General features: G+C 43.2%; 1 protein-coding gene across 2 annotated transcripts; it reads right to left on the bottom strand.

The window, feature by feature from the left end:
* Positions 1-39982: 39982 nt before the first annotated feature.
* epc1a (enhancer of polycomb 1a) lies at positions 39983-71614 on the bottom strand. Of its 2 annotated transcripts, XM_071895400.2 has the most exons (15): positions 71485-71614; positions 70544-70652; positions 59465-59624; positions 56887-57032; positions 56302-56508; positions 55371-55519; positions 53646-53799; positions 52003-52161; positions 51433-51522; positions 50993-51141; positions 49127-49548; positions 44726-44847; positions 43852-43993; positions 42883-43294; positions 39983-41661 (listed from the first exon to the last, which is right to left on the bottom strand). In XM_071895400.2, exons 3-15 carry the CDS (start codon positions 59562-59564, stop codon positions 41589-41591), a joined length of 2325 nt encoding a protein of 774 aa, XP_071751501.2. In that variant the 5' UTR covers positions 59565-59624; positions 70544-70652; positions 71485-71614; the 3' UTR covers positions 39983-41588. The 2 variants fall into 2 exon arrangements, with proteins under 2 accessions (XP_071751501.2, XP_071751500.2); XM_071895399.2 differs by lacking the exons at positions 70544-70652; positions 71485-71614 and adding an exon at positions 66653-67094.
* Positions 71615-72089: the final 475 nt, after the last annotated feature.

Below are 72089 nucleotides of genomic sequence, written 5' to 3'. Positions count from 1 at the left end.
CTGAATCAATGTGCTGATCATTTTACGGCATACAGGCCCTGGTCAGGCATTAATCATCGATCTCTCTGTAAATGTTGTGATTTTTTGGGTCACTGTGAGTTGTAGCATCTGGAAGATCTGTACGTCGCTATCAGCTATTCCCATGGCCCGCAGATGTGCTAATAAATTTCCCCCAACATCGCCATTATTGCCCGATGAGGGGAAATGATCCAGAAGGGGATTTGAGTATGAGTCACGGCCTGGAGAGAGAGAAAGAGAGAGAGAGAGAGATGGAGGGATGAGAAGAAGGAGAGGAAGACAGCAGATGAGGAGAGAGGGAGATGATTGGAAGTAATTGGGAGTCAGAGGCGTGAAAAACAGAAAGGGATAAGAGGGCTAAGAGAAGGAAGGGAGAGGAAAGAAGGAGATCAGGAGCTGAGGAGAAAGCACTTGTATTCGGGAGTCACATCCATGATCTGATGGAAGGAGGGAGGAAGGGAGGGATAAAGAGGCGGAGAGGAGGCCAAGAGTTTGAGGAGAGTGGGTGCAAGAGAAGAAATAAGTGGAAATGAGGACTATGAGTCATAGCATTGGAGTGGGATAGAGGGGAAAGAAGGAAGGGATTACAGGGCAAAGGTTTAAAGTTAAAAAAAAAGGAATAAGGTAGGAGCAGAGGGGGATGCCTGGCACTGAGGAGAAAGAGAGAACAAGAAATAGGCGAAATAAGAGGAAAGGAAGAGGCCAAGGTTTGAGTGGGAAAGAAAATCCTAATGAGAAATGATATCAGGCAGTCGCAGCCTGGAACTGAGGAAAGTGGGAGGAAATGAAAGGATAGATGGGAAGCAGTCAGGAGTTAAAAGGGAACGGGGAGGAAAAATGAAAGTGAAAGAAGGAGAAGAGGTCAAGACCCGAGTGGGCAGAGGGAGGAATGAGAGGATGAGAAAGGGAGAGGAGGCGAAGAGGAGGCCGGGAGGTGAAGAGAAAGGTATAAAGAGATGATGAGGGGAGGAATTAGTGAGGGGAAGTGAAAAGAGGAAAGACATTTAGATTTGAGACAGGGAAGGAAGGAAGAAGCCTAGAGGGAAGGATGTGAAACAAGGAGGCTAGGAGCTGAGTGGGATTAGGGAGCAGGTAAGAGATGATGAAATGGCATTAGGAGTATATGGAATAAGATCTTCCCAGGGGAAGATGGGAAACATCCATCATGTTGCGGAGGGTTGGGATTAGAGCACAGGGCCTGTGTGTGTGTGTTGGGAGCAGGGCCATGAAGCTTAAAAAGTAAATCTACTGGCATGCCGACAATATCACTGTATTTATTATGTGATCTTTACAGTTGACTATATAAGGAAATACCAGTATCCTTTTCCATGACCTTGGTCAAAAACGATGATGACAAGATGACAAATGACAAGACAATGACAAATTGTGTGTTAGAAACAAGAGATTCATCATTCATGGGACTGTTCACGGACATATTTTTTCAGAAGTATTGTTATTCAAACATACAGGGAATGTAACAGATCTTTCTACATGCCAAGTCAACTTTTTTCATGTCAACAGACAATGAAAATTAGTTTTTTCACTTACTACAAGTCATTCTTATTAAGACAACTATCAACTAAATGCTAAAAATATGAATCTAAAATGTATTGTTGACACAATATGAACTTCAACAAGGGACATCAAGGAATTCCAAGAGACAGTTAAGTGTTTCTGAATGCATAGCAACATCTCCCTCTACTGGCTGTGAAAACACACACACACACACACACACACACACATATATACAGTATATACTGTATATATATGTACAATACTGTATACGGTACGTCTATATAATATATAGTTTGCCCTAGAGTTTTGTTTCAAAATGAGATATCAACCTGGTGTGCATGTATGTAAATGTTGCCAATCACTGTATAATATTCAAACCATTCCTGCTGTCAACAGATAGACATATTGGAAGACAGGCAGATCCTGTTAGGTCAAATAATAAAAGGCTATTTAAAATGACTTGCAGTGACGTCACTGTTCTGTTGACGCCACCATATTGACTCCAAATTTGACTCTCACAGTGAGTGAAAGGAAGTGCCTACCATCGCTATTTTATTAAGTAATACGGAATACCAATTAAAATGCCATATGTTGTACCATCTGTTGTAATAATTGTGTTGGGATGGAGAGGGGGGTATTTGTATCATTTGCATCTGATAAAGAGAGACGTGACATAGTAGCAACAATTTATAAAAGTAATGTTTCTTAGCTGCCTGGTTATCACAAAAAAAAAATTCTCTTGAAGTTGAAGTACTTTTGGAGAGCTCAACGACCCTGAAATGCATCAGTACGTTTGTAAGGGTTTGGAGTCATTAACACTATTCTTCTCTCTTTTTTTACTCCATGTGTAACAGTCAGAATGCTAGAAGGTCGTTCAATGGCAAGAGACGGGTTGTGAATATGATGTAGCAAGGATAAGTATATATCACGAAACGACAGGTTGTGGAGTTTACCTGCAGACTTCAGTGGTGTCAGCGATGTTGGTGGCAGAGAGGAAGGGTCACATGGTCCAAGGACTTTTAAAAAAACATTTCCTTGAGTGAGATGAGACGTTTGGTTGTTCATGTTCGGTTATGTTCATGTTTGGTTAGAATGGAAGTCATGACCTTTGTTGCATGTTATCCTCTCCCCAATGTATCACTCTTCACTATAGAAAATCTAATAAAGGAAAACATGATTAAAAAAAATCTTTAAATAAATCTTTAAATCTTTAAATAATCTTAAAGAAATATATATATATATATATATATATATACATATATTTATTCTTGTTCCTATGTGAACACAATCTGTCTACTTGCAATAGTGAGTGCAGTCCACTCATAATGCTGATACTGTCAAACAAAAGCAGCCAATCTGCACTTAAGCCTTATAGTCATATTGTGCCATTTGACACCCATGACTATGAGAGGGTGGAGTCAAAATATCAAACAGCGCACTACCCTACTAGCATCCACAGCACATAATTCATACCTCATGATGTTGAATGTGTTTCCTAGCAATATTTTAAACTAGCAAAGGGATCAATGTGGCTGGGACAATTTATTTACTGATGTATAAGTTTATCTAAAAGGGATCCTGGGAATTATAATAGTACATTAAGGGTTGGAAAAATACAGTTTTTCATCTGTTGTGCCTGGACAGGCGAGGAAGACAATCACATACAGCAAGACTATGGCTTGTCAATACAGACCAAAGTCTGTGATAAAATGGTAGATATCTCTGAGCTGGATTAAAATTCATGCCATTTCACTTAACCATGGTCTACCAGCAGCAATCTATGGAACACTCCTGTAAAATAATTAACCACACCTCTCTTCTAAAATCTACAGCTGTTTCCAACTAACCAATTAGATAGAGAAGAAGGTGATTGGATGTCAAAGAAATTTAAATAGAACTCCAGAAGTCAGTTCACCAGGCTGGTGTGGTAAGACAGTTCCTGTTGTGTGGGCTGGTTGGAGTAAGCTAGAGGTTCTTGGGTTTGCCACTTCATCTGACCACAGCTATGGCAGAAGCCATGGGATTTCTTCTGAGGTGATAGTTTGTATAAAGCCTGTCTTATGTCATGTTTCAACAGTGTGAACCAACTGTCACTGAGATTATCCAAACTGTTCTGTTCTCTAGGGTGTTGTTGTCTCTCTTACTACTTGGAAAACATCAAGCAAATGGTGAGTCTAGTCTTGATTAAACAAATTGTTTAGATCCCTCAATACCTGTATTAACTCAAACTTGTCAACAGCTTACAGTATTGGATCTGTGGCCTCTGCTGAGAAGACTGGAGACGCTCAAGAGCCAGCTTCTGGTTACTACACTGCTAACAGTGGTTCTGATTTTGGAGGTTCTCAACCACATGCTGGTTATGGTTTGGGTTACAGCAAAACTGGTCCTTTGACTTACGACAAGCCTGCTGCTGAGCCTAATCGTGGAGGTTTTAGCTCTCCTGTCCACTCTAGAATTGACTATCTAACCAGCAATGGTGTTTCTGATCAGTCGGGTTCTTACGCTAACCAGGGAACTGGCTATAAGCAATGGGGAGGCTTGCCTAGCTACCAGCCCCAGGTGCCTCAGCAGCCTAGCTACCAACCACAGCAGCCTACCTACCAGTCCCAGATGCCCCAGCAGCCTAGCTACCAGCCTCAGCAACCACAGGTACCCCAGCAGCATAGGGACCAGTCCCAGGTGCCTCAGCAGCCTAGCTACCAGCCCCAGCAACCACAGGTGCCCCAGCAGCATAGGGACCAGTCCCAGGTACCTCAGCAGCCTAGCTACCAGCCCAAGCGGCCTCAGGTGCCTCAGCAGCTTAGCTACAAGCAACCTAGCTACCAGCCCAAGCAACCACAGGTGCCTCAGCAGCCCAGCTACCAGCCCAAGCAGCCTCAGGTGCCACAGCAGCCCAGCTACCAGCCACAGGTGCCTCAGCAGGCTAGCTACCAGCCCAAGCAGCCTCAGGTGCCACAGCAGCCCAGCTACCAGCCCCAGCAACCACAGGTGCCCCAGCAGCATAGGGACCAGTCCCAGGTGCCTCAGCAGGCTAGCTACCAGCCCAAGCAGCCTCAGGTGCCACAGCAGCCCAGGTACCAGCCCAAGCAACCACCGGTGCCTCAGCAGCCTCAGGGGCCCCAACTGCATAGGGACCAGTCCCAGGTTCCTCAGCTGCCTAGCTACCAACCACAGCAGCCTACCTACCAGTCCCAGATGCCCCAGCAACCACAGGTGCCCCAGCAGCATAGGGACCAGTCCCAGGTGCCTCAGCAGCCCAGCTACCAGCCCAAACTGCCTCAGCAGCCCAGCTACCAGCCCAAGCGGCCTCAGCAGCCCAGCTACCAGCCCAAGCGGCCTCAGGTGCCTCAGCAGCCCAGCTACCAGCCCAAGCGGCCTCAGGTGCCTCAGCAGCCCAGCTACCAGCCCAAGCGGCCTCAGGTGCCTCAGCAGCCCAGCTACCAGCCCAAGCGGCCTCAGGTGCCTCAGCAGCCCAGCTACCAGCCCAAGCGGCCTCAGGTGCCTCAGCAGCCTAGCTACAAGCAGCCTCAGCAGCCAAGCTACCAGCCCAAGCAGTCCATCTACCAGCCCCAGGTGCCTCAGCAGCCTAGCTACCAGCCCAAGCAACCCCAGGTGCCTCAGCAGCCCAGGTACCAGCCCAAGCAACCACAGGTGCAGCCCCAGCTGCATATGGACCAGTCCCAGGTGCCACAGCAGCCCAGGTACCAGCCCAAGCGGCCTCAGGTGCCACAGCAGCCCAGGTACCAGCCCAAGCGGCCTCAGGTGCCACAGCAGCCCAGGTACCAGCCCAAGCGGCCTCAGGTGCCACAGCAGCCCAGGTACCAGCCCAAGCAGCCTCAGGTGCCTCAGCAGCCTAGCTACAAGCAGCCCAGCTACCAGCCCAAGCAACCACAAGTGCCTCAGCAGCCTAGCTACCATTATGGCTCTCACCCTACTTTTGCACAGATGGAAGGTGTGGTCAGCCACTACTCAGATGGGTGAGTGATGCCTTCTACATCTTACTTTGCACAGTAGCACTGCTGTAAAATGGTGCAACAACCCGTCTTGTAGGGGAAAAGCTTAATTGTATTCCCTTTACATCTCCCACAGGTTTGGCACAGATCAAGAAGCAGCCTATGGCTATAACTAGCAATGGAGTGCTCATGGCTATAGCCATGGTGACTCTGGAAAGCCAGAGGAATCTAGGTAGAGATTTCTCATAGTAAATGTTTGTTCTGGGCCTGAACTGCCCTTTTTTTTTATTTTATTTTTTTTTTTTTTTGGTTGTGGAAATGACTTGTCTTCTCTTTTCAGACCACTCAACTTTGGACTTGCCTCCAAGACTCCGCTCAACTGATGGGGCCTGTTGAATTTCATCTTGTATGATTGAAAATAAATGGAATCTAATTTTAAACTTATTATGCAGTGTCATTATTAAAGACATAGTATCCCAGATCATACAAATTTGGGTTCCTCAACTATGTCAGTGTGGCTCTTAGACCTGAGGCTAAATGACTGTAAAGGATTTTTTTAACTGCAAAATGACTTCACTGATGCCAAGTCAAAAAGGAGCCATAGAGGCTGTGCTGAACTTGTGGCATTCCAGGTTAACCAGAGCTGTTGCGGCTTGTCCAGAACCTGCTTTTTGTACTGGATCTTTAGGGATTTTCTAGTAAACTGTTACTTAATGCTTGCCTAGAGTTGGGAAGGTAGTGGACAGGAGTTGAGGCATTTACGGGTTAAATCCTTCAAATGAACACATATGGGAATCCAATCCACCAAGATGTGTTGCAGACCAAACCCCAACTTTGTATCTGTCAAAATACAACATTTTGTTCCCATGGCACGCCATGTGGCCGGGGGCATAAAGTGGCAAATTCAGGTCCCTCACTCAGGATTGTTTGCACAGAGCCTGCGCTTTATCACATGGCCTCTAGAGGGATCTTTGTCGGTATACATAAATGCGCAGACATTACACACGTGCAAATTAACATCACAACAGGGGTGCTCCTGTAAATCCTGTTCCTCCATTAATAACCTGATGAGGAAACTGCCTTTTTTTTTTTTCTGGTCTGGTGGCTCTGAAAGTCATTACCACATGTGACTGTAGCCTTTCTGCTGCACCACTGAGACACTTCCATTCATCATACACATACTTTCATATGTGAATGAACATGAAAATATATTCACACATTTATGGCACGCTCCGAGCTTCATTTGTTTACTTTAGATTGAATTTGAGGGGGGCGTCCTGGTCTCTCAGTTGGCTAACATGTGGGTTAGGGTTTGCCACATGTCATCCCCTGCTTTCTCCTAAACTTTCTTGTCTGTCTCTACTGTCAACTATCACAAAAAGCCCAAAGAATAATCTTTAAAAAATGTATATTTTGGAAGGTTCTGAATGAAGGGCCGTTTAGATATTAATCAACATCTCACCACACCACAAGAAGCATAACGAATCAGAGTAGTGTGTTCTGTAAAAGTCATGGAAACTGTTCAGTCATTACAACATTCTTGGTTTTTATCTTCATCTCGATAGTATCATCATTTTCAACCAGTAGACACGGCAAGCCTGAACCATAAAAATGGCCGAGTGAACTGCGTCTATTCTGAACTGCTGTACTACAAACAGTAATTTTTTTTATCTTAATTTCTTATTCTGATTTATATTAGTTGTTGGCCTTGATGTCCTGATTAAGCATGGTTGTTCTGCAGTAAAACTGAGATGGATGGATGGATGGATGGATGAACGGGTGGCTGGGTGAACGGACAGATGGGTCCTACACACAACAGTTCTAAACTGTGTGATAACAGTGCTACTATGGCAACAATAGTTACTACAGCAAGTTACAAGTGCAACTACACAATTTTGCACTATTGTAAATGTTGAATGCATGTTTAAAATGCAGACAATCAGCTTTAATTTGAGGGTGTTTCCAGCTGTATCTGACAGTTAAGAACTATAGCCATGTATACATGGGGTTGCCCTTCTCAAGGTGCTAAACATTTTTGGAGAGATTAAGACTGTGATTTTTTCTGAAGTCAGCAATTGATTATGTGCTATGATTTGGGGATATCTGTAACCCATGAGCATCATCAATACCACCATAACGTTTTGTGGCCTTTCTAGAGTTTAATGGGAACAATTAGCAGGAAGGAAAAAACTGCCAGTCATTGATTCCCAATCTTGAAGTTCTGTAGCAGGAACATGATGATTTACACATGATAAATTCAGCTGGATTTACTAAGGCACTCTTCAGCGCTGTCTAAGGTTAAACCACACAAAATGTAATGGTTTCCCCCATTTAGATGGCCCATAAAAAGATTAGATGGGTGCCACCAACTGGTAAATATCATGTGTAAATGCAGACACTTATTTAGTTGTTCTCATACTTGCCCCCACCACCATGTAGTCAAAACTGCCTCTAGGTCCCACCTGAGTTCTCATAGATATAGCTATGTTAAAATTCAAAAAGTGTGCGTCTGTGTGAATGTGTGTGTGAGTAACTCCAGCCTATGACAATTATAAATTAATGCCATGGCGGTTTGTTGAAATGAGTAGTTGAATATAAAGAGGGGTAGGCATTACATGGGCTAAGGAGAGAAGAGGTGGGTGTGTGTGTGTGTGTGTGTGTGTGTGCCGGCATTCAGATATAGAATAGAATAGAACAGAATAGAACAGAATGGAGACACTCGCGTAGAAACACTACATATATCTCTGCGTTGAGACATCAATTAATATTAGATGTACCTTTGAGTAGGGAACCCTCTTGCCAGACAAGTTGCAAAACTGGGAAATCTTCTGCAGGATGCTGTTGTATCTTTGGTCTTTTTCCCCTTCCAGTGTCCTTGCCTGTTTCTCCAGCAAGCCAAACCTGTGGAGAGTGTAAAAACATGACATGAGGGCATCCTGATGGCTCAGATACAGTAAGATCAGATGAACTTTGTTGATCCACAAGGGGAAATTGTTTTTCTGCAGCAGCAAAGATACAGACATATAGGATATAGATAAAACTACAATAAGTGTCTAAGTCATGCTAGTGCACAGTTCCCGATGGCTAGAAAGGATTCACACTAACGTTGACTATTGGCAGATTTACAGATGTTTACAGACTTACAGATTCAAAATAGACTGACCAGGTGAAACCAGGTCAATGCTATGATCCTTTATTGGTTTCATCCCCTAAATCCACTTCAGTCACAAATGGGAGATGTAGCCAAAGAGGAGGAGACAGGATCTTTCAGCCTTGTGATATTTGCAACATGGGTCGTGAAAAATGGGCTGCTTCTCAATATTAGGAAGGCAGTCCTAATGTTTTGCGATGGCAAGATGAGCTGGTGGTTAGAGAGAGACTCTCTCGTTAACTGGAGGGTCACAGGTTTGACCCTTCGACAGCTGTTATAACCATCAAAAGTGTCTTTGAGCAAGACGTGGAACCCCCCCCTGCTCCCTCACTGTAAATTGTTCTGGATGTACTGGATAATAGCATCAGCTGAATGCCTAAAACATCTAAGTTTTGTACAGGAATTAATAAACGCACATCACAATCTTGGTGAAGTGCTGGTATTGGCAGCATGAACGTTAAGGAAGGAATACCACACACTAGGGCTGAAAGATATTGACAAAACATCTAATTGCGATTATTTGATAATAATATGATATATATCTGCAATATAAACTTGCAAATTAAACTGTGATTAAAAGTGATTTTGTAAAAAAAAAAAAATAGATGTCAGTGTGGAGGATTTACTGAGTTTGAGCATGAAAGGTTTTCACCAATATTGTACTCATAGATCAAAGATTACCTGAAGCTCTAAAGCACCTTGTTCAGAAATTAATTCAGTTCAGAAAATTCTCTCTCAAGCAATTAATTGCAGCCTCTGCGATTTGGAAATTAAAGAAGTTCATATTGCGATTTAAATGTTTAGCTTAGCTTTAGATTAATTGTTCAGCTCTACCACATACAAAAATGGATTGAGAGTGTTTTTGGGACATGACACCACACAAACAGCTTTTAATGGACATCAAGACATAAAATAAAACACTGGAAAGTGTAGAATATGGGACCTTTAATATATGAATAAACATGAAAAGACATTCATAGAAATATTGATGGCACTCTCTGAGCTTCATTTGTTTTACTTTTAATTTTGGAGGGGGGCGTCCTGGTCACTCAATTGGCTAATGTCACATAACCGCAACTTCCTGGGTCTTGTCTATTTTTACTGTCAACTATTACGTTCATTGCGTTCATTTATGCATTCTGTACAGTAAACATTCCTCTGGCCAATATTTTGCACATCCCTGCACTAACTGTACAGCTTTCCCATTTTCCATTTCACTTCAATGGCAGATATATTGCACGTTTTTTTTTGATTATATTTTTTTTCACATTCTGTATTGTAAATATCTCTTTTTTTATATTTATATTCTTGACTTTGACTTACAGTACTTGTTGTGCTTTTTTACTTCTACTTCCTATTTTTCTCCATGTTTATTGTATGCACCTACATACCAAGGCAAATTCCTTGTATTGTGAACTTTACTTGGCAATAAACCTGATTCTGATTCTGATTACAAAAAAGCCTAAAGAATAATCTTTAAAAAAAAAAGATTGATTTTGAAAGGTTCTGAATGAAGGGCCCTTTAGATATGAATCAACCTCTCACCACACCACAAGAAGCAAAACGAATCAGAGAAGTGTGTTCTGTAAAAGTTATGGAAACTGTTCACAGCCATTACAAAAATTCTTAGTTTTATCTTCAACTTGATAACATGATCATTTTCAACCAGTAGACATGGTAAGCCTAAACTGTAAAAATGGCTGAGTGAACTGCGTCTCTTCTGAAGTGCTGTACTACAAACAAAGTAATTTTTGCCCATAAAAAGATTAGACTGGTGCCACCAACTGGTAAATTCTTTTTTTTCTATTCATGTGTTAATGCAGTAATAAAGGTTTTCAAGCCACATGTGGACTATTACTTTAAAGACGAGATGAAATGAAAAATGCCTTTTTAACCCTTTTAGATCACATCCCCGGTCATACTGTGCACCTATTTAACAATATATGCCAAAAAAAATACCAAAAATCAATTTCATTGTATTCTTATATCAAAATTCAATCATGTTTTCTTCCTGTAAAACAAAATATGCCGTGTGCTTACGTAAGCATGCCCGTAACTAATTTCAACCAATAATATCATGACATCCACCCATCAATCAATCTTCAACTTTTAGCGCACAGAGCTAAGAGGCTAAGATTCATTAGTTAGCTAGCTAGCAACAGCACGGTACTTCGGTGTGTCTTCGGGTGTTATGACACACCCACTTTTCAAGTTCAAATCAAATTCCTCCCAACGTTATGTCCCGCCTGTCTTTCCTGTTTCACTCGGAAATACGTCATGATACGGAAGTTAGATACTCTCGAAATGCCGTTTCATCTCGACTTTAACTACTTCTGCTACTCCTGATTGTTGTGCTATCTAGCTGGCATAAATCCCGACTTAAATTTACTTTAATACATTGTACATCTGTAAACATATGAAAAATCAGTAGCAAAAATGTTACGTTTATTTGTTAAATTGTGCACCACTAGTAATCACTGTGACATGGTTTATATTACATAGATGACTCTTTGGGTTGAAATGAACTCACAGACAATTCCAGATTTGCTGGCAAAAAACAGTAGGTAATTTGGTTGCAATTGATCAAATCACTGATAGTTCTGTTCTGGACAGGATAAAATTCATGGAGGTGTGCAGGCTATCACTGCCATTCCCAGATCCTCCCTGGTAAGAATAATCCAGTCTAGACTTGACTTGCAGTGGGACAGTGTGTGCCCATAAATCCACCAGGTGGAGACAGAGAGCATGAGCCCCTTCAGTGTCAACTGATACTTTAAAGGTGCAATATGTACGATTTTTGATGTCCCATATCACAAAATGCAGAGTCAAAGTAGGTGAAACGCACACCTGTAGTGATGAGGTGGCGGCCAGCGAAAACAAGCATAAAAATAGTGAAAGTAGCCGCACACTCGTAGCTCCGATGCAATAATTTATTGAGGCATTAACAAAACCGACGTTTCAGCAGCTAGGCTGCCTTCATCAGGGTTGATCGCAGCTAGGCTGATGAAGGCAGCCTAGCTGCTGAAATGTCGGTTTTGTTAATGTCTCAATAAATTATTGCATCGGAGCTACAAGTGTGCGGCTACTTTTACTATTTCCATAGCACAAAATGACCATAATATATCTGTGGTTGAAAAAGTTGTTGATTCATGCCAAGGATTTAGTGATTACTTGGCCAAGTGAGATTTTTAGCTTTCAAAACTCACTTTCCAGCCTATAGGCTACTCTGTTTTGGAATGACCTGTCAATGTAGATGCAATTCCTTGGTCGCCTATAGCAATCCAGGTGTAATACTCAGAATACTCCAGGGTCGCCAACGGCAAGAGACGGGTTGTGAATATGATGTAGCAGGATATGTATGCATCATGAAACGACAGATTGTGGAGTTTATCTGCAGACTTTAGTGGTGTCAGACGAGACGTTTGGTTGTTCATGTTTGCTTGTTGTACAGTGTTTGGTTAGAATGGAAAGCAGTTTAGGAGTCAATATGGCGGCATTGAAAAAACACTGACGTCACTGCAAGTCATGACATTTGTTGCATGTTATCCACCTCTCTCTCCCCAATCTGTCTCTCTTCACTGTAGACTATCTAACAAAGGAAAAAAAAGACAAAAAATAACGTTTAAATAAATAAAAAAAACCTCCGTATATAATTTGTTATGTTCTCAAATATTTATTCTTGTTGCCATGTGAATACAATCTGTCTACTTGCAATATACAGTGAGTAGTAGTACAGGCCATCCATAATGCTGATACTGATTCAAAAGCAGCCAATCTGCACTTAAGTCACTGCACCATCTGACGCCCACGACTATGAGAGGATGGAGTCAAAATATCAAAAAGTGCACCACCATACTAGCCTCCACAGCACATAATTCATACATCATGATGTTGAATGTGTTTCCTAACAAATTTTAAACTGCCAAAGAGATCAATGTGGCTGGGACAATTTATTTACTGATGTATAAGTTTATCTAAAAGAGACGCTGAGAATTATATTAGTACATTAAACGTTGGAAAAATACAGTTTTTCATCTGTTGTGCCTGGACAGGTGAGGAAGACACAATCACATACAGCAAGACTATGGCTTGTCAATACAGACCAAAGTCTGTGATAAAATGGTAGATATCTCTGAGCTGGATTAAAATTCATTCCATTTCACTTAAGCGTGTTCTACCAGCAGCAATCTATGGAACACTCCTGTAAAATAATAAACCACACCTCTCTTCTAAAATCTACAGATGTTTCCAACTAACCAATTAGATAGAGGAGAAGGTGATTGGATGTCAAAGCAATTTAAATAGAGCTCCAGAAGTCAGTTCACCAGGCTGGTGTGGTAAGACAGTTCCTGTTGTGTGGGCTGGTTGGATTAAACTAGAAGTTCTTGGGTTTGCCACTTCATCTGACCACAGCTATGGCAGAAGCCATGGGATTTCTTCTGAGGTGACAGTTTATAAGAAGCCTGTCTTGTGTTATGTCATGTTTCAACAGTGTGAACCAACTGTCACTGAGGTTATCCAAACTGTTCTGTTCTCTAGGGTGTTGTTGTCTCTCTTACTACTTGGAAAACATCAAGCAAATGGTGAGTCTAGTCTTGATTAAACAAATGTTTAGATCCCTCAATACCTGTATTAACTCAAACTTGTCAACAGCTTACAGTATTGGATCTGTGGCCTTTGCTGAGAAGACTGGAGATGCTCAAGAGCCAGCTTCTGGTTACTACACTGCTAACAGTGGTTCTTATGCTAGCCAGGGAACTGGCTATAAGCAATGGGGAGGCTTGCTTAGCTACCAGCCCCAGGGGCCCCAGCAGCCTAGCTACCAGCCCCAGGTGCCTCAGCAGCCTAGCTACCAACCACAGCAGCCTACCTACCAGTCCCAGATGCCTCAGCAGCCTAGCTACCAGCCCCAGGTGCCTCAGCAGCCTAGCTACCAACCACAGCAGCCTACCTACCAGTCCCAGATGCCCCAGCAGCCTAGCTACCAGCCCCAGCAACCACAGGTGCCTCAGCAGCCTAGCTACCAGCCCAAGCAACCCCAGGTGCCTCAGCAGCCCAGGTACCAGCCCAAACAACCACAGGTGCAGCCCCAGCTGCATATGGACCAGTCCCAGGTTCCTCAGCTGCCTAGCTACCAGCCCAAGCAACCACAGGTGCCTCAGCGGGCTAGCTACCAGCCCAAACTGCCTCAGCAGCCCAGGTACCAGCCCAAGCGGCCTCAGGTGCCTCAGCAGCCCAGGTACCAGCCCAAGCGGCCTCAGGTGCCACAGCAGCCCAGGTACCAGCCCAAGCAGCCACAGGTGCCTCAGCAGCCCAGGTACCAGCCCAAGCAGCCACAGGTGCCTCAGCAGCCCAGGTACCAGCCCAAGCGGCCTCAGGTGCCTCAGCAGCCCAGCTACCAGCCCAAGCGGCCTCAGCAGCCCAGCTACCAGCCCAAGCGGCCTCAGGTGCCTCAGCAGCCTAGCTACAAGCAGCCTCAGCAGCCCATCTACCAGCCCCAGGTGCCTCAGCAGCCTAGCTACCAGCCCAAGCAACCCCAGGTGCCTCAGCAGCCCAGGTACCAGCCCAAGCAACCACAGGTGCAGCCCCAGCTGCATATGGACCAGTCCCAGGTTCCTCAGCAGCCTAGCTACCAGCCCAAGCTGCCTCAGCAGCCCAGGTACCAGCCCAAGCGGCCACAGGTGCCACAGCAGCCCAGGTACCAGCCCAAGCAACCACAGGTGCCTCAGCAGCCCAGCTACCAGCCCAAGCGGCCTCAGGTGCCTCAGCAGCCCAGCTACCAGCCCAAGCAGCCTAGCTACAAGCAGCCGCAGCAGCCTAGCTACCAGCCCAAGCAGCCTCAGGTGCCTCAGCAGCCCAGGTACCAGCCCAAGCAGCCTCAGGTGCCTCAGCAGCCCAGGTACCAGCCCAAGCAGCCTCGGGTGCCTCAGCAGCCCAGGTACCAGCCCAGCTACCAGCCCAAGCGGCCTCAGGTGCCTCAGCAGCCTAGCTACAAGCAGCCTCAAGTGCCTCAGCAGCCTAGCTACAAGCAGCCTCAGCAGCCTAGCTACCAGCCCAAGCAACCCCAGGTGCCTCAGCAGCCCAGGTACCAGCCCAAGCAACCACATATGCAGCCCCAGCTGCATATGGACCAGTCCCAGGTTCCTCAGCAGGCTAGCTACCAGCCCAAGCGGCCTCAGGTGCCTCAGCAGCCCAGGTACCAGCCCAAGCGGCCTCAGGTGCCTCAGCAGTCCAGGTACGTGCCTCAGCAGTCCAGGTACCAGCCCAGCTACCAGCCCAAGCGGCCTCAGGTGCCTCAGCAGCCCAGCTACCAGCCCAAGCGGCCTCAGGTGCCTCAGCAGCCCAGCTACCAGCCCAAGCGGCCTCAGGTGCCTCAGCAGCCCAGCTACCAGCCCAAGCAGCCTAGCTACAAGCAGCCGCAGCAGCCTAGCTACCAGCCCAAGCAGCCTCAGCAGCCCAGGTACCAGCCCAAGCAGCCTCAGGTGCCTCAGCAGCCCAGGTACCAGCCCAGCTACCAGCCCAAGCGGCCTCAGGTGCCTCAGCAGCCTAGCTACAAGCAGCCTCAGCAGCCTAGCTACCAGCCCAAGCAACCCCAGGTGCCTCAGCAGCCCAGGTACCAGCCCAAGCAACCACATATGCAGCCCCAGCTGCATATGGACCAGTCCCAGGTTCCTCAGCAGGCTAGCTACCAGCCCAAGCGGCCTCAGGTGCCTCAGCAGCCCAGGTACCAGCCCAAGCGGCCTCAGGTGCCTCAGCAGTCCAGGTACCAGCCCAGCTACCAGCCCAAGCGGCCTCAGGTGCCTCAGCAGCCTACCTACCAGCCCAAACAGCCACAAGTGCCTCAGCAGCCTAGCTACCATTATGGCTCTCACCCTACTTTTGCACAGATGGAAGGTGTGGTCAGCCACTACTCGGATGGGTAAGTGATGCCTTCTACATTTTTGCACAGTAGCACTGCTGTAAAATGGTGCAACAACCCTTCTTGTAGGGGAAAAGCTTAATTGTATTCCCTTTACATCTCCCACAGGTTTGGCACAGATCAAGAAGCAGCCTATGGCTATAACTAGCAATGGAGTGCTCATGGCTATAGCCATGGTTCCTCTGGAAAGCCAGAGGAATCTAGGTAGAGATTTCTCATAGTAAATGTTTGTTCTGGGCCTGAACTGCCCTTTTTTTGGTTGTGGAAATGACTTGTCTTCTCTTTTCAGACCACTCAACTTTGGACTTGCCTCCAAGACTCCGCTCAACTGATGGGGCCTGTTGAATTTCATCTTGTATGATTGAAAATAAATGGAATCTAATTTTAAACTTATTATGCAGTGTCATTATTAAAGACATAGTATCCCAGATCATACAAATTTGGGTTCCTCAACTATGTCAGTGTGGCTCTTAGACCTGAGGCTAAATGACTGTAAAGGATTTTTTAACTGCAAAATGACTTCACTGATGCCAAGTCAAAAGAGCCATAGAGGCTGTGCTGAACTTGTGGCATTCCAGGTTAACCAGAGCTGTTGCGGCTTGTCCAGAACCTGCTTTTTGTACTGGATCTTTAGGGATTTTCTAGTAAACTGTTACTTAATGCTTGCCTAGAGTTGGGAAGGTAGTAGACAGGAGTTGAGGCATTTACGGGTTAAATCCTTCAAATGAACACATAAGGGAATCCAATCCACCAAGATGTGTCGCAGACCAAACCCCAGCTTTATCTGTCAAAATACAACATTTTGTTCCCATGGCACGCCATGTGGCCGGGGGCATAAAGTGGCAAATTCAGGTCCCTCACTCAGGATTGTTTGCACAGAGCCTGCGCTTTATCACATGGCCTCTAGAGGGTGTGCTGTGGATCTTTGTCAGTATCCATAAATGCGCAGACATTACACACGTGCAAATTAACATCACAACAGGGGTGCTCCTGTAAATCCTGTCCCTCCATTAATAACCTGATGAGGAAACTGCCTTTTTTTTTTTTTTCTGGTCTGGTGGCTCTGAAAGTCATTACCACATGTGACTGTAGCCTTTCTGCTGCAGCACTGAGACACTTCCATTCATCATACACATACTTTCATATGTGAATGAACATGAAAATATATTCACACTTATGGCACGCTCCGAGCTTCATTTGTTTACTTTAGATTGAATTTGAGGGGGGCGTCCTGGTCTCTCAGTTGGCTAACATGTGGGTTAGGTTTTGTCACATGTGATCCCCCGCTTTCTCCTAAACTTTCTTGTTTGTCTCTACTGTCAACTATCACAAAAAGCCCAAAGAATAATCTTTCAAAAATGTATATTTTGGAAGGTTCTGAATGAAGGGCCGTTTAGATATTAATCAACATCTCACCACACCACAACAAACATAACGAATCAGAGTAGTGTGTTCTGTAAAAGTCATGGAAACTGTTCAGTCATTACAACATTCTTGGTTTTTATCTTCATCTCGATAGTATCATCATTTTCAACCAGTAGACACGGCAAGCCTGAACCGTAAAAATGGCCGAGTGAACTGCATCTATTCTGAACTGCTGTACTACAAACAGTAATTTTTTTTATCTTAATTTCTTATTCTGATTTATATTAGTTGTTGGCCTTGATGTCCTGATTAAGCATGGTTGTTCTGCAGTAAAACTGAGATGGATGGATGGATGGATGGATGAACAGGTGGCTGGGTGAACGGACAGATGGGTCCTACACACAACAGTTCTAAACTGTGTGATAACAGTGATACTATGGCAACAATAGTTACTACAACAAGTTACAAGTGCAACTACACAATTTTGCACTATTGTAAATGTTGAATGCATGTTTAAAATGCAGACAATCAGCTTTAATTTGAGGGTGTTTCCAGCTGTATCTGACAGTTAAGAACTATAGCCATGTATACATGGGGTTGCCCTTCTCAAGGTGCTAAACATTTTTAAGACTGTGATTTTTTATCTGAAGTCAGCAGTTGATTATGTGCTATGATTTGGGGAAATCTGTAACCCATGAGCATCATCAATACCACCATAACGTTTTGTGGCCTTTCTAGAGTTTAATGGGAACAATTAGCAGGAAGGAAAAAACTGCCAGTCATTGATTCCCAATCTTGATTCTGTAGCAGGAACATGATGATTTACACATGATAAATTCAGCTGGATTTACTAAGGCACTCTTCAGCGCTGTCTAAGGTTAAACCACACAAAATGTAATGGTTTCCCCCATTTAGATGGCCCATAAAAAGATTAGATGGGTGCCACCAACTGGTAAATATCATGTGTAAATGCAGACACTTATTTAGTTATTCTCATACTTGCCCCCACCACCATGTAGTCAAAACTGCCTCTAGACGGGTAGGCATTACATCATAACCAATACATTGTCCATAGGAACTAAGGAACCTGAGTAGAGCTGTATTTGACTCCTTCCTGATTCATCCTCCTCATCAGGAAGTGGCTGCGGGTAGAAGGGCAGTTTGGCGTACCGGTACCACTGCCTGAGTTGCCTCGGTAACAGCTTCAGGAAGTGCTCAGTGAGGAAGAGTGCGGCTTCTTGTACGGCTGGGCGAAGGAGCTGGTAAGTTGGGAGAGAGAGGACCAGCAGGCAGAACTTCGCCTGAGGTAAAAATACAAAGGAAACAGGTACTGTAAGGTGTGTGTCTGGACCTCAACAGGAACAGTTTTACATTTTAGACTTTAAGCCGATGCTCTTATCCTATTACAATAAGTGCAACTGTAGAATAAGCTTAAATAGACTTATCAAAATTACAAGCAATCAATAGTAAGGAGTGCAAGGGTCAGAGCCGTAGTTGCCAGACTATATTGCTGTTTGTAAGAATGATCATATACGAGAGAAATATTAGCAAACAACATAAAATAAGAGCTAAGGAGAGAAGAGGTGTGTGTGTGTCTGTGTGTGTGTGTGTGTGTGCCAGCATTCAGATATAGAACAGAATAGAACAGAATAGAACAGAATGGAGAGCACCTTGTTTAGAAATGAATGTTCAGAAATTAATTTTGGACACTTCTCTCTCTCAAGCAATTAATTGCAGCCTCTGCGATTTGGAAATTAAAGAAGTTCATATTGCGATTGAAATGTTTAGCTTAGCTTTAAATTAATTGTTCAGCTCTGCCACACACTCAAAGTTCCATTTGGCTTTTTTATTCACCAGTGTTTCAACAGGCAAGCTGGTTAAGTGGGTGAATAAATAATGCAAATGAAGCTTTGAGTGTGCGGTGCTGCTTCCTGTGTATTATGACGCTTACCAGAACTCTTGAGGTTGGTTTAGCCTTCACTCCGCTCCTCGGAGAGGAAAAGAGACTGGTTGGGTTGCTGGCTTTATCAGCCGCCATCAGGGCAGCGAACATAGTTCCCATTCTCTCCTCGCCGTTCCTGGTTTAAGACAACACAAAAGTGAAACGTTTATATTTTGTTACATATCTTCAATCAATTATGCAAACTCTACTATGAAAACAGGGGGAAAAAAAGAATAATGCCTCACTTTTTCTCAGCCAGGTATGCTTCCAACTGGCTGTTATTGACTTTTTTGGTCTCCAGAAACTTGGCGTGTCCATCTTACCTGACTTGTCGGTGCTGGGTCCGAGGGGGGGTAAAGAAGAAGAACAAATTTCATAAACAAAACCATTTGGCCAGCTAGTTTAGATGAAGGAGCAATGTACTTTGACTGGCATGAAAATAGACTCACTTTTTTGTCTCCTCAGGGTCGGCTAATAGAAAAGGAAACCCATGAAAACATTATTAAATCTTTGTGCAATACTGTACATGATGCAGTATCGGTATCATATGTAATGCTACAACTTGTTTTCCAAAAGAAAGATCAAATTTTCAATCATACAATAAGTGTGAGAGATCATATATATGTATTGCATGTGTGTGCTGGTTTGGAAATGTGAGTAATGCTCCGACAGCTCGTTTTTATAGGATGTGTGTGTGTGTGTGTGTGTGTGTGTGTGTGTGTGTGTGTGTGTGTGTGTGTGACTGACAGCTGTCCTCCAGCAGCACCAGTAGCTAGGGAGGCAGGTTGTCTCCAGTCTCCTCCACCGCCGTCAGGCTCTCTTTATGTCCAGCCTTTTTTCTGCTGGGACTGGACCTGGGACTACAACTACATATAAATACATATAAAACACACACACACATACACACTGTACACACACTCGCATGGCAAATACACACTGACTTGCACTAAGACAATAGGAACCTCTCTTCAAAGTGCTGGCTTCTTTTTCTTGTTATTTTCAATGGAGAGGATGCATTGTTGCGCATTCCTGAATGTGATGAAAACGTTGCTTTAATGCTCAGTGGGCCAAGTGCTACAAGTTCAAAATGTTTCAACTTTTAGCAGGACTTGTGTTTCAAGCAGGTTTTCAACAGTCGTTTAGCAATAACTGGAGCCACAACCGACGCTTCTCCCCAGCATGTGTTAAGCGCTTCTTGCTAGAAAAACGGTTCCCAGTGGACCGAAGATTTTCAGCTCTGGTTGCAGGGCTCGTCGTGGGAACCGAGCCCTGGGCAAACCGATGCAGTATGAAATAAAATAAAAGATGCTAACTTAGCCTAGGGACAGGTCTCATACATGAGCTGAGGCAAAAACAAAACTTGAGCATGCAGTGTGAAAAGCACTTTGTCTTTTTTACCTGTAATATTGTTTGATGAGAATGTCGGTCGTGTCTTTCACGGTAGTGTTGATGTAACTCCTGTTGAGAGGGACCTACATGTATGAAGACTAAGACTAACTATCAGCATATCTGTCTCAACATCAGCAATAAATGTTTTATCTCTAGCATGTAACTTGGATAGGTCAACAAGAGGTGAAAGATTTGATACAGGTCAAAAGCAATGAATAAGGTGAAGAATACAATGGAGATTTTCCTGTTAAAGTCACCTTCAGTAGCTCTTGGTCTTCAGGTGTTAGCCAGGTGGACAAGAGGTCCATGTTGTTTGTGTACACCACCCCGACTGTTTTAAAGGGTCTGTTCACAGAATAAGGAATCTGATCAAATTCTGTCAGTCCATAGAAAGTTGATCGCTAACTGTAGCGTCAGTAGTGCTGCAACAATTACATAGCAATGCTAGTTCTTGACTTGCTATTAACGGCTGATGTCAAAACAAGAGGTAACACGGAAACGAGGTGATAGTGGTCAAAATCAGCCACTGTTCCTCTGGGCATAGAAAATGAACAGGCTTCTTGAACTGCTTGTGGTGTGAATGCATGGTGAAACACCGTGACACCCGGCGGACACACACACTTCTAAAATTCTTCATGAATACACTCCCGGTTTGGCGTCACACATCGTAACTCCATGTTTAATAATACAAATTTAACCGTTTTGTTCCAAAATGAGATATCCTCCATTTGATACCCAGTAAAATTAATTTGGAAAAAATAAAAAGATACTACCTATTTTAAAACTTTTGGCTGGAAAATAATAAAATTGTCTGAGCTGCTGAGCAACTCCTGCCTGCTCTGGTTGTTTCTTTTGGAGAGGTCGTCTTCTCCCAACACATCCTGATGAACTCCTCAGGAGTGTAGCTAGCTGCTTCTATCAAACAGTACAAATTAAATGAGCAATAAAAATGAAGAGACACACCCTCACACACACACACACACACTACAATTTTAACCCCTTGCACCCTGAGTTTCCCCTTAAATTTCCTCTTAAGTAGCTTTAAAGTCAGAATTTTTTACGAGACTGTCACATACATATTCTGTATCTGCTTGTTCCAACGTTTCATTGAAGCTACAGCTGCATATATTGAGTGAAATATTCAAACCCAAGATGACATTTTTTTTATGGCTGCACCATTACAACAAATGGAAAAAAAATCTAGATGATTGTGCATCATTTTATACACATTTCCCTGTAATTCAGCATGACATATTTGGTATCTTTGGAAACCTTGGGATCTTGACTAGAATTTAAAATACAGTTCTGTGGGTTTGAACAAAGCTTGGCCGTGAAACATGTGTTTGTAATGATGGTACAGTCTGAGGGACCTCAGGGTTAATTCTATTCTTCGTTTTTTTGTCTACCAAATACAGACTTCTCATTCTCATTCTCACATATCAGGGGTTCATCCTCTACGTTAACTTGAGACAACAAACTAGTTATACCGGCTCTGATGTCCTCGAGATTTCTAACAGGTTACAGGGTGGATTACAGGCTGAACTTGGGCAAGTGAGGGTCAAACCTTTGCTGCAGTCTGAGGTGAACCTCTGTTTTGACAAAGCTGATGAGCTCCAGGTCCTTATCACTCAGGGACTCGGCCATCTGAGCTGAGATCCACACCCAGTAGGATATCTGAGAACACTTACACTGCTCCAACAGGCAAAAAAGGGAAGAAAAAGTTGTCAGTTGAATTGAATTGTTTGTGTTTGTGCGTGTCTGCACGATTCAGAGAGAAAGTGTGTGTGTGTGTGTTTGGGGGGGGGGGGGGGGGGCAGCGAGAGAGCACAGTCATGTCAGTATGAAAATGTCATGTCCGCTGTGTCAAATATAGCTCCAGACTAGAGAATCTTTCCTTTTGCCTCCTCCCTTTTGCCGTTTTCACATTATTGTGGTATGTGGTAGACATCAAACCAGATGTTCATTGTTTTCAATAGGAGAGTGATGATAAAGTCATCCACAGCTGGCATGAACTGCTGCCTACTGCGCCTGCAGATGGAACTAACAGAAGTTGATTTTTTTTTTCTTTTAGTCAGTTAAAGGGGAATGCCGCCCATTTTAAGGATTCACATTGTTCCTGTGCCCCAGGACAGTTCAGTCAATACAGGGTCTGAAATTACCACCCGCCAAGCGCCTTATTACCACCCGTAAAGCATCAAATGCTGGTACAATTTGTCTTTGGTAGAAAAATCGATAAGGGTCACCTGCCACAGTGGCCGGTCACCAGTCTTTGGTCGGACTTTCTCACTACACTTCTCACTTTCTCACTACACTTCTCACTTTCTCACTACACTTTGAAACTACACTTCAAAATACTCTCTTGTACTGTCTCTCTCTACTGCACTTCATGATGAACTGCAAACTTGATCTATTGTCTAAGTGAGTGAGCAAGTGTTAAATTAATATACAGTACCTGTTTACACGAAATAACATTCTCTCTCGGGTGAGAGATCTCTATGAAAAATATATATTCATCATTTTGGCCAGTAAAAAGTATACCAGAGCTATAAGTATGAGAGCGAATGGACTGTACCATTGTCAATCTGCAGACTTGAGGGATGTTACAGACGGAGGACCTGCATCACTCAACACTTAGGACTACAGCTTTCAAACACATACCAGTAGCAAAAGATTTGGAGATTTCTGTAAGTTAAAAGTCTTCTTCTTGGCAATGTGTAATGTTACATTGTTAGGATAAAAACTGGTTTGTCTGTGGCTGTTCATTTTCAATATTAAATTTCATTTCAAAATGTCTAATATGCTGCATTTTACATCCCACTATAAATGCCACAGTACAACAGACTTATAAGTAACATACTAACTAACATAACATAGCTAGACTGCAAGAAAAAACAGGGGAAATGTCAACTGACGTTAGCTACCTTAGCTAGCTTGCTACAATGCTACAACATCGTTGCTACATGTGTCGAAATCCGGTTTGTCTTCGCCTCCTCGTGGAAAACTCATCTTTTTTCGGTAAGTACCGTCTGCAGGCACGGTAGGCAGCACTTAGGCTTTGGATAAGTCCTTTTTGTAACTTCAAAACAAAGTGAAAGTAACGTTACACTAAATATTGTAACCTAGCTTGACCGGTTAAACGTCTCGAATCAAAGTAACATTAACACTCTTAGCAACATACATTCCATTAATCCTCTAAAGCTTCATACAGTAACGTTAGTTGAATCCAGACGTGTCCAAAAACGTTCATATTCTTTAATGATGAGCTACCTGAAAACACAGTAAACGAAGTGGTGTAATAAGCTATAAAAATATGTATAATATTGTGGGGTCAAAATTCAAAAGCAATTAGCCTAATTACCTAGTTACAGTAAAAAGTTGAAGGGAACTAAGTTGGTAATCCAAAATTACCCAAATTTTATTTTTTATTTTTTATTTTTTTGTCTCTTGAAATGTATTGAGTACATATCCCTTACAAATCAGATCCAATTACTTTTGAGTTCATTTATTAGATGTGAAAACTCCATTGCACATTCATTTAGAAAATATTTTAAATGATGTTATGTTACATCCATTTGAATAGGTGTGTTGCTCGTTTGTCCAGACAGAGGTATGATGGAGGACATGAAATTTATTTTCAGTGCAAGTGAAGTTTATTAATTTAAATTTAAATCACTTCAATCTTGTGTTGATTTGCTGTATGATCTTGGTGTAAATGTACTGTAGGTTGTAAATGCTTCTGTCTGAAGCACAGCAGATTTATTTTCTGTTTGTTTCATATATTGTTGCTAATATTGGTATATTAGGGGTCCGCCACTATTATATTAACTCCACTATCATTGAGTATCATTAAGTGTAATACCGACTTCCTCCACGTGGTGGAGCTACAAATCCGTGATATCACAGGCTTGGACTTGGTGAATGGGATTGAACACTACAACATTTTGTAAGGGACGTGAATATGTGAAAGACATTTCTAGACCAAATCATAGACTTTTGGATAATTTTGGAACTTATCTCCAAAACTAGAAAAAGATAATTAATTCTCTTAAACTTTTAACCCTTACTTAAAATCACTGTGTTATTATAATTGTGAGTTTATAGTAATCATATCATCTCCTGTGCTATCACTATTATATTCATATAATATTCCTATAGTGACTTATAGTTTTGCTGTGATATTTTTATAGGATTATGACATATAGTTATTTTTTGTAAGGGAATAGGTAGGTCTAATTGCTTTTAATTATTAATCCAAAATAGACCTATAATGTTTGTGTTGTTTGTTTAAAAAAAAACCTCACTCATTATTAAAGAGCACAGTGGGTTTTATAACTATTCAATGAATTCACTTGTCATAATTACAGTAGGTTTGTCTAGAACAGCCATATTTACAGTGTGTGTGCCTGTGTCTGTGTGTGTGTGTGTGTGTGTGTGTGTGTGTGTGTAACCCTCCTATCTTGTTGCTGGATTCCAGTAAGGCCTTTATTGGGTGAGCTGGTGTGATAATAAGAGGTCACCAGAGTTCATTCTCAATCTCTTTGCAGCTCTGCCATTGGTCAGTGCCAGCATACGATTAGCCTTTAGGAACGAGACTGATTTAGTGCCATTGGCATAAGGTGGCTCCAGATTAGTGTTAAGTAGTTTGCAAAGACAGTGTTAAGGGATTGTGATACAGTGTTCAAGGAGCAGATTGGAGTATTATTATTGGGATGGTCCGACATCCGGGACTTCCATTCATTCGTGTTAAAATCAAACCCAGAAGACAAACAATAAACAAACATGGACCTGCTGCAGTTTAACAAGTTGATTTGATGAACTTCATTCAAACAAATGTTAAGTTAGTCTGGTTAACAACAAGGTGCATGTGTATGTGTTTTCTTACTGTTGACTGACACAAACTTTTATTGTTGATAACCTTGTTGATAAGGTTAAAGGTCACCATTGCATCGTAACTCTAAATGTTGACTTAAAAATGACTTAATCACTGACTTTGGAGGGCGTTCATGTGAAATTACCAAGTAGGAAAGTCGTTTTTTCCGATATATCCGATAGCACATGAATGCGCAATTAGTCATAGAAACATTTCTCAGAGGCAGAGCTGCTGTGGAGTTAAACCTCAGTGGGCGGAGCCAAATAAACTGTTTTTCTGGTGAAGTAATGTTAGACTGAAGCCCAGTGAAAAAGGCAAGAGATAAGAGAGGAGGAAACTGATATTATGAAGTGTAGCAGTAAAAAAATCTAGATGACGATAACCTGAAGATCATGAGTGTCGTGGTCACAAATGAATGAAACAAATAAGTCATTACCATCCATATTTGTTTATTTATTTTGACCAGAGTTCCTTCTTTGTCATTCAAGTTTGCCAACTGAAAAACTGTGGTTCTTTGGCCCCGCCCACTGAGGTTTAACTCAACCAATCAGATTATTTCTGCCTCAGAGAAATATTTGTAGAACTAAAACCTCAATCTGCCTTCAGGGATTGTGCTGCACCTTGTTCATCTGAAACCTGAGCCGCGAACAAGTAAAGAAGCTGTCATGTATTGTGTGCTGGAAGGTGTGTTTCAGATATGAATTTCATGAATAGGAAATACAGTTTTATTCTTGTCTTAAAGGGGGTTTACACACCTTTCCCATTGACTCCTGGGATCATCTGTGATTAGAGGTGTCCTCTTGATAACCGTAGTCTTCCATCTTCCATTCATCCCTCTTTACTATAACAAACAGTCAGGTTTCTATGAAGCTCAATGCCCAAATAGCCCTTCAGCTCTGGGGCAGCTTTGCACCTCTGTGACTGTTTCCGTCTAGCTTAAAATCCCAATTTCCAAGGTGTCTCAAGCCTCACACCAAAACAAATCCACATACCGCACAATACTAACAGGGCTAGAGACTTTATAGCCATGACCACATCTCCAGTGGAGTCAGCCATGGGGAACACACTACAAGAAATGACGGTCATTTTATCTGATATTGAGTCTTAGAATCGGTTATTTTTCTTAAAACGAGAAAAACCTGCGAGAGTTAGGGTGAGATGATGTCACCTGTTTCCAATGAAAATCAGTGTATTTCTTTTTTTTTCTTTTCGTAATTCAAGTGACATCTTGATTGAGTGATGTACATTATTTCAAGACACTGTCACTTGTTTAAAGCAAATACTTTCCTTTGATCTGTCTTTTGTTTTAAGAAAAAAAAAACTCATTTTAAGACTCAAAGATAGGTTAAATGACTTGTTAAGATGGGCATTTTTTCAGTACAGTTGTTAGGGACTACATGAAAAAACTGCCAAAAATATCCATCTTAACAAGTCATTTAATCTAGTATTGAGTTGTAAAAGCTATTTTTTTCTTTAAATAAGAGATAGAATATGCTAATGGATGACATCATTTCACTTCTTTCCAATGCAAATCAACTCGTCTGAATCAAGTGGCACTGATGCTAGGAGTGTGATCTGCCTTATCTGAAGGTCTTGTCACTTCATTCAAGATAAATTATCTTTGTCAGATTTTTTTCACTTGTTTTTAAGGAAAACAATATTTCAAGACTCAGTACTAGACTCCATGGCTAAGCTTGACATTTTTTGCAGTGTAGGAAACAGGTTTAGCTCTGTTGCATGTCAGACAGAGCGCCAGACTGAAGCTGCTCACACGCAGAACGGCAATGAGCGGCTGATGGAGACTCTACTGGAGACTCTACTGGAGACTCTAGACTCTACTGGAGACTCTACTGGAGACTCTAGACTCTACTGGAGACTCTACTGGAGACTCTACTGGAGACTCTACTGGAGACTCTGCTGGAGACTCTACTGGAGACTCTACTGGAGACTCTGCTGGAGACTCTACTGGAGACTCTACTGGAGACTCTACTGGAGACTCTGCTGGAGACTCTACTGGAGACTCTGCTGGAGACTCTGCTGGAGACTCTACTGGAGACTCTGCTGGAGACTCTGCTGGAGACTCTAGACTCTACTGGAGACTCTACTGGAGACTCTGCTGGAGACTCTGCTGGAGACTCTAGACTCTACTGGAGACTCTACTGGAGACTCTACTGGAGACTCTGCTGGAGACTCTACTGGAGACTCTGCTGGAGACTCTGCTGGAGACTCTACTGGAGACTCTGCTGGAGACTCTGCTGGAGACTCTAGACTCTACTGGAGACTCTGCTGGAGACTCTACTGGAGACTCTGCTGGAGACTCTACTGGAGACTCTGCTGGAGACTCTGCTGGAGACTCTGCTGGAGACTTTACTGGAGACTCTACTGGAGACTCTACTGGAGACTCTGCTGGAGACTACTGGAGACTCTACTGGAGACTCTGCTGGAGACTCTGCTGGAGACTCTACTGGAGACTCTGCTGGAGACTCTGCTGGAGACTCTACTGGAGACTCTACTGGAGACTCTGCTGGAGACTCTAGACTCTACTGGAGACTCTACTGGAGACTCTGCTGGAGACTCTACTGGAGACTCTACTGGAGACTCTACAGCAGTGAATAGGAAGTTGGATGAATAGGATTTGGAGGGGTGACAAATTGAAGGGGGGGATTAGGTGTGTGTGAGCTACACCAGCTGGCTGAGTCCTCCTTCCCATTAACAGAGGAGGGGTGTGTGTGTGTGTGTGTGTGTGTGTGTGTGTGTGTGTGCGCATGCTCTTGCCTTGTTCATCCGTTAGCAGTGGAAACACATAACTGCACGCAACCACACTTAGGTGATCCCCCAAAAACACATATGCATTAGTTCAATTCACAATGTTTTTCATGGATTTCTTGGAAGTTCTAGTCTGTAGCTCTTGGTATCGCACACAACCAGAAGGCTATACATATATTTTACCAATATAGATCATATTACCTCTTATTACCTAAATATTGAGTAATAACTAGCAATATAGCTATCTTATAGATATCTTCATATGGTTTTCCTACACTGCAAAAAAATATGAATCTTTATAAATATTTTAATCATGTTTTGGAGTCTTGAGATCTTGAAAAGAAAATCTGCCGTTTGATAAATTTCACTTGTTTCCAAAGCAGTTTCACTTTAAGAATAATTCAAAAACAAACAAAAAAAACAAAAAAACCTTGAAGCAAGTTCAATCAAACAAATGAAATGATCTCATGCCATTCTGAGATGTTTTTCACTTGTTTGAAGGACAGTAAGATTATAAAACTCAATACAAGATTAAATAACTTTTTTATATGTACTGTATTTTTTTTAAGTGCATGTGCAACTGCTATTCTTAGCAGAAGCCTGGACAAGCTGTCATGGTTGTAGGCTATAGGATCACACATGTTGCTGAAGCCAAATGATGTGGGTGTAGCAAGCGAACAAAACTTTCTGTCTCCACAAATAGGTTTTATACAGTTTAAATCCTGAGGCATTTTTAGAATTTTTTTACATCATCCGTAACGCCACGTCTGCAGCCGCTTTTGCCTCAATGACTTAATCTTTGCCAAGAAATGGAACTTTTGTTTAGTAGAAACCAATCCAAAAGTACAATTCAATATCCCTCTAATTGTATGAATACTATACATTTACCTTATGCAGAATATGAACACAAAACTAGATTTTTTCCGCCATTTTCAGAAGGTTAAAGTTTGTCATTCTTTGACTTTCCAACTTCATCATCCAACTTTTAATGGCGTTCATGTGAAATTTCCAAGTAGGAAATTCATGTTTCCGATATATTTAATAGCGCGTGAATGCAGGGACAGGCAGCCTACTGTCTAAGAAATGAATTTGTTTTTCTCGAACTTAACATTTATCATTAATTTTATTATTTTTTTGCCTCAAAAATGTTTTGTTTTTTTACCGTTCTGAAGGGGCACATCATTGTTCATGTTTCCTTTAACGCTTGAGGTACTACAGCCAAGATGGTCTGGTCCTGGTAAATACTGGTACACACACACACACACACATGCACACACACACACACACACTCACATTTCCCATCATACAGAATTTTCACTTCAGGTGAGCAATTTAAAAGCAATTTAAAAGAGGTATTTCTAAAGTAAAGATAATATTAAAATACACAGAATGTGAATTAGCATAAACTCTTGAACATTTACACAGTTCCTTATTATTTATGCATCCAAATGACCAAGCAAATGATGTCAGGCCTAATTATGTTCAGCGGCCAGTATCTTAAGACACAGCTTGTCATTGATTGACCATTGACTGGCAGGACTCGCCCTTGTGGCAAATTGCTTTTCAAAAATCTTTCTCCCCCCTCTGTCCTCTCATTGATTTTCAAGGGAAAATGGGGTAGTCAATAGCAGTCCTAAGGTTTTCTCACCAATGATTTTCCAAATGGAGAGGCAAGAGTCTGAGGCAGAAAGAGAAGTATTTTATTCCAAAGTGCTATATATCAATTTTCAGGGGTAAAAAAAAAGAAAAAAAAAGAAAGTTGAAATTCACACATCATCAATAGAGCAAAAACATAGATGAAAATTGTTACTATTTGGGAGGCGAAGGTTTTAAAATAGATCTTCTAGTATTGATCTAATCTACAAAATTACTTTGTAGATTATTGCAATCAATTTGCCACAGTATGTGTCACCTTTTTCAAATGGTGAAATTGGAATTAAATTTTTCAAAAAGTAATTCAGAGCAGTTTATATATGATGATAGCAGGTGGTAATTTATGAATGGGAGTTTGCATCTCCAAGCTCAGACTCACTACAGGGGGAGGAGGGGGTACCTGGCAGAATTTGTCCATCTCACCAGTAAAAGACCTTCTTTGTGATTTACCACACACACACACACACACACACATACACTTGCATGCATGACACACACACACACACACTCCCATCCCCCCCCCCTTTAAATTCCCTGTGCGCTGGCCCTAAGAGGGGGGTCTGTTTGCTGGGGAGTGAGGGAGGGAGGCGGCGAGGCAGGTGCTGCCGGGGGAACAGTGGCCCTGTTGTGGCTCCTCTGAGTGTCTCTCTCTCCACTCGTCCGTCTCCCTCGTTCGCCCCTCTCATCCCCCTCATCCCACGCTGTTTCGCTCCCACCATCATCACAAACAGGTGTGTGCATCCCTGCCTCCTGCCTGCCAATTCTCCCTCTCCTGCTCATCATTTTCTCCGTCTGTTTTTTTCCTCTCTATCTGTCTGTCTGTCCATGGCTGGAAGTGCCCCACTTCTGATTTTTCCCTCACATGTGACACATCATCTGATGTTTTCTAATCGGTGTGAACAGCGAAAATCCTCACGGAGTCTAATTTGTCTCGATCCCGATCTGGATCGTATGGATATGTGGTCCAAAATTGGATCCTGAGGCATGCGACTTGTGTTTGAAAGCTCAAATCAAAATTTGGCAGCGCTGCCATGACGATAACACCATTCACCTGAGACAATTGTCATAATTTCTTCGCCCACGGCAGCTTGACTGAGCCAGCGTTAGCATGGAGGTTCAAGGAGACACAACAACGGATAGAAAGCCAAGTAGCCGACTTGATTGGCATTTGGTAATAAATAAAAATAATAAAATAATAAAACTCGAAGGCTCACACTGTGTTTGGAACAAGCTGCAGAAGTGTAGCTACAAAGACGTCTGTGTCTTTTGTTATTGCTACTCTGCGCACACGTCAGTTCATATTCATATACGGATATGGGTTACATGCTAGAGTAGATATGAACAGTCATCCAAAAAATCAGATATGAGCAGCAATTTGGAACTGAGAATGAAGACTTCCGGTGTGAACGTAGCTTTTCTATCTTCATCACACTCTCATCTTGTCTCACGCGTCTATTTCTCCCTTTCATCAATCTGCAGCTCACACATCTACAATATAGACTTGAATTCAATCAAAGCCAGTTTATAGATTATTTTACTAGTTTCAACACAATTCATCTTCTGTCTATCAAAAGTCTCAATGCCTTGAAGCAAAGCAGACCGACAGTATCTTCGTTCTAGATCATGTCACTTCCTGAAACAAGTTGAACTGTTTTGAAAAAAAACCAACTACTTATTTCATCCCATTTGCTGACTTTTTCACTGATGTGTTTTGAAATTGTTTTTTAGCCAGCTGTAGCATGCAAAACCAAGAATGTGCCGTGGGACTGTGCAGAGCGTGTGTTCATTTCACTCGCTTTAAGAAAAAAATAACAAACGATATTGGATTAAATGACTTGTTCAAGATGGATATTTTTTCCGTTTATAATGCCTAATAAGAAAGCACATTTCATATGTTGATTTTGATTAGTGGTGGGCGGTGTACTGGTACAAACGGTAATACACCGGTAGAAATCTGAGCCAAGGTTTAGACGTTCCCATACTATTTCTATCGCATGAGTCAGAGAGGCTGGAGGCGAACAGTCTTTGCGTAGTTACGTTCGACAGACTTAACATCAAGCGGTTTGTCATGAAAACACGTGAGTAGGCCAGCTTCACAAGTAGCACACATGTGCCTTTGTTTATGTAAGTCCATGAACAACAGACAGCACTCACTATTTAGTTTATTTATACGATGATGTACAAGTTTCAGCATCTGCCTTCCTCAGCGTGCACTTTCATAGTGAGCGAGTCCGTTGTTCATGGATTATTTCTTTTCAGCACCCTACATAGCATAACACAAAAAGAGACTGGAATTGATTTCATGGAGTTGAGCACGCTCCTCTACATTGGATTTATGAAAGTCCAGACATGAAGCTTGAGGGAACAGCGAAGTGAAACCAGGGAACCGCCTAATCTCTGACCAAAGGAAAACCAGCAGAACAAAGATGATGAAGAGACCGACTATGTGGTTATAAAAAAGTGAGACACTGAGCAGGAAACTATCATCTGCGAGCTTTGTCACACAATGGAAACACCGCCTTTTACACCTTTTACTTCCTGGAAAACAGAGCGTCTTTCATGGTGACCTCATGCTGCACTAGTAGGCCTAAATATACATTTCTAACCAATAAAACCATAACAGATTTTTGAACAGTCCCGCCCCTCCACACCCCTCCCATCAAATAAAACTACCTTCCTCTCCCTGACTCATATTCCATTGGCTTAGACGTTTGAATGATCCCTCACTGTGTTATGTCCCGCCCCCAACATCCTGTTTCAACAGGAAATACATCAAATCAAGGAAGTAAAGATGCCGTTTCATGGGGTCTTTAAAGTATCTGCACCGCTGAAACCCTATAGGCGAGAAACAGGCATTCTCACAGGGTTCAAATTAGCGTGATGTACCGTTACAATCCAAAACATGATAGAAAATTCAGGCCGTATCACCCACCACCCTTGTCTTGATAGTGTCTTAGCGTGGCCACCACTTTAGATGACTCAGTATCTGAAGGTCGTCTGCTATTGAGGAGGAGTGACAGTCGCAGGCGTGACAAACAAGGAGGACGTCCGTGAACGTCGCTCTCCACCGCCGAGCCCGCGGCCCGAGAGCTCGCGCGACGGCACCTGAATCAAACGCCTTCTCATCTCCAGCGACCGACCCGACGCACGCAATCTATTCCTCATTCTGTTCTCATTGTTGACACACTGTCATTGCAGGGGCCTCGCTGCCTAGCAACGAAATCCGGGCAGACGTTTTTCCAATCTTCTGTCGGGGGGGTAGCTCCGCCCCTTTCCGTCCCTAGAGGAATGATTGAAAGGTCACTTCACTCCTCTCCTTGTCTGTCAGCGCAGAGATTGTCCTCTCTGAAAACTCTCTGAGATGTGTGTGTGTAGTGTGTGTGTGTGTGTGTGTGTGTGAGGGGGGGATACTTCACCGTGGGCACAAAACAGTCGCTGATGAGTGGGCAGAGAGGCTGCAGCGCGCTCTCTTAAGACTTCATGATCGAACCGGCGGAGGGGGGGGTGGGGGGGGGTGTCGGCCGGATCGATGCCGCCATACTCTCCTCATCACAGGCTGAACACGACCCCCGTCGAATCGCTCCATTGTTGTTTCTCGGCGAGATCAAAAGGCCCCCGTGGAGCGCGGTCGGTGCTACTACGCCGCTTAACACACTTAATGATCGGTAGAACGGTGAATCAGGGCCACGAAGGTCACAACTTCAGCTCCACTAGTTTGCAATAAGAATGGAGTTAACTCGTTTTGAACAGAAAGCGTGTATTTGCAATAAGTAAGGAGGAGAACGCGGACGTCAGGGTCATCAGACTGGAAGGGGGAGGCACTGAGGTGGAGAGCTACATGTTTACCTAACTGACGGAGAGCAATGATTGGACGATAGCAGATGTGACGTGACCAATTTTACAGCTAAGTCCACACTGCTGTGGGAGAAGCAGATTGGTTAAGATATGAGAATCCCTCCCTCATGAACTCTAACGCTTACCTGGTTCCTTCTTGTTGTAAAGTTACTTTGCTGTAGAAGTATAACTGAGAGAAACACTCAAACGGAAGTATACCAACTCATGATATCAGCATATGAGCAAAGACTGTATTTGTCTTGTATGAGATAAATACAAAGGAAATCCTGTCCAAACCTATATGGGACATGAAATCTCCATTAAAGAATAACTCTGGCCATTTTCAACCTGGACCCTATTTTCACTCTTCATCAGACTCATCGATTCTGATCAAAATCTCATCAATTGCTTCACTATAGAGCTGCTTGCGTCTTGCCACTTGACAAAAATCAACCACAAAAGCACCAAAAACATGTCTTCAACACATTACTTGCTCTGTAATGAGTCATGTTGATAAAAAAAGATGTAAATGAAAATGATCTAAAGTCATGCCTGTCTTGATGCTGCCTTGCTTTACAGCAGTACTCTCGCTGCCTCACCACTCAACAGGGTATAACGTCATTTCTTGTGTGCATCTGCTGCGAAAAAGTAGAGCAAAATGAACAGAGAAAGTTGTCAGGTCATAGATAAACTGAAAATGTAAAATATACATTCTCTCATTACAGAGTGAGCGGCAATATGTCGATATGAAAGAGACGTTTTGGGTGCTTTTGGGGCCAATTTAGACACTAAACTCCCATCATCTTCAAGGCTGCTGTGCTGACCTCCCTGGAGGAATTTATCTACAGGGATCAATAAAGTCTCACATTATTAAGAAGAAAAAGAACAAGACGGACACAGCTACGGACCGTTTTCAAAGCGAAGTCCTCTGGAAACATAATGGCAGAGAACTAAGGGCCTGCCTCTCATTAACATTCCTCACCCTCACCTCCAACAATACATTTGCGTTGCTGCGAGTGGAGGCACTCAGCGGGGAGATGGATTTCTCTCTGTTCTCGTTGCGGAATATTTTAATGTGTCATCAAAGTGCGGCGGCTCAATTCTGGCACAGCTAAACACTAAGCCGGAGCCAAACTCGAGAAGGGAGAAAAAAAGAAGTGTGTCTGAGGGACAATATTAGCATACCGGCGCCTGCATGGTAATGTTCAAGAGCCGTTTCAGACGAGACTGTATTGACAGAGAGGTGGGCTGAATGGTGCGGTGATTGTAAGCTTTTGTGCCACTAACATGGAATAATGATTGCGACACAGGCTAGGGGAGCGTGTAGCGTGACTCAAAGGCGGTAGGCTGTTTTCTCTCATTCAAGCACAGCATCCTAACAAATATGTCTCATAAATCCATCGCATTTTATACACTCCAAGTCTTATCATGCGTTTATCCCTAGTTTACCAGATACACCCTCACATAGACCATGAACAGGTCACAGCTTCGGTATCAGTCACTTCTTAAAACCTACTTTTATGTAAAGGCCTTCTCCTAGAGTTTATTTTAACTTGTTTTATTCTATTTTAATTTATTTAATTTATTCTTTATTGTATTGCATTTCAATGTAATCCTTCTTTTAGATGGTGTTCTTTTCTATTGTTAAGTTCTTTACCTCATATGATCTTTTAATTACTTTTTAACTATTTTTCTTGTTGTAAAGCACTTTGTAACTCGGTTTTGAAAAGTGCTATATCAATAAAGTTTATTATTATTATTATTACTATTAGTAGTAGTAGTAGTAGTAGTGTTAGTATTATTAGTAGTATTACACATTTCAACCTTGAAAATGGGAACTGCAAACTCAAGAGAACTAAACAATGATTCAGTGAAAAAGTTTCCTCAAAGCACAGAAACAAGGTTAATACTAATGAAGAGAGAGGATTTCCTTTGCCATGTCAACACAAACACACAAATAACAACAATAACAACGCTCTCATCTAGTGCCACAACAATGCACTTCATCTGTCTTGTAAGGGTACAGTGAGTGACGGCAGCAGAGGATGAAACCGTCTCCCCGCCAGATAAGAGCCACCATGAGGAGCTCTTTCCCCTCCAGGCTTCTCTGCTGTGAGAGAGATTGTGTTCTGCCTCGCACCTCGCACCTCGCACCTCGCTGTCCCCGAGCCTCTGACTCACTTCCTTTACAGAGGGGTGTGTGAGCGCCTCGGCCGCGTACTTCAAAGAGAGAAAAAAAAAAAAGTACGGCCACCGTCAATGCCGCCGCACTAGCCCCCGCCGCTGTTATTACTACCACCGCTGGGAGAAAACAAAATGCTCTGGGCAGCGTCTCAAACCCAACTCTGATGGAGACGCCGCGCATGGCTGCTCTTAGAAGATAAATTACTAGCACAGCTGACACTTCAATTCAAACTCTACTGTCCTGTAAGGGAAGTTGTAGTAGCAGGACAGGATTTCCAGTGAAAACGCACAATGAAAGGCAACAGTAAACATGTTGGCCTTCACACATGACGCAGTCCCGTCCCCCTCTGGGCAAATCAGTAACAAATATGTCACCTTGTTTTGACCTGTAATTGTACTGCCCCACCCCCATTGGGCCAATCAGTGTCAGAGTGTAGTCATGACATGCGTCATTTCCCCTAGTGTTGCCAAAATCGGGCCGGTGGTATCTGAGATAATGGGCGTGACACATGGACGAACAAACGAACAAACGAATGACGTTGGGTTAATCGTGTAATTTTGGAAAAAGTGGTGAGATGCATCATTCTCCCGTCAAAATCTGATTAGCTGTGTTTGAGATATTCTGTGTGACGGATGAATGAACAAACAAACAAAAGCACAAAAACCCCCCATACATTTCTGCAGTATATACCATACAAATACCAGCTGATAGACCAGATCTAATGAAATAAAATGATAATCATCAGTGCAAAATGCAGAGTTCTTACACATGCATTAGACGCTACATCATTTCATGTGCAAATGTAATTGCAGTGAGGATAATGAGTCCCTGTGTTTTTTTTTACTACAATACAGAGAACAGTCGGGGCTCTGACAGCGATGTCTGCAGCCAACGGAGAGAGAAAAAAAAAACCCTGTTTCTGTTAAACGTGAGACAGACAAGACTGTCAGAGGACGGCGAAAGCGTTTTCTCCGCGTTTCCACACGAGCGTACTCTTGGTGCCATTCAGACGGAACAGCTTGTACAATTGAGTGATGCAATTTTCTCTCAAGGTTTGCACAAGCCGTTCCAGCTGCTTTCGGGCTGTGGAGCGCCGCCGTTCATGGCAGACAGAGCTGCTGAAAAGTAGGCCTCCGAGGGGAATGAAAAAGTGCCGCGCCGTGACGTTTCTGCTTGCGATGAATGAAAAGAGGAGGTCGGAGTCATCGGCTGTTTCAAGGATCGAACATTTCCCATGAATCACTGTGCGGCCCTGAAGTCCTGCAGGAGTCTTAGCAGGCAGCGGGGGAGGAGTGACGGCCCTGACACGTGCTGCTCAGTATGTCCTTTGAATGCAATCTTCATGTCCTGGCAGCGCCTATTAAATTCAAATCATCTTCCACTACATCACTGCTCTGGAATGGAATGAAATGAAAGCTTCCTTTCCATTTTCCGAGTCAAGACTTGAAGCAGAAGTCAGGTCTTTTTCATCAGGGCCTCCAGGCTTTGAAATGATTTGCCTGAGGAGGGTTAGGCTATAGCAGAATCAGCATACTGAGAGTGTCATTTGGTATCATTTGAAATCAGTTGAAAGCGCTATGCATCCGTCTTGGGAAAAAAGTCGTGACCCGAAGTTCATCATTCAATATCTCTAAAATGTCAAGGATCGAGTGTGTGAATGTGGTGTCATTTTGTCGACCAAGGACTTTTGCTACCTACTTTTCTTTAAAAGAACCATCATTTCTTTCCATTTTTGTGCTATCGATCATTTTGTGAGAATACCTCTCACTTTTTCAAATGGCGGATATCTCATTTTAGAACAGAGCTCCTCACATCTTCTCCTATCCTCTGTTTTAATGCAAATGTATCCATATCAGGGCTTGGCTTTTAGCACAATCCTCCTTCACAGTTAAACACATTCATGGTAGGAAGCTGGCCAATATTGCACCATAATCATGTTGACCACTGAGCATCTTCACTGGAGTAATCAGGGGTGAAGTGCCGAGCTCAAGAGCACCTTAATAGTAGTTTCTGAGGAAATGGAGAACGTTACTTCTTCTCCTCCCCCAGCCTGACTTTCTCTCAGAATCAAACTTCCGGTCACAAGCTAGACGAGTCTCGCAAGTTGATCACACTGCAAGAAACGTCTCATCACAAAACTGGCTTCTCTAACATCTTCTTATCACGTTCCTCACTTTCTCTTTGATTTAAAGTTACCATTTGTGCTCATATCTGATGTTTTCTTTCTGTGTAAAATGCACTGTAACCCTGTTTTTGAAAAATACCTAACAGAGACGATCCCTTTTCTCTGACTTGGACCTTTGGACGTCGGATCCCTCAGTAACCCGACCACGCCGGGACAAGGGGATCTCAGAGTGTAATAGGATAATGTGGCGCGGCCTGGGTGGGATCGAGCTGCAGCCGTACTGTATATGCCATGCTGCCTTAATGCACGTAGTGAAGTTGAAGTTCTTTTGAAGTGTTTATTTCCAAAAATGCCACAAATCTGTTTCGTAAAATCCTTGAAATGCTGAAATTGATCATTCAGTATCTCTGAAATGTAGAGAATTAGTTTGTAAAGTGTTATTGTTTTGACAGCTGAGAATTTAAGTCACCAATAATCATTTAAAAAAGTATTAGTATTACATTTTTGGGGTTTTTGTTTGTGCACCAAACACCACCGAGGCAAATTCCTGTACATTTCTTGTTCTTGTCAAAAAAAAACGTGATTCCTATTCTCGATGATGTTCTCTTCATTGACTCGTGTGACGGAGGAGTCGCCTTACACAGCAGCAGACTGTCAGTCACCAGCGTCTGACCCGCCGCCTCTGGCCCGGCACCTGTTGTCTGAGACCAGAGAGAGAGAGAGAGAGAGAGAGGGGCTAATAGGCTTGGCTGCTCGCCCGTCCAATCACCAGCCTGATGAGGACATCCGATCCAGTGGTGCCCAACAGCTGCATCTTGTTTTCGACTCTGCCATGTCAGTCACGCTTTCAGATATCACCCCCCCCACACACACACACACCCCACCCCGCCCCGCCCCGCCCCGCCACCGCTGCTTATCCTGAATGCTTCACTGATGCGGAGGAATCTGCAATCAGAAACCAAGGGCTGAGGAAGAGAGTCGAAGCTGCGAGGAGGAAGAAGCAGAGAGCGCTTTTAGGGTGCAATCACCCCTACTGTTCATTTACTGCGGTCCAAATCAAAGTTTACTTTGTCGCAGTTTGTATTTGGTTCGTTGAGGTTCACGCTGCTCGATTACAAGCAAACCAGGACTTGTAAACAGAAGTCACATGGACTCACAAGCAGCTTGTTTATTGGACAGAGTTTTGGTGACATCCTGTTAAGAGATTTTGGAGATTTTAAAACAAAATCCAATTCCAGTCCCTGTAACTTTACCTAAGCATGATGGACTTGTCTGCGCTCTGTCATAATTTACCTTCTATGGTGTTGAGAGCTCATGAAGAAATAGCTGAATATGCCCATCACAGTACATTTTTTGTATGTTACGCCTTCCAAGCATGAGTAACTGCTGGCTATCAGATGTCAGATGTAGCCTTTCTGCCCCTGAGATGCGCGCGCACACTTTTATGTGACGTTGCTCGCAAACTCATCTATCGTAATGAGAACGCATGCGGTTAACACCCACTTGTGCGGATCGGAAGGTGGGCCAGTTGCCTTACTATTGAGTGATTCATCATCCGCAACATAAACAATCTTCGGTTGAGCACGCTGGCTCGGTTCTAGCAGGGGTGAATGAAAAAGCTTGGGAGTCATTTTTGCCACAGACAAGACAGCCAGCGCTTTCCAGACTGCTGAATTGCCATGGGGGAATGTGTCCCTGGAAGCTCAGTGTGTGTGTGTGTGTGTGTGTGTGTGTGTGTGTTGTTTTCGAGCTCATGTAAGACTGATGTAATGACTGATGTTGAACAGCCTGTGAAGTGTTTGAGGCATATTGCTCCTAATTGATTCCACCACACAGCCCCCCCCCCCCCCCTGCAGGCACACAAACCCACCACTGTGACCTCCACTTTCAGTACAGTGTGAAGTATTACCTCATCCAACCCCCAGTCTCCTCATGTGAGCGGCAACTCGCGTGAAAAACTTCCAAAAACAAGACAGGAGGGTTTGGAGATTCAGCTTCCAGGATCTCTAAATTCTGTGTGTGGCTCAAACACAGATAATTGAGGCATTATGAATATGATTAACATGATTAATCTGTGATTTCTTGAATATTTGGGGTTCATTGTATGCTGTCCAAGATCATTCTCACACATACTTGTTCTACTATACTTGTGAGGACTAAACCAAACTCCAAATTCTAATCCTAATCACAGATAGGATAAAAATATCATGTTGGAGATTTTTCCTAATCTTTATATTCTCGTGAGGGACACACACACACACACACACACACATGTATATAAAATAAAGTCGAAACAATTCACATTTAATGCCCTGGGCTTTATTGTCATATTTTAGTGAGAGTTCTGTCACATTTTCTTCTTGTTTTTTTTTTTTTTTTTTAGTCTTTTCAGCCTCCAGGTGGGACAAGTAAACCTCAAGGATATATCCTGCCATTGGACTGGGCATTCAGATTCTGACAAAGACGAGAAGCACTACTAAGTAATGCTGTCTTTGTGCCTAACTCTTCACAGAAGAGAGTACATATAATTCCCCAAAGGAAGGCACCCAATACTTGTGGTTTTTGGCCTTGCAGCCGTCTGGAGATTCTTTTTTCAAAGAAAAAAAGAAAATGAAAAGAAAAAGTGGGGAGAGAGGGGAGAAAACAGCAGTCCTCCGTGCCCCCCCCCTCCCCTTGTTAGCATTTTTTGTTGTCAAAAACTGGAATGATGAAACACGTACAGCAATTACTGCCATTCACCTCCCTTATCACCTATGCATGAACAAGTAACAAAAGAATGAAGTCTTTCAATAAACGAGAAGCTTACAATCAAGTTTACCACAAGAACAGGAGAAAATACAAAAATAACTCAATTTTTTGTTTTACAAAAAAGTGTGTGGGGTTAAAAAAAATTAAAGAAAGGGGGACTCCTGTTGCATGAAAATGAAGGACAACCCCTAAAAACAAAACAAAAAATTAAAAATACAAAAGCAGCATTGATATTTATCAAAACCATGAACAAAAACAAAAACATCACAAAAAAATAGTGCTTTGAATCAGAAGCAGCGGAGGCTTCTGGGAAGAGACTTCATCCCTGTTTTGTTACTTGTGTTGGGACAATGGAAATGGAAGATCCCAGGAAGAGAGGTGTACCCCTCCTCTAGAGCACCACAGCCACCCGCCAACACCACCTCCTCCTCCTCCTCTTCATCCTCCTACTCCCCGGCTCTCCTGGCCTCCGAGTCTGTATGTATGTCACCATTGATTTCCACATGATCCACAGAGAGAAGCACAGGGACCCAAAAAAGGGGGGGAACCTGCTTTGTGTTCACAATATACAAAAATACCCAGGAGTCCGTAGCTACCTAACATTTACTACAGCACAGGAACCAACAAAGGTACAGTGTACAAATAAAAAACAAAACAAACCGAAAACAAAAAGAAAAAGAAAAACTGTAAACACAGCACAATAAATAGATAAAAACAGCAGGCTCCGCACCATGCACATGATGTGATAAAACTCTTCTCTATACAACTCACACATCTCTCACACTCTCCACAAGTTACTCGGCTTATTTTTTTTCCTTTCTTTTAAGTCTGACTCCCAAGTGCAAAACATCACAAATGGACAGTTCTGTATTCAAGTAACATATATACAAGGGGGATATTACAAATATGTAGTTACTGTACAGATACCAATTCTTGCCATATTCATAATTTACAGATGTCAATCTTTACTTTAAACGGTAACAAAAAAAAAAAACGTTTAAAAAGCATGAGAGATGAGAATTGCAACCGAGCCGCCACAGTCGCTGTGGAGACTCGCCGTTCTGTCCGTCTGCGTCAGAGTCCTGCTGTCCCTTTTTGCATTCCCGATGCTACGATGCACAGCACCTAAAGAGCGGACTCTTGAACGCACCGCTACTACGTCACCTCCATGGCCACTGTGTTGTCTGCTATACTGTTCAGAGCCGGCTTGTCTTGGTCGTGATTATCCCTGTGGGACGGAGGAGAGGAGAGGAGAGGAGAGGAGAGGAGAGGGAACATTACACTGCTGTTCAGAGGATTCATACTGCACACTTTAGGTTTCTACACATTTACACTACAGGATAATGCTTGGCACCAGTCAGTCTCTCAGGGCCAAGTAATGTGCCGAGTGATGATTTTACACTTTTCCTGAACTTTATCATAATTTCTTTTTGCTGTCACGAAATTGACAAAATGGCTGTCTAAACTTTCCCCTGCTTTCCAGACCTGCGGAAGAAAACTGTCTCCAGCTTGAAAGGAAAGCAAGTGAATTCGGTGTAGAAAGTGTGTTGGTATGAAAGACAAATATAAAGAATCAGTTAATAACAAGTTGATGTAAAACACCAAATCCACCTTTCACACATGGAATATGTAGCATTTCTTGGCAGTGTTGTCACGAAATTGACAAAATTGCTTTCTAAACTTTCCCGTGCTTTCCAGACCTGCGGAAGAAAACCGTCTACAGCTTGAAAGGAAAGCAAGTGAATTCGGTGTAGAAAGTGTGTTGGTATGAAAGACAAATATATGGTATAGAATCAGTTCATGACAAGTTGATGTAAAACACCAAATCCACCTTTCACACATGGAATATGTAGCATTTCTTGGCAGTGTTGAAACTGAACCGGCTTATTCCGTTTTGGTGTGAGCAGTTATTTTCAAAACTTCATAAAACTCAGGCTTGTAATTATGGCGAATTTTTGCAGATTTATCCCCCATGCACTACGCTCTTATTACAGGCTGACCCCAGTGGATTCCCCAGTTTGTGGGACTCTCAACTGTATAATTTCTGGTAGAAGGCGACTTCACCGGCACTACTTATTTATCCACCTAGTTTCCCCATGGGCATCATTAAAGTTTCATCTCATCTGTCCAAATTTAAGGCTTTTGCCAAGTCATGTTAAATGCTTAAATGCTTATGCGTGTCTTATCTGTTAATGCATAGGCTTTTTTCTTGCTTATGGCAATACAGAACTCTTAACAAGTTACAAATTACCAGAACTTCACACTTCACCCTTAAACGTTAGAAAACCGTAACATATATGGAAAAGGCCGTATGTGTGAAATGGTTTAATGTAGACTTATATTGCACTTTCAGGCACAGACAACTGTTGACTTCTAGTTACAGTTAACGGATTGGTTTCCAAAACCTGCCTGCAGCGGTTACTGCTGCACCGGTGGAGCGGAGCCTCACCTTGAGCCCATGTCCATGGATGATGCTCCAGAGACCTTGGGCATCTGAAGGTTGGTGGTGGCGGCCAGCTTTAAGGCAGAGGGCGGCACGTTGCCGAGGGTCCGGGGGATGTGGCGTCCGGCCAGGCTAGCGGCCGACGGCACGCTCAGACGGATGTTGTTCCCGATCAGGACCTGAGTGGTGGCGGGGGCGGCGTTGGCGGCGCTGCATCCCAAGAGCCCCAGCGCTGCTGCTGCGTGGGCGTTGGGGGTGGAGGAGAGCGAGGTGGGGGCGGCGTTGGCGGAGGCAGGCGAAGGAGTGGTGGAGTTGGAGGAGGGCTGGAGGAAGGTCGGGCCCGTGGTAGTGGGTGTAGACTGGTTGGTCTGGTGAAGGGCCGAGGTGGAGCTGGAGAGGTGCAAGCCCTTGAACACAGCTGTGGAAAGGAGCAGACGGCTCAGAAATGCAGAAGAAGACTAGCATCACTACTGTAGCAAACTGGAAGGACTACGAACCTTTTTTCTTGACTAGATTTCAAGGTTAGTGTTTGATATTATGGGACATTACACTTCAAGATTATTCTTCACAGCAATAGGTATTACAACAGTGGATCTACAACAACGTACAAAGTGCAGTCCTTTGTGTATTGGGACTGAACAATATGCAAATTGACAGTGGGTCTACGATTACTTCAAATATGTAGTGATGTGTGCACTGGGAAAGAAAAACAATATTTTTCTGTACTTGAGTAATTCCCCAACTGTAAGATCTACAAATGATGTACTTGATTTGTCTCTCTCTTCCTAGTCTATGCAGGCATTATCATATGAAAATGGACAGATACTAGTAGATCTGCATTTCCCCAGTGAGAATAAGGGTAGAATTAATCCAAAACTAAATCATCTTCAATTTCTGGGGCGCATGGCCACAGCTGGTCCTGGTCCAGTGATTTCATTGGTAAAATAAGTGAAAAGTGCCAGTCAGGAAACTCACCTGTACCCGCCAGGACCCCGTTGACTCCACTGGCCAGCACCAGCTCTTCCTTGGACTTGAAGGCCAGCAGCTGGTCCGTGGTGACGAGGGCCGAAGCAGCAAACTGGGCGCTGGCCTGGTCCAACGTCTTGGACGCCAGACTCTGGATGAAAAACAGACCAAAATAAAGTGGGACTGAGCTAAAGTGCTGAGGTCACCACTCAAGTACGCGAAACTACTGAGCTCAGCGGTTTTGACGCCAAATAGGAGTGGAGGCAGCGGCGGTTAATGCCGCTCGTGGGATTGAGGATGTGTCCCATTTCTTAAGAATGGGCGAACCGACCTTCAACTGTAAATGATTTCCATATTGGGCCGTTAAAAGTTTAATACTGCTTCCATTTGCCTCTCTGCGTTTCAGAACTGTACATTTGTAAAGAGATGGAGGCATACACAAAATTAAATGCACAGACTGCAAGAAACAGCCAAAATAGCTCGACGGGAGCAGGACCCTCTACCCACACACAGCCGCTTCCCTGAAACTTTTAAAGTGTGAACTAAGATACAAAGCCACCAGATAAGATTGTCAATCAAAATTATTTGTTAAAAATATATAAATTTCCTAGAGCAAGTTGTTTGTCAGCCAATGAGCTGCTTAAAAACAAAACCAAAGTGTGATAGCAAGAGGAGAACAGGACGCCACAATTGGCAGTACTCCATCTTAAAAATAACAGTTGAATGCATTACTCTTAAACATTTTATTCATTTGTTTATCCATTTAAATTAAAGGTAGTTCTAGGCTTTTTTTTCCTGACACCTGCGTAGGAACATCTGATGATCATAAAAATGACAATGGGAGCTCCTTTATTCTGACTAGTCTGGATCTGTCCCAACTGACCTGTGCGTTGGTTGCGGATGCCGAGTGGTTGGTCTGTAGCTGCTGCTGGATCTGCTCCAGCTGCTGTTTCTGCATGAGGGCCAGCTGCTCCTGGTGCTGCTGGTACTGCTCCGCCGTGAACACTGAGGACAGCGAGGGACAGGACACACACACACACACACACACACACACACAGGTCAGAACCAGGACTGGGACTGGGACTTTGTTCGCTGTGTGGTTCACTTGGTAGGACATTTACATTTCAGGTTATTTAGCTGAGGCTCTTGCCCAGAATGAAAGTGCCTGACAACAGATATAACAAACAGGGGTGGATCTATATGGGCTTTTGAAGGAGGATACCAATGTTTTTGTATTTAAGCCGCCCATAGCCGATATTCAGTATCTTTAAATTTGACCGATTTCATGCCAAAATTGACAAGGATTTGGTGTTTTTTTCCCCCTAATTTTATTCTTGTTAGCCTCTAAAACAGCATCTAGACCATCATGGGAGACCAAAATTCTCCACTGAAACCCATAAAAAATCTAATCCTTTTAGGGTTGCCAACTTTTTAGAGAAGGGTGACCTACCAGACCTTTTGAACATAAGAGAAACCCTGGAATACATTAAACTTTTAAATTAAGAATTTATTTAGAATAGATTATACAAGAAGTAGGAGTCCTCCTAATCCACATGCCCCCCAGGACACTTGTGGGTCAACGACCTGACCTTTGTTTTGTGTGTGTTCACAAAAGCAAAGCCTTACTGATTGTGAAGCTGTTTGCCCCTACAGCTTCACAACGAGGGCAGTGGCAGCCTTAAGTGGGCTTGTGACTGAAAGGTCACGGGTTTGAATGTCCCAGACTGGCAAGAAGAACTGGGCGGGGATGTTGAATGAGCTTTTGTCCCCTATTTTAGTCTGCAAATGCTGTCAAGTTAGCTTTGAGCGAGGCAGAATGCTCCGATAGAGTCGTTCAGCGGTTCATCAGTGACAGGCTGAGGTTGTATTGGGCAGCTTCTACATGTGAATGTGTGCAACAGTATGAAATTTAAGCAGGTGTTACTGAAAAAGCATGTGTGCTCAGCAAAACGTTCTTAAAACATTGTTAGTTATATTCTCATTCTAACACATTGCAGTTATTTTATTCATTACTTGAACTATGCAACTTTATGCTGCATTAATGCTTTATTAATGTAACCTGCCTACACCATCACCAAATGTGCATCAGATTTAGGCTACTTTTAGGGCAGACATGTCTGTGTGGCCTGTCCAAGCAATAAAGTGGTGTGGCCAAATTTGTCAATATTAAGAAAAATTTACACAGCCTCACATGATATCTGTAAGCTCTCAAAAGGCCTTCAGTACCTCTACCTGCCCGGCGAAAACCTCTATCAGTGCACCCTGAGGGAAAAGTCATCCAATCTTGAAGTCTTGACTAGACTGATGACATCAAATTTGGATAATTATGCAAAAGATTCATAGAAGTGTTTCCCATATAATGTTAATATTTCGGCAGCCCACTGAATTGACGTTTTAGATTCATTTTTGGTGCCGTTATGCACAAAGCTGGTGTTCAAACCTGGCGTTTTACAAACAACAAAAAAAAAAAAAAGTAAGCTTTCATGCTGTCAAGCACTGAAGCATGTTTGTGAATTACAATGACCATAATTCATTGTGATGCAGCATATGGTGTTAGACAGTCTGTGCTCCGAGTTGCACTGTGTCTTAGTGCAACAAATTGAATACCTACACAATATGCTGAGCAAGTAACCCTTTTCTAATTAGCGGTATGTTGTAATTGTGTCACAAAACTAGCGATAATCCCATGGGAGTATAACAGCTGATGTTGCTAGCCTCATTAGCTTGTAATAGAGTGAGAGACTAGTGACTGAAAAGATACGAGGCTCGCTAAATTAAATGCCAATAACCGTGCAGTCCTGTTCACTGCTGCCCGTGTGTTGAGGCTGTTAGCTCTACCTTGGGATTCACAGTCAGATCATATAACATGCACTATGTGACCAAAACACTTACAGGAGGCAGCACTCATATTACATGATGCTGGAGGGATGTGGTGGATGACAGTTAATTTAAATGGCCAATACACACTCTACATCACAATTTAACTAGTTATCAAAATAATACAGTCCAAAACGGTCAACAAGCAGTTTGGGTACTAGCCAGTAGTTTTTCAGATCACTTGCCAAAATTGAAATCTACTGCAGTCTGTCATTTGTGTCCCAAACTGATGTGTCAGTTTTTAATTTTTCACATATTTGGGAGAAAGAAAAAAAAAAAAGGCACTTTAACTGACATTAATGAGGACTGGCCGAAAGCTAGATGTGTGACAGGAGTCTCCAATGAGAACTAGTCTCCACCTGCCCGATGTTATTTCTACCCAGGAGAAGAAAGGAGCAAAATGATTGAATGTACTGAAATCCATAATTAGGCCCAGCATTAGCTTAAAATCAATGGTTCTCAACTTTTTCTGCCCACAAACCACAAAAACAAAGCACTCCTGATCCCCTGTTGCAGGCGTACTCTTAACACCAAATCATCATCTTTTTCCCCGTTTCACTTTATTAATTATTGAAAGAAGCCTTGAGGTTGCAAATATCCATTATTTCCCAAGATAAAGGCATCAATCACAAAGATTAAAAAGGCATACAAGTACATTTTTCCATATTCCACAGATTATCTAGCAACCAAAGCACACACACACAGAAACACTCTTTTATTTCAAAATTGGATACTTCCTCAAAGCCTTGATTTTGTGACTGGATGTGAAGATTTTGGTCAGCGTTTAATGCAGGCTGACGTTGGCTCAGCAATGTCCACTAAGCCATATTGCTCCATATCTGAAGATAATTCTTCACGACAGTTACCAGAATGTGAAAAGACACTGGGTCTACAACAGCATAAAATGCACTGTTGTGTGTATCGAGGCTGAAAAAACGCTTTCTTACCGTCATCTTCCGTAATTATTTAACAAATCCCAAACTTTTCAAGATGTGACATCTCGACTAAATACATTTCCGGACTTTTCAGACCTGCGTAGGAAACCTGAGACCACTTCCAACACAGACCGCTGAAACCACAACTAAATCGGCTCTAGTCCCATTCTGAACTTGTCCAAGTTATCTACTGATTAGGAAGTTCTCAACAGATTCAGAGGCCGTGTCATGTTTTTTGACATTCTACATTGTACTTTTTTCTGACCCAGTCCAGCGCTGTATTAATATTCAGCAGGTTCCCCCTCTGTGGCCACCGACCCCAACTCAATTCTGCACCTCTCATGAATCTATTTATACAGGACCATTTCTAATTGACTCCCCCAAGCTGGGAGAGCAGGAATTAATGTATTCTAATAAGGAAAGTGGGTCTGAATGCAGAGGGTTCATTTGATTTACCAGCGGCATGGGGGCCCGGTCTGAAGCAGAGCAATCTACCTTTGAAATGCCTCATCGAAATGTGTTACACAGCAGCAGCAGGCCGACTAAACAACACTGAGCTGGCTTTTGAGTCAAATTCTTTCTCACCTTCATCAAACAGGCGCAGGCATATATACACACGCGCAAAATCAATGAAACAATGGCACCTCACATAATTTCATGCATGGAGAAATTTTCCAATTACACCCCTCCCCGTACACACCGCACACACTCTATAAAGCCAATTCTCCAATTCGCTATTCACACCAAGAGCTAAAAAGCTGAATTCTGAGAGAGAGGAAGCTCTGACAGGGTCAAAGCAAGCAGACTTCTCCGCCAGACCGCTTGTCATCAGGCTGAGCTCCGAAGAAACTATCTGGAGAACTTTTTAAGCCTGTCATGCAAGGAGACCTAGAGGTTAAACATCATCCTGTAACTAAAAGTTCCCAGCAAGCAACTGCACCAAGACTGCAGGTCTCGGTTCTCTTCCAAGTGAACTCCAGTGCGATTCATTAGGAGTGAGAGTCCAAACCGACTACAGGAAACGGCCCCAAAACGCACGATTTTATGGGGATAAGGAGATGGATGTCGACATCTGATAGCAGCAGTTACTCATGCTTGGAAAGCCTAGCATAACAAAATGAACCGCAGTTAAATAGTATGAACACCTGAGATGGTAAATTACAGCCAAGAGTGCAGACTTCCATCATGCTTCACTAAAATTAATCCTGCTGCCAAAATCTCTAACCTTGTGGGATGACAGATTACCAAAACTCCCAATAAACAAACTACTTGTGAGTCCAAGTAACTGTTGTTCACAAGCCCTGGTTCACTTGTAATTGGACAATTTGCGCCTTTAACAAACCAAATACAAAAAAGCAGCAAAGTAAACTTATGCACTGTGATTCGGACCAAAGATAAACTGTAGGTGTGATCACATCCTAAAATGGAAATGGGAACATCATGCAGCATGGCGGAGGAGACCACCGACTCACCATTTACAGGGGCAGGTGCAGGGCCGGTGCGGTTCTGGGAGCCGGCTCCTCCAGGCAGGGTCCGGGCTAGTCCCGACGCAGTCCGGCTAAATCCCCTAAATCCTCTGCGGGACAAATCTCCTCCACCCAAGGGGTGATGGGATAGCGTCCGTGGTCTGAAGTGCCTCCAGCGGCAAGATTTAATGTTCAAAAGAATCTGACTGAGGTCCATAGATGCCGGTGACGACGACGACAAGGGCGATGAAGAGGAGGGAAGGTGGGAGGAGCTGGTTGGGTCCGAGGTATTGGTTTCTGAGGTACTGGCGTTGGAGTTGCGGAGCGGAGAGCTTGGAGGTGGTGAAGCGAGTGGTTCGGGCTCCGGGTCCGAGTCCAGGCTCTGAAAGACGCTGTCCAGGTCTGTGTGCGCTCTGTCCAGCAAGACCCTGCAACACAAACAACAGAGCCGTTACAAATACATCCACAACACCGAGCTGCTCAAAAGCCAGTGTGAAGTCATTTGGGATTTACTGACGATTACAGATTCAGCTTCTTCGGTGAGCTAATGTGGGGGAAAAATTCTCACCATTTTCTCCATATGAGACACAGAGTGGCAGTAGTTTAAGTCTGCAGGCAGAATAGTTGTAGATAATTTCCACTGCACAAGTCCTGTGCTGTAGCCATAGTAGGCCTATTATGTGTATGGTACAGTATTAACACCCTTTGGTTTATCACTGACATACTGTGCAGGTGCGGCCGTTGCTTGCATAACACATGTAATTATAATGTGCACACCAGCACCCTTTTAAAGTGGGCCAATACCAAATATAGTTGGGTGCCTTACCAGCACTGGTCTGGGTTACCTGAAACAAATATAACTGCACAAAATACAATGCAAAAAACATGCGGTGCTAGCATGAGTATGGGACAGTACACATGTGCAGTGCAAAAACCATCCTGAGCTCCACGTTTTGTAACATGATAAAGTGTTGGAGTCATAATTACACGTCATCCTGTGGAGATGGCATTGTAATACTGGGCTATACCATTTACAAATCTCCCTCAGGGCGGCAGATAAGTTGATTCCAAACACAGAAAAAGAACATTTCTAATCTCATGTGTGTCTGTGAAACAGACACCGCCCGACCCAGTTAATCTCCTCGACTACACCTGGCACTGAGGCAGCCGCTGGCCAGCTCCTCCAGTCAGAGAGCGCTTTATTCAATCTTCAGTGTAATTACTGATGATATATCAGACAAAGGCGCAGTGCACATTGCTGTTCTAATCTCAGTGGAAACTACATTTTCTAACTTGTCTGCAGGCCACAGTGGCGGGCAAATCCCAAAATCACTTTCCCCATTTTACCAGCCAACTTCATTTTTTATAATAGGATGGGACCTCCAAATGATAGCTGGTTACCTGCCAAAGTAGCTGGTAGGGTAGACAACCTTACCAACCACAGCCAAATTTTACTAGGATTTGGCTGGGTTTCCCCTGCTCAGTGGATATGAGCAGTTCCTACATACATTTCATTTCAAATTTCTACATTTTCTCAAACTTTAGTTTTCCTGACTAAATTTGCAGATTTGGTGTTTAATATGATATACAGATAATAGCTGGGCAATACGACGCCCATATCATGCTATAGGACACAAGATGTGAAATGAAAGAAAGTCTACAGCTACATAAAGTGCATAGTCATGTGTCTACACGTTTGATATTCTTAACAAACCTTTTTGGACCAACTTTTCAAGACCTGGAAATCATCCAGTTTATTTTTTTTCCCCAGACCTGCATAGGCATCCTGACATCACCGGTCAAGTCTCAGCCAGTACCGGGGGGAACGAATGAGTTTATGCCACGGAACAAGAAGAGCCGGTGTGAACTCACCTGCCCCCTCTGCCCACGCGGCGCCGTGCCAAGCCTACGCAGCGCCGCGGCATGTTCAGCGAGGTCAGACAGTAGCGGAAGCGTGGGTCGCCCAGCCCGCCCTCTGACGGGCTCACCCAGGGCCAGTTGCCACTCTGGTCCGGGCGAGACTGAGGGGATGGAAGGACGAATTGCAAAAGAGATGGAGGAGGAGAGATGAGTGAAAGGCAAAAAAAAAAAGGAGAAGGGAGGGGCAGAGGAAGAGCGGGAGAAAATGAGGAAGATACCAGAAATTGAAATTGAGAGCGGGGAAGGAAATGAGGAGAGAGAAGGGGAGTCTCCGTTATTGCATTGATCTGACCAGCAGAGTGTGGAAGAGTAACGGCTAGGGCAGCCAGACCGGCCGGCCTGCTGCTGGCTCTATAAATAGAAGCATGGGAGAGTCACAGGAGGGCACTCACAGCGTAGTACTGACAGCCGGCCTTCCTCCTGAACGCATAGCAGCCATCTGGGTCATTCTCCTCCTCTGCCTCCGAGGAACCTGAATGGATCTGCACAATAAAAACAAACGACAGAAGTAAACGGAGAGATCTGGACAGGAAGCTTTACCCTTTATCCACCTGCCACAGTCTGTGATGGATTCCAAGATTCACCAGCCACTCTAACTACTTTACTAGGCAAATGTAATTTTTAGAATACAACCTCTGCACAGCTGGTTACTTGGCAAAGGGTTTGGTGGCTAGAATAGACGAAACAGCCAAAACAGCCAAAGTTTGCCAACATTTGTCTGGTGGCTTGTGTTAATTTCCCACCCTGAATGTGATAAACAGTGGTCAGCTGCAGCAATCACTGTAATCACAAAACGCATGACAAAATCTGGCTAATTGATTGTAGCTTTAATCCTTAGTGCTTTGCTGATGCATTTTTAATATTACTGGCCAGTGTAGAAATGTTTTAAAACCACGTCACAAAAACATACCAAAACGTAAAGTAATTCTCATTCGGTGATGGTGAAACAATGTCATGTTTACCTGAGAGAAGGGCTCTTCGTCTGAGCTGGGGAAGTCGTACTGGTTGAGGTCCTTGGGATTGAACACCGAGGGCCCTGAATGTTGAGGCGCTGACAGAGGGGGGATCTTGGGTTTCTTTTCATATTTCCTTTTGGTTCGAACCACCTCCGTCTTCTCCGGCTGGGAGGAGGGAGGAGGGGAGGGGAGAAGAACAGGGAGAACGTGTTTATACTGCAGTCTGCACCATCAAAAAGGTATTTCAAGATGCAAAGCGTGTCTATTAGTCTGGTGTTTGGGTCTACGCACGGGTGAGGGTGTGTGTGGAAACAACAGTGAGTAAAGCGGCATTGATATGCAGATGGCAGCACGTGCCAGATGCCGCTGCCGAGCCAGATGGCCGCCCCCCCCCCCTCCTTCAACCCACCCCCACCGCTACCCCCCGCCCCATCCCCACCTCCCCAGTGGGTCGACCCCTCTCTGTCTGAACACACTCCAACTCTGCTGGGATTAGTCAACTCCTATTCAGTCCTTTAGCCCAGGGGGGAGGAAAGCCACAGAGAAGCAGGGACTCCACTGTGAAGAAGTGGTTTGTCAAATCAATGGAGGGGATGAGAGCTATAGGGGAGGAGGGGGTAGAGTTACACCAAAAATGAGGGTCTATAAACAATAGGGAAGAGTCAACCAGCTGGTAGAGAGCAAGGAGGAGAGGAAATAAAGGGGGGGGAATAGTTTCCTTGCTGCAGGATGGGTGGAGGGATGGAGGACACTGGAGCTAATGAAGTTATAATGGGAGGTGGTGACATGGGAGTTCACGACAGTGCCGCTTAATGAAGCGCTGCATTATTGAAGCATATGGCACCTCGGTTCAAAATTAAACGCTGCGGGTTCGAAGGAGTCAGCAACTAGAACGACTACCCAACCCCCTTAATGACATAACTCTGATTACCAGCCGTGAGTCAAGTGATGCCAAGCTGTCACTCTCCTAGCTGAGGGCCATCCAGGTGCCTAGTATTTCCATATACTGTATTAATGATTCATATTAGGGCTGAGTATATTCGAAATTTACTAGGTACTGCTTCTGATACCTCTAATTCAATACTTATGTTTCTTTGTAAAATAAAAATACATTTTATTATGATAGAATTATTTTCTGTGTATCATTTGTACATGCCATTTTGTTTTATAAATAGAATAAAACTCGCATTGTGAGAATACATAATATTGAAGCTTTACAATAACATCTGATTCCTTTTGAGACCTTCAAACTAGATATTGATAACAAAAATCAGTATGGTACTCACGCTATGGTATTGATTTTCAATAGTTCATACCAAGTTTTCATTAAAGATTTTGCACCTTCTCAAGACTAGAATTGACTAGATTTAAATTGGGTCAGTGTTCAATATAATGTATACTGCACTCTACAGCTGAAGATTACTCTTCACATCAACCAATATCACAGTGTGTGAAACAACTGAAGTGTGCAGCTACATTAAATGTGTTGTCATGTACATCAAGACTAAACGACTACATTTCCCCATATTTTTGCAGACTTTTTGTGCAACGCCCACACTTGTCAAGGTCTGGAAAGGATCACACTCAATTTCCACAGTATTCCAGACCTTAGCAAGAAGCAAGTACACTGTGGATGTGTATGGCCTTACTTTCTTGTAGTCCTTCACGTCCAAATGGTCCTGGTGTCTGTACTGGTTACTGCTAGACAGGGGAATGATGGGGATGGTGTAGACAGGCTTCACCAGAGCCCGCTGCGCCAGTGCCTCCGCCATCACCTCACTGCCAAAGTCTGGCATCACATTCCTGATGGACAGAGGGACAGAGATAGAAGTAGAGGAGAAAGAGTGAGCAAGAGGCATATTTAGAAATCGGCTGCATCATTGGAGACGCTTTAGAGAAATTTCTGGTTATAAATCATGGTGTTGTTAGCATCGGTGCAGGGACATATTTACAGCCAAGATAGTAACATCATAATGGTAGGGCTGCACAACTACTACCAAAAAAACAAACAAAAACTCAAATCTAAGTATGAACTCCTTCAATTTCCAAATCCCAACTGCTGAGCCCAATTTCTGGCCTATAAATAAAAAAAATACTTGCATTGCCATGTTTATTGCACAATTCAACAAAATAATCGCAACATGGTTATTTGTCAACATCGTTCAGCCCTTGTATAAAGGACAATAGAACGTCATACTCAGTGCAAAACATACGACAGCAGACTATACACATCATGCAGTACACCTGGGTCTCTCTGCTACAGCATATCATCATCAAGTGGACCACAGAAGCTATCTATCCAGAATAGAGCAGTCCAATCTGGGAGTGAAAACTGGTGGTGATGCGCAGGCAGAAACCAGGCCAGGATAACAGGAGGAAATTGAAATGTCACTACAAATCAAAAGCACTTCAAGGAGAGGGGTCCAATTTAAGCTCACGCTGACAGCTACTTTCAGAGGAAATTCATTCCATTCGGATGTCATGTTTAGATGGATCGCAAGGGCCCCACTGGGGAAACGGAACAATTCAAAGTGGAGCTTGAAAGAGAAATTTTTTAAAAACACAAAATAGTATAAATATACTGTCTGGTGCACTGCTTACAGACTGAGAAAAGAGTTTGCTGCGGGCACTGAGAAGTCTATGAGCTCTTTCCTCTTGACATCACTGCACAAATAGGGTGAATATTATACTATTATACACAATACTCTATATTGATAATGCATGCAAAACGGTGTACAGAGTGATGCCCCCAATTAACACACGCAGTGGAGCCTGACTCCATAAAAAATACATGATTCTTTTTAATACTACCCATCATGCAGACAAATGTCCTCATGGCCTCTACTTGGGGTTTTAAGACTTGACAAGTAAACACAAGCCCTACTCAAACATGTAGGTTAGCCACATAAGCTAATCCAAAACACCAGCTGCAGCAACAGCCCGACACTGTCAACTTGCGGGGACGAATCATTTGCAGTCTAGCCATATTTTAACATATTTACCCAAGACGACCGTAATCAAAAACCATTCCCAAACCACTCCTGGAGGGACAGAACGAGGCCACAGATTCATAACAATATCATAAGAAAAAGAAATGTTCTTGCAAATCTAAGCAAAATCAAAACAGGCAACAAGGCACACATTACCCAAACCAAACTGTTGCATTCAAAAAACACAAAAACATCCTGGAGTATTCTAAATGCTAAATCCCAAAAGGTAATTTTACTATTAACCAGCCAGCCAATTAGGTTTTCAAAACCAAATAGAAGCTCCAAGGTGGCTGGTAGTGCAGACGACCTTAACCAAACACTGCCAAGCACTTCCCAGCATTTCGATGTTGGCTGCTGTTAATTTCACACGCTGGTCTTTCTTACCTCTTCTCCACAATCTCCAGTGTGAGGTGCAGCAGCTCCCTCTTGCTCTTCTCCCTCCTCTTGATCATCTCCAGGATGGTGACGGCTCGGCTCAGGTCCCGGCGCAGCTTCAGCATCTTCTCATACGACGCCTCGTCATTCTTTCGGTTCTGCAAAATGGAATGGAGATGTGTCAGACATACAAAGTTCTAAGGGTTCCTATACATTTGTCATTTTCATATTCCTTACTTTTCCTCCAGAACTCAATTTTTTAAACATTTAATTGCTACCTTCATTGTGTGGTTTCACACCTTTGATTATGGGCTAATAATATTACTACTAGCCTATATACTGGTGCAGACAGTCACTCAGGGACAAACAATTTGCAGTATATTTGTTGATTTCCAGACTTTTACCCTATCATTCTCAGGATTTTGTGTGTATTTCTGTACTTTCTTACTTACTGAGGAATTTCGAAATAATTTCCCATGACTTTTCATATATTCCCGACCCGGATAGAGTGTGAGCACAACCCACAAGCCCATATTATATATAAAAGAGATTGTTACACCCATATCAGAAGACCTGACCTTATGTGAAGCATCACTACATAAAGTATGCTACAACCCTGACTGAACTAATTTGCAATTGTATAGATGGCAATCGTTGTTATACTATTGATCCCAAAGGGCATTCATCTTTTCGCCTGCATCCTTCCACAAAGAGGTCAGAGGTCAGGGTCGGCCAAAGAGCAGAGGCCTAGGTGCTGGTAGGGATTCAGTGTCTTGCCCAAGGACACTTGCCACAATAGGGGATCAAACCTTGGCCCTTACAGTTAAAGAACAGTTTCTCTAACCACTAAGCCACACTGTAGCCCTAATTTGCAAATCACAGGTGAGATGACTGCTTCCACCCTGTTCTCCTTGATGTGGTCTTGGCTGCAGACTCATACCTTCCTGGTCTGCATCTTCTCCGTCCGTCGGCGGAAGGCCACGTAGGGGTCGCTGGTGCTGGAGCCATCCCTCTTCTCCTGCTTGACGTTGGGGATGAGGCAGCCGCCCTTGCAGATTTTCCTTTTGCGGCTCCAGTAGTCGAAGACCTCCTTGATCAGCTCGTCATCCTCCTTCAACAGCAGCTTAGCCTCCTGGAGGCTGACGAGCTGCGGAGCAACATGGGGAAGACCAAGTCAGCGCAAAACTATATAGGCTGATGTTGACGTTTTCAGAAATTTAGCTGATGCTCTTGTCTAAAGCAACTTACAATGAGAGAATATGAACACTACAGAACAGTTTAAATTCCTAGATCAGCAACATTACAAGAAACCAATAATATGGTAAGAGCCACAGCACCCTGACAGTAGATGTGACAAATATTCCTGCATCTCATGTATGACAGGGACATGATAAAAAAAAATAGAGAGAGAGACCATGTTTTTTGTCATGTTTCAGCTACTTCAGTAAGAGCATCTCTAGAGATACATTAACTGGACAAAAAGTACATGCTCTGCTTTGTATTCTGGTGCCAAGGAGACAAGTACCTGCTGTCCACTGCCTTTCTCCAGTCGGTCTATCATCTCCTCAAACTGCAGGGCGGTGATTTCCATTTTCTTCTTCAGCTTATTCACAAACGTCTCATCCTCCGAATCTAGGTCGTAGTCTGGCTGCTCTGTATCCAAACTGAAAGCTGCGAGATGGAGAAGAATTGGTTACTGGAGACATAGGCCCAGCCGGCATTAAATTCAAAGGCTTCGTCAGGAACAGGATTGCCTGAACTAAACATAACACCACTTCTGAAAAACACGACTAGGACAGGCTGTGCTGTGCTCATGAATTTGATGAATGAGTAATCAGGATGCTCCTAGTATCATATAATTAAAGAGATATTTCACTTTGGTAGAACATCTAGGCTTTTTTTTTTTTTTTACCACGCACTGACTAACTTAATGGATTCATGAACAGTCAACCTCGAAGATCAACTACCCAGGAAATCTGTAGTTACTACTGGTGTTTGGGCTGGACATGCACACACACAAAAAAATCTTATCAACATGGTTAATGTCGGTTCAGAGTATGGATTTCAGACTATGTTGTCAAAATGAAAGCAAGTAAATGACATCACTGGGGATACTGGCACCTTACATCTTACTGCTAATCTCTGATTCACAGTTTCAGACATGAATGTGAAATACTGAGGAACTGTGATGTTTTGGGGAAATGTGTACAGACAAGACACGTTTTACTACCATAAAAAGATGAACAGAACTGAATGAATAATTTATGGTTTTGCAATCCTGTGTGTGTGTGCGCAGAAAGAACATGTAGTGATGTAGTATGTATCTGATGCAGTACGGTATATAGTGATGTACGTATTTTGAGACATGCTTGTGATAAAGGGATATATAAATAAACATGACTAGACTAAAATCCATGCTGATTTGTTATCAGCCGGTATGGTGACACAACGATAAGAACGTATACATAAAAAGCTTTGACCGTGAAGTGCGGGGGTGCCTCAGTCTGCCTACTCTCTGCACAATAGCCTTGATATTCTGCTTTGCCAGAATTGTTGTTCAGTAATCAATGATAGCACAAATAGTTCAGAATTGGGCTGCAGGCAGCTGAACATAGGCTATTTTCTGAAGTATGTGCGGTTATGCCAATTTAGTCACCATCAGTTACCATACAGTTTTGGAGGAAGTGCTGTGCGCTGTAAGCTTGTGTGTGAGTGCTCAGAACAGCCGCCGTTTAGGCAAAGTAGGTAAAGTCTCATGTTGCCTCTACTCATTATGATGTATGAAATGTTTTGGCCTAGTTTTACGTGTACCCAAAACATTTTAAGCCCTACCACCCACACAATATCAGTGATGATCACAATGACCAAAGATACAATGCTGTTCATTCAGATGTATGTGTGCTACAAAAGTTAACGTGAAATACAGCCTTGTGGATACAGGCGCATGTCATGATGCACTCGTAAAATTTGACACTTCATTATGTAGAGTCAATTTTACATTGTGCCAGTCAAATTTCAAGGAAAGACAATGAACCTAAGGCACTAGGTATCAAAACCTGATCCCAGAGGTCTTCAGACAGCAAGCACATTTAACATATATGCTTTCTTTTCTAAACTACACGCTTACAATCACAATTACTGCCTAGCTTCTTTATTCTGTAGCCTATTTCCCATGAAATAAATACAGCATTTTATTATCATGACATTGTGCTTGGTTCTGTGCCTTCAGTAACACAAAATACCAGCGCTTTAGGGCAGATACCAGTATCCAGGGTGGGAACTCGCCCAGCCAATTGCTCATAAATTTTGTCTGTAGCCAAGGTTTTCTACCCTACCAGTCACTCTGGCAGGTAACCAGCTCCTGCCTGGAGATTCTTTTCCCAGACAACGAAAAAACCACAACAGGCTGGTAAAGTGGTGAAAAGTGGCTGGTATCTTTTGTAATCCATCATGGACTGTGACCAGTGGATGAAAAGAGGTTGTTTCCTGCCCTGTCACTATCAGAGCCTCACTATAATCAACACATTAACCTGCCAAACCCTGAAGCATTTGGGCACAAGGACTGCGGCCTTCTCTCTGCTTGCTCCACATTTAAACCCTTGGAGAGCAGGAGCAGACAGGCTGCAGCGTTTTGGTGAAAATGTCTGCGAGGGTCGTCCCTTAGGTGCATAGTTTACTCATCTAAATAGAGTGCATCTACTCTCCCTTCTCTCTCCAAGTCTCACCAGTAACCCCCCCCTCCCTCCCTCGCCCCTCACCCACCGCCTCAATCTGTATCACCCATTGAGTTTCCTGAAACGCTTTCAGACAGCAGGACACCTCTGGGATCACACAGCTGCTATCAGGCACCCCAGGAGCTGCCACAATCACTTACACTTGCCTCACTTTCTCTCACACACACACGTGCACTTTGTCTGTGCGCTCTACTGTCTTGAGTATTAAAACCCAAACAAGCACATCTCTCTTAACCGGCAGCCTAAAAACCCTGAAACCCACAGACACGCCTGGTGCATCCACACAACAACAACAACAACAAAACCACGTGCACACAGACCAATAACACAGCTACGAGGATAATCCTGAAGCGACCGGCTGCTACTCACGCTGTATGTGAATAAGCTGCTTTGGCATCTTGAAGTCCCCGGGGTAGAGGGACTCGTAGTACGCGATGTTGCTCTCCGCCTCGGGGACGGGGATGACCATGTTGTCCCGCTTCTCGCCATATACCTGCTGTGCCGAGATGGCCCGCTGGAGATGGTGCTCCTGGAAGAGAGGAGGAAACAACCGTTGAGAATAAGATTGCAAGGATTTCGGTAGACATTTCTCATCTTTTCCCCCCTTTTACAGCCCTCATTTCCTTGTTTTGATTGTACAATTCTAGTTACTCTTCTAGGGTAAGAGGAGATATGCTTATATTGGCAAGGAAAAGTGAACATCGGGTTATATCAACCTGTATTTAAAGCTGTACTTCAACAAATATGACAGTATTACTAATATGTGACATGACAGTGCCTCTATAACATCAAAAATGTGTAGTCGTGTATATGGAATGAAGATAAGGTTGATTCCAAGTTTGTGAAAAAATGCTGCTAATTCATCATGAAATAAATACTGCTGGTTCATCATGAAATAAACAGACTTCTGACCCATCAGACCAAACAGCCACATTATCCAATTAATTTTCCATATGTTTACAGACGTGCACGTGAACCCTGTGTCTTGTAGAGTGGGCTAATAACCACACATCTGTCTAGACTAGAGCATTAATCACAGAATAAGTGCATGCGTATTTGTTGCAACAGTTATGCTTCCGCTTATGACTGAAGCTGTCCAAACCACCACACTGATATCGATCCCACCTTACCGAGCAAAACACTGAATTTTTGAAACCATAGCATACAGCAAACCATAAAATATAAACCACTTCACTCCCCTGACTCTGTTCCAAGCGCTAATTCAGTCAAATCCGTAGAGGTGCAGGACTAAACCGTATTACTGGGTTAATTTATGTGGCCAGTAGCACAAGGCCCTGAGGTCAATCCACACAAATCTGAGGCTCAGAACAATCAGGAAAATGGCATTTCATATTGGGGACAGACCACATAACAATCCCACGTTCTCATTAGCCAAGCAGTTTAGTTTATTAGCAGAATGATAAGACACAGAAGCGAAACAAAAGTGATAAAATATGATGGAAAAACACACACACACACACACACACAGCACTAAAACGCTGGAGATGAAAATTACTAATTTGAACAGGTGACATAAAATAAAACCAAAGAGGCTTGTGAAAACATCTCACCTCAAAACAAATAAAAAGAAAAAAACGCAAACAGCTCTTTCACAGGTCAGTATTAGGCCTGAAGCGTGTTAGAGAATTACAAAGACTGCACATTCAAATGAGTGCATAATTTGGTGGCAATTATCCAAAAACAAAACATTTCAAAACAGGACAAGAGCTGCCAGCGCTGCATATCCTCTTAAATCCTCCTGAATTCATGCTAGTTAGAAATGTATTAATGATCACATGAGCAGCTTCCCAATTAGGCACGGGTATCTCAAATTCCTTTCAGATCATACTCCAAGATGTTTTTTTTTTAATTGCTCTTTAGCTTTATTCTGTTCCTCCTTCTTTCTGTTTTAAAGCATGCACTCTGTGGCAAAAAAGGTCATCATAAAGCTAGCATAAGTCACTCTGTTGGTCAGGTTGCTTTTTCAGTCCAAAAATTTTAATTCTTGGACGCAGTAAGCACAGAAAGTTTACATAACACTATTTGGCATGGTCAGTTTAAAAGATAGCATTTTTCCACCAAGACACCAAGAGTGACTCCCCACACCAAAATTAATCTTCTAGTTTGATAACATTGATTGATGGTGCACACAGTCAGTAGCAGAGTAGGCCTAAATAAATAACAGATCATTGATTACAGCCCCAATAAGCTAACCTGCACCAATCTGGTCACAGTTTACCACAAATTACATACTTGTTCTATAATATGCAACCCATGTAGGCCTATTCTCAGTGGTTAATGCAGCAGATGGCCAAGCCAGTCAAACTATGACTGTACCCGATCTTGCTGCTAACAAGTCTTCCTACACATTTTACACATTGTCCATTTCAAAATACCACTACTTTTTTTTCAGACTTTTCTCGACTGGATTTGGAGATGTGGGTCAGTGTTCAATATGGCATGCCTATTGTGGCTGGGTAATGACTACCAATCAAGTCATTTCAAGCCATAGCTGAAATGTTCAGCCTAATATCCTTTTCCCATGCGTTTTTGTGGCTGCCAGATTTTGTAATACCTGACAAATGTTTCAATTTTACATAAGATATTTCCAGACTTGCGTGGGAATTCTGCTTTAAGCAGCTAGGGAGCGATCCGCCTCAAGTGTAATCCAGAGCCATGAGGAGCGCTGCGTGGAGTAACAGGAGAACCGTAGCAGAGCTGTGAGCTGGCATGAAAGGACTCAGCGTGTGTCCAGGGATGAACCATCTGCCCCTGGTAAGCTTATCAACAAGCCCGGCGTTGTAAACTTTCTCTTACAAGGGATACACAAAGAACACAGCCTACTACTTAAACTGGACCAGGGTGGATGTATCTACTGGGGCTTTGGGGCTCAAGCTAACGGTTCTGTAAGAAAAAGGTCAGTGGTTCAATCCCTGCAACAGCCAATGTGTGTGCATCAGCCGCTGAAGTCCTACCTGCTCATTAATTGTTGGTTGCTCTGAATGAGCCTGAAGTGTAAATAACAAACGTCCACCTTTGCACAAATCACAAGTAATTTGCCTTTGACTTAATTCCATAGAGGACTAGCAAGACTACAGCTAGGTTTCCATACAAGTGTTTACAACATTAGGATGTTAGCAATTAGGATGTTTTGAATTAGAAAAACTGAATGGAAAGATTGAATAAAAACAATACTCTATCGCAGCTACATATTTACGTTAGCTTGAGGCAGAGAAGTTCTTTGTCAATAAGGTATGTGATGGAAATGTGTCAAACCGATGACTTAGACTCAATTCAATCTCACTGTAAAACGATTCAAAGCTATAGATCTTCTGAAAGACTAACTGTAAAACATCCGCTCCTTACACCCTCCCAGAGATTTTATATGCATTGCCGCTCCCATGTTTAAACCGCTGTACCCCGACACACAGGCTGGGAAATACTGGGACACGAGTGAGTTCACTGCCGACATGACATCCAAATCAGATGTGACAGTATAAAACAAAAGAGCGAGTTTATGAACTGTATGCTTAACCAAGACCACGTGGGGTTTGTGCTCTCAAGTAACTTGTCGCGCAAAACCTCAAACCACCCCCTGCAAGCCCCGACAGGAAACCCACACACTCCCCGACATGCTGATGAACTCTTGGCTCTGTCAATTAAGGGACCTGCACAAGGAACGTGCATAAGGAACCAATTAGACCCGAGCCGGGGCCAGACCCGCATTTGCACGCTTCTCTGGAGGATGTTAGTTTGGCAGTCTGCAGCAGACTACCCTGAGCCGCCCCTGACCTAAAGATATCCTGATCTTTCACAGCTGTGATACTCACAGCCACGGTTCACAGCCCGGGATTTCCTCTGCTTAGGAATTGGGGAAATGAGGATAAAAGGGCTTTTGTGAATGGCACATGGGAACGGGTAAACTAGGTTATTCTAGGACCTCTTGCAACTGTCTGTTTTAATCACAATCCAAAGGTGACATGGATAGTCAATGTATGTCTGTCATTGGAAAAGCCTAGCCTAAGCCACACAATTTACAATTACATTCTAGGCATTTAGCTGGCACCTTTATCCAGAGCAACTTACAATTTTGTGTTTAGTTTGTAGTAACTTCTGATTTCTATTATCTCTGTCCATGTTGAAACATTAAGTTGTCTGTTTTGTTTTATAGATTGGGCTCAGTCCAAGTAAAAGATAATGCGTCTTATTGTATTTCCCTGTATAAATAAAGGATTAAATCAATTTTTAAAATGAGTAAGGGGGTCGGGGGGGTTCAAGGACACTTTGAGGGGACACTTTGAGGGGGTTTTAACCGCTGTTGCATTGTAAAACACAAATGAGCCTCCCCGCCGTCTTATTCTCTCTATATAGGACGCTTTGGGACTCTTCTCTGGACTTCACAGTAGTAGTGCTGCTTTTTCCGTCATGGCCACAGATGCAGATCGAGCGGGGACAAATGGAAATCTATTTTTCACAGCACCATGCGCTCCTTCCATTAAATGTTCCCTAGAAAAATAGATGACTCCAATAAAAGTTGCCATGGCAACAAAAGTGTGGCCTCCAGCAGGTGTTTTCAGCTCATGCCGACTGGAGGAAGGCGAGGAAGTCTTGTGCAAGGCGGTCTGCTTAGTCGAGACATACAGTCCTATATCTTGAGACCAGGAAAGCATTACAGTGCATGCAATAAAACAAAACAAAAAACAGATACAGCTACGTCTACATTCCTGACAAAAGTCGCTGACGTTCTACACCAACTGTCATTCAAACTAGTATTAAATGTTGCCCTTCATCATCAAGATGAACTACCACAAAACGCCAAAATGACACGCGAGAGGCAAAACGTGCATCACACTGCTGCTCTGGCATAAAAACTGCAACCTGGGTGTGTTCCTCAAATTCAAAGTTCATGTTGTCATTTGGCTATGTAATGAGTTTTGTGACCCTTGAAACCAGTTCAAAAACCCATGGTGCGATTTAAGCTGTAGCCTACCTCTTGTCACAATGAGGAGATCAACAGTTTGACTTCATTACTGAAAAACTGATCTAGCAAAACTGATTGAGGGACAACATGCAGTGCTGTAACTGGCCAGTGGTTTAAATGTTGAATTTGATTTGAAATGCTTTCTGTAGTCTGTGAGAAAATGTGATCCGACCATCTTTATCTTTCTGCTGGACTGATGTATAACAGCAATTTACCTAGTCTTTCATGTATAGAGTTTACGTTTTTGTAAGTTATCTTGCTTTGTTCATCTTGTATATTTTCTTTTATTAGGCCTAATATTTCATTTCGAGACGTATTGCCTGATCTGATCACGTGACTTCAGCTCTACCTCTTGAAATATCAGTGCAAATGTTACAATGGCAGACACCCTGCCTGCTGAAACGGTGAATAATGAAAAAATAAAAAATGCAACTGGAGCATTGACTGTGCTGTACTCCTTCCTATGCGAGTTCCTGCTGTCAATTCCAGCTAACCTCACCGAGAGCGCGGCGTGTGTTTATTCATTCCTTTATTGACAGCATTCACAGGCCAGCATGTGGTCACTCAGCCAGCTCGGTGCAGCTACAGCCCATTGTCGCCGGACAGGATGTGGGTCAGGGAGCTAAGCCATGCATAGCCCTGTAGTAAAACTGTCCTCTTTATCTCTTCTGTCACTCTGTTATGTAATGCTGCTGTGTGCGCGTGTGTGTGTGTGTGTGTGTACAGTAGGTGGGGGAGGGCTGGCAGAGGGGCAGGGAGGGAGGATTTCTGCTGACTTCACGGTCCCGTCTGTGCTCTCTCCCTGTGTTTGTGTCTGCTGAGGCGTCTCGGCAGCACAGAGGGGCTCTCCTGCTGATGCTCTGATGAGGTGACTAATGAGAATTCAGCAGTGGGTCAGGGTGGGAAATTTACACTAGCTAATATAATAGCCTGTGCCAGTATGTCTGTCTACTTAACCATTCACTTTGACAAGGAAGCAGCCATCAGCAAGTCTGATACTGAGATGCTGTTCTATTCTAAAAATCAGACATGGCAGGTAAAAACAGTAAATATGCACGGTGTACTTTGAAATCCATTCACCAGTGTGTGGTCAGTGGGTGAAAAAGTTTCCCACCCTGAGAGTGACAACATTTTGGTTCATGCTGAACATGCTGGGTGAACCATAGTCAAGCTATATCTGACCAGACAAGACGTTGTCTCAAATGAATTATGGTTATGTGGCTTTGTGTAATCCTTCTGCAGGCACAATGCAAATCATTTCTAAATTTAAACATGATTTGAATATGAGCAACATAACCCGACCTATTATAAACAGGACAAACAACAAATAGGCAGCAGCCTGCAAGTTAAACCAAAACGCACCACCAAGAAAAAATACATATAATATTCATATTAAGATCCTTTGTCAGTCTAACAACAAACTAAGAAGATATTGCACAATGTCAACATTGCGCAATTATTAGCCGAACAGAAATCAACTTGTAAACACAGCAGTAATGCAGACTCAATATTACTCTCAATGACTATTCTTACAAATGTATAGAGGGTCCAGAAAAGCCAGAGCCAGGAGGCGCTTAACCAAAATATAAAATTTGGCTTCATGACAACAATTAAAAGCATGACAGCTTGAAACAGTGTGGCAGATTATCGTGCCCTCATCCCACAAGTTTGCAGACCTTTCAAAAAACAAACACAATTCACACTCAACCCACAACCGTTTACAAACCACAGACTAAAATAGGCATTCCTGGATTTGTTGCAGTCTGTACTCTTTTGCATTAGTCATTAGCTTTTGCTTCTCAGTATATATGCAGTTTGGTGGCTGCTTTTATCCAAAACACTTCTCAGCACCGAGTGCATACACTTAAATTCTGGAGGAGAATCAGAGACCTGTCATGCTGAGCTGTACAAGCCCCCTCCAGGTGTCATGCTGAAGACACGCATGAAGCCGCCTCTTAAATTAACACTACCACAGCAAAGCCAAAACATGTCACGCTTTAATGCCACTGTGCAACGCTGAGCGCGTATGATTCAACGGAGGGCAGGATCTCCAAGATTTTTTTTGAAATTTTTTTTTTTTCTGCCTTCTCCGCCAAAGAGATGACGCCAAGTGCAGCCAGTGTGCAGCTACACATGGCTGTCCCGGAGCTGTCAACTCGCAACACCTAGCTGTCAAACCATGCCGGGGCTCAGTGTCTCCCCCTGGCATCTGTTCATGGCAAGTACACCACGTCCAAGGCCCATCCCCAGTCGCCTTTACCAAAGAGAAAGTCAACAAAATGGTGGAAGAGATACAAGTCACGTGATTTCTTTGTGCTTTCGGGTGCGATTTCAAGTGATACAAATGGACACAACACGGCTTATGAATCAAATATCAAACCACTGCATCCTTACAATAACATTGACGGTACAACGGAGCCGTAATATTTAGTATTCATCGAGATCCGTCGTGTGCACGACAAAGTAGATATGGCGGCCATTTTGCACAAGCTTGCGCAGGCAACATAGTGGCGCCCCTCAATATGAAAAACATTGCCAAAGTGATCCACCACCAGTCCAGCAGCAATAAAACATACCGATTCCTCCTCCTTTTCCATCCCGGTTGGCATTTGCGGTACTGCCCGGTTGATAGAGGCATATTCGTGCAGGTCCGGCAAATCCTCGCAGCGGAAGACGGGTAGAGGCTTACTAGCGTCCAGCGCCCGTGCCCGAAACGACAATTTACTCATTTTTATAATATAAGATGCAGCATAAATCTATCCGATCTGCTAAGAATAACAGCAGGTCTGCTTCGAGTTCTCATGGATGAATCGGTGACGGTCTCTGGGAGTCAGCCAATCGATTGAGGGCAGGCTTGGGTCTGTAGCAGCGCCAACAGAGCCGGGCAGGCCCGGGTCTCGATCGCTCTCTGTCGGTCTCTTTTTTCCTGGGCTCCGCTGTTCCTCCCCGGTTCAATACGCCATGGCCAACATGGCGGACATTACAAACTCTTGCAGCTCTCCGTTCGCTCCTAGCGGCCCAACCCCCTCGATCACACAAACAGCCATTCCCACGCAGTTTCGCACGCGTGCGCGCTCGCGGAGCCCTTGGGGTACGGAGGGGGGGAGGAGGAGGGGGGTGCATCAGCGGAGGGGGCAAGATGCTGATGAGGGTACGTGAACTTCCTAGGCTCGGGATGTATTCATCCTGTGATACGCCAAGCTGATGCTGACGTAGGAAAACATGTTTATTCTGCATATTAAAAAAAAACAAACCGTAGCAATGAAAAATAGAAAGCGAATGCCTGACTGTCACTGCGCAGCTTCCATTTGTGGACAAATGCATAATCACCATTTAGATACAGGCTGTCTGAGACCGTTTCGTTGCCTTACAAGGATATTCACAGAAATTCATAACTTCTGACGTTTGTTTGAATTAATGTGCACTCCAGAATATGCCACTGTCCTGCCAATTAGACTCGATTGTTTGCAAATATCGCCACACTGTGGTGCAAACATCCAACTACAGTTCACCACTTTGATCAGTGGATTCTCTGGCATGTTTATACATTAGTTGAATAAATACAAAGGGGATAGACAAAAAAAAAAAAGAAAGAAAACATTCAAATCCTGACAACTGAGCTCTCATTCTTTCTGTGTTGCAAATGGTTTAAATCAAAATGGTTGCCATCTGGTCTTTTACACAAATAGAAATATAATGTACACACACATGTACCTATAGGCCTTAATGTTTAGAATCATTTAATAAGTACTTAATTATGATTAAATCCCCAAAATGCTCATAGTAGAAATGGCACAGACATGCAAACAAAACCATGGTTACCATGGGAACCCACAGAAACCCAGAGAAAACACTAACCATACACTCAGCATCCACTTTATTGAGTAGGCCTAGCTACTACCAGGTAATACTCCCTTTGCCGCCAAGCCAGCCTGAATTATTCAAGGTATACATACAACAGGGTGCTGGAAATGTTCCACAGGGATCTTGGTCCATGCTGACTCGATCGCATCACACAGATCCTGCAGATTTTTTCGGCAGCGCATTCGAGCCTCAAACATCCCATACCGAGATGGAGTGACTGTGACACATTACAATAAACGTAAAGTTGCTGTCATGTTCCTGGAACCGCCTTGAGACATTATTTTGTTTCAATTCAGTGAGCTTCAGTGGCATGATATAGGCTATATCCGGATATTGCCAAAGCAGAAAACAAAAAGCAAAAAGTCTTTTTCAACACAATAACACACACACACTGCATTTACATGTCTTTGAATAGCTGTGATTGAACAATTATCACGCAACATTTTGGTTATAACAGTCGATTTGATACCATTTGGCATTGCTTCTTTGTTTACTTGGCTGCTGGGGCTTCATATGCGCATGAGGCGGCGTGGCAAGTGTTGTTGTGAGTACTTGAACTCTGTAATCTAACTAGCTTTTGCTGACAATACAATGGCTGAATATTTCCCAGACTTTTATGAGGAGGTTGAGGAATCTTTCCAGTGAACGTTACTGTGTTGAAAAGAACAGGAAGGTTTTGGGTTCTTTTGGACTTTTGGAGTTTCCCTTGGCCCTGTTGGATTATATTGGAGAGTAGAGCTTCCTGCAAACTGAGAGGTATGTAGAGCTCTATAGTGAAGTAAATGACGAAATTTTGATCATAATCGATCGACGTGATGCCAAATAAGGCCCATGATGAAAATAACCAGAATTATCCTTTAAATTCAACAAGAGCCCTAAACAAGAACACAGTCAATCTCAATCTTCTTTACATTGTCTATTGATGGATGATTAGAAAAATATCAAGATTTAGCCTATATAATCATAAATAGATGACATGCTTTGTAACATGCTGCATTATCCTGCTGGAAGTATCCATTTCAAAAAGGGGAGACTGTTGCCATGAAGCAATGTGCCCGGTCAGTAACAGTGTTTGGTACACTGTGGTGTTAAAACGATGCTTAATTGGTACTAAGGGGCCTAATGTGTGCCAAGAAAACATTCCCCACATCATCACTCTAACATAACCAGTCTGTACCACTGACACCAGCCAGGATGGATCCATGGATTTATGCCATTTACGCCAATTTCCGACCCTGCCATCAGCATGTCGCAACAGAAAACAGGATTCGCTGGACCAGTTAACGTTTTTCCATTCTTCAATCGTCCAGTTCTGACGGTCATGCGCCCACTGTAGCTTCATATTCTTGATCTTCGCTGACAGGAGTGGAACCCGGCATGGTCTTCTGCTGCTGTAGCCCAACGGCTTCAAGGTTCGACAGGTCTTCTGAGATGTCCTCCTGCGGGTCCCTGCTGCACTGAGCTGTTTTTTGTGTACTTGTGGCCCACCTGTTAACTTGAAAAAGTCTGCCCATTCTCCTCTGACCTCTCTCAACAACAAGGCGTTTTTTTCCCTAAGGTTTGCAGCTGACTGGATGTTTTATGTTTATCACACCGTTCTCGGTTAACTGTAGATACAGTAGTTTGCAAAAATCCCAGGAGGTCAGCCATTTCTGAGATGCTGGAAGCAGCATGTTATCATACCATGTTCTGAGTCATTTAAATCACAAACAGTAACTGAACCTCTCGATCCTGTCTGCATGCTTACCAAATAAATTAGATACTGAGCATATTCTACGCAGGTTTTACACCACCACTAGCCCACACAGACGCAATAAGCTGCTCATGAATACGGCCAACAACAATTACTTTTAATGTCTCAGCTCTGTGCTCATTGATTTGGATGTAAAAGGGTAAAGCCTAATGATTATGAAGTAGTCAATAAGCACCAATATGGGGGTATATAGAAACTTAGACAAGACATATTTCCTCCTCAACTTCAGAGCAAGCCTGATGTTGAATGTTTCAAACTGTAATCTCTGCAATCAAGGCTTTACCACTAACCAGCCTCTCTTTTTCTGACTATTTATACACATTATTACAGTACCTTGTGCACATTATGCAAGACAGCTCAAGCATTTCTGTTTAAATAGCCATTTTACACTCTTAATAACAATGTCATTTCAACTCATCTGTGGATCTAGTTTGGGACAACACACATTTGTGCTGCTTTTCCACACAACTAACACCACGTTGGCCTAGATTCTGTAAATACCCTATACCTTTATAAATACCTTTGGTTTACCTAACCAAAGATGTTGGTTCCTAGAATTATTTAAACATCTAGATCTAGACTGAGCCCTCCTTCTCTCACATAAACAGGCTACACAATTTCTAACTATTAACATGTGCCATTGGGGTGACACTTTTATCCAAATACTCTTATAGTCCAACAAGTGCATACATTTGTAGTGTGGGCAGCCCCAGAGGGAATCACACTCCTAACCCTGGCAGTGTTGTCACGCTCTACACATTGTGCTAAACAGGGCCACACAATGTGTGCATAATAAGATATTTTAATGTGATGTCTGAACTGAATGAGGAAGATAAGAAAGGCAAATAACCTGCAAGGGTGGGTGAGAATTCCTGTCATGGCCAGAAATGAATGATCCAGAGGTAGTAGACTTACACGATATTCATCATCCATTTGGGAGCAGTAGGCACAGTGGAGGCCTGGAAAACAAAGTGACAAAAAAAGTATAATATAAAAAAGAACAACATATGAAATACTATCACCTATTTATTCCAAACACAATTATTGGAGGCTAACCTGTGCAACACACACAGACAACATGTTATCAGCCTCAAAGATGCACCATGTATCGGTAATCCTTTTCTCCCCAAGGAGCATATTAAATGCCCCTAAACTGAATTATGTAGGAGCACAAAAGACAATATTTGGAGCAAGATCTGTGACAATAATCGAAAAATACACTATCACACTAGCAATCTCAAGTTGTACATGTGCTCCTTTTTCAATTTAATGAAGCATGAATTTATCTTACGAGAATATCGCTTCACAATGTACAATAGTGTCGACCAAGTTTTGTTGCTACAACATCATGGGGTGCACATTAGTGCAAAACCATATATGGAGTAGTAGGGCATAAATAGAGCAGGACACGACACAAAAACAGCGTAGTCTTAAATCATGTCGGCAAACGTGGACAACAAGCATGCATAGCTAAGATGCCAATTCCATAGCTGCTTTTAATGTGTTTATAACTCGTTTCAAGCCGTAAGATCTTACACAGCTGTCTGCACAAGGAACAGCGCCACCGAAGCTAGCTGACAGCCTGGCTAGACTGTTAGCGTTTGCTATCTAGCTTAGCTCAGTTACCCTGACCCTGCGCCATTTACCAGCCAGCTAACAGTTTGCGGACAGACGGTCAATAGTTTGATTTGAACTCGTCACTAACTTATCCAAAATCAAACGGCGTCTATTTCGACTCCCGCGGACTTAACAGGGGAAAAAAACGAATGCCTGAGTGGAGTTGCAACTTACCTGCTGCTAGCAAAGCCACAGGGGAGGATGATGATGATGGCAGTTCTTCTTCTGGTTGTCATGCTAGCCAATGCTAACGCTGGTTAGCTCCCTTCAGGACGCCTCCGAGGAAAATGCTTTTCGATTTTAATGTTAAAAGTATGGCAAACTCATTCCGAGAGCTCGTGGGAAAACCAACAGTGGTTGATACAAAGTGATATCCTCTCACAACGTAAACTTGGATGGCTCGCTGGGGTTACTTCGCCAAAAAAAAAGAAGCTTCAAACTGACCACCAAGCCACTTTGCAGGCGAATTGTGATTGGATAGCGAATGCCACCAATCACCTGTGGAGAGCTCGGGGAAGATGAGCTCACTGGTCCCCCCGCCCACATAATAACAATAATAACAATAATAATAATAACATAAATAATAATGATAATATTAATAATACTAACAACCATTAGCATTATCATAGTTCATTGTTCATTTTATGCATTCAAATACTCTATAAGGAAGAGAGCAAACTACACATTAAAAAAAACTCTATGTATTTAAATGCACAGACACAGAAAGGCAGCCACTTAGGGTGTGCTACTAATTTATTTAAGCCACTAACTGGCCAACA

This window comes from Centroberyx gerrardi, chromosome 22, assembly GCF_048128805.1.
Source record: "Centroberyx gerrardi isolate f3 chromosome 22, fCenGer3.hap1.cur.20231027, whole genome shotgun sequence".
Taxonomy (NCBI): domain Eukaryota; kingdom Metazoa; phylum Chordata; class Actinopteri; order Beryciformes; family Berycidae; genus Centroberyx; species Centroberyx gerrardi.
This window is presented reverse-complemented; position numbering and strand designations above follow the sequence as displayed.

Coding starts and splice junctions, on each gene's coding strand:
- epc1a (XM_071895399.2), bottom strand. CDS start 66,805: ATGAGTAAATTGTCGTTTCGGGCACGGGCGCTGGACGCTAGTAAGCCT. Junction 57,033..59,464: donor GCAGCTTATTCACATACAGC/GTGAGTAGCAGC, acceptor TCCATCTCGCAG/CTTTCAGTTTGGATACAGAG. Junction 51,523..52,002: donor ACGAAGAGCCCTTCTCTCAG/GTAAACATGACA, acceptor TTTATTGTGCAG/ATCCATTCAGGTTCCTCGGA.